Source organism: Halichoerus grypus, chromosome 14, assembly GCF_964656455.1.
Source record: "Halichoerus grypus chromosome 14, mHalGry1.hap1.1, whole genome shotgun sequence".
In the NCBI taxonomy this organism is placed as follows: Eukaryota; Metazoa; Chordata; class Mammalia; order Carnivora; family Phocidae; genus Halichoerus; species Halichoerus grypus.
The window spans coordinates 14,369,705-14,441,793 of NC_135725.1; the positions used below are offsets into that span (position 1 = coordinate 14,369,705).

At 40.9% G+C, this 72,089-nt stretch overlaps 1 protein-coding gene and 1 long non-coding RNA gene across 5 annotated transcripts; one reads left to right on the top strand and one right to left on the bottom strand.

The window, feature by feature from the left end:
- Positions 1 to 475: 475 nt before the first annotated feature.
- LOC144380003 (uncharacterized) lies at positions 476 to 35,773 on the top strand. Of its 2 annotated transcripts, XR_013443649.1 has the most exons (4): positions 476 to 634; positions 13,407 to 13,462; positions 27,961 to 28,147; positions 33,650 to 35,773. It is a non-coding gene; the product is annotated as an uncharacterized LOC144380003 (long non-coding RNA). The 2 variants fall into 2 exon arrangements; XR_013443648.1 differs by lacking the exon at positions 33,650 to 35,773 and having other exon boundaries at positions 27,961 to 28,219.
- A 13,711-nt stretch (positions 35,774 to 49,484) lies between these two features.
- ZFAND5 (zinc finger AN1-type containing 5) lies at positions 49,485 to 60,903 on the bottom strand. Of its 3 annotated transcripts, XM_078061524.1 has the most exons (7): positions 60,358 to 60,903; positions 59,111 to 59,262; positions 55,694 to 55,853; positions 55,154 to 55,265; positions 54,430 to 54,533; positions 51,851 to 51,976; positions 49,485 to 51,136 (listed from the first exon to the last, which is right to left on the bottom strand). In XM_078061524.1, exons 3-7 carry the CDS (start codon positions 55,842 to 55,844, stop codon positions 50,988 to 50,990), a joined length of 642 nt encoding a protein of 213 aa, XP_077917650.1. In that variant the 5' UTR covers positions 55,845 to 55,853; positions 59,111 to 59,262; positions 60,358 to 60,903; the 3' UTR covers positions 49,485 to 50,987. The 3 variants fall into 3 exon arrangements, with proteins under 3 accessions (XP_077917650.1, XP_077917651.1, XP_035969350.1); XM_078061525.1 differs by lacking the exon at positions 59,111 to 59,262 and having other exon boundaries at positions 55,694 to 55,850; XM_036113457.2 differs by lacking the exon at positions 59,111 to 59,262 and having other exon boundaries at positions 60,358 to 60,902.
- Between the last annotated feature and the right edge of the window lie 11,186 nt (positions 60,904 to 72,089).

Genomic DNA, 72,089 nt, shown 5'->3' on the forward strand with positions numbered 1-72,089 from the left:
AGCAGAAGACAGCCACTTAACCAAATGAGCCACCCAGGCACCCCAGAAAATCTGATTTCTTAAAAACATTTAAAAAATATTTCTAAACCATTACTACTCCAGGCCATAAAATGATCTTAGTAAGATGATGTAGAGCGGGGCCAGAGGCAGGCCTATTCCTGAGTAAATGTGTATTGGACAAGTAGGGGAAGGAAGAGGGGACAAGGGAGGAGAGGAGACAGGGATTTCTCTCCACTTCCCAAAGTCAAAAGCTTTGTCCTTATCATTGCTACGTGTTGCCCCCCCTCCCCCGGGGGGGGGGTGGCTCCCAGGGCTGGGATCCATGGGCTTGCCATGTATGCTTGTTGACTGGCCAACTGAACCAACAATGGATTCAATCCTCTAATGAGAAGAAAAAGAATCCTTGGGCCTTTTCAATGACCTAAATTCGTCAAAGTATTTTGGGCTTTTCCTAATTTGCTTTCTGTTTCATTTAAACAAATGAGGTGGAACTGAAGGGGAAGTAAAGATTGAACTGAAGAATTAAGCCACAGACCAGAGCAGAGCCAAAAGGGGTTCTTGCCTGAATATTTGAACAGGATTCATGAAAACCTGTCTCAGTCCTCAGGGAAATCAGCTCCGTCCACTGCCTCAGGTGAGCTGGGAATGTATTTGTTTCAGGTGGCTAGGCTATTCCTGGTCTCTACATGGTGAGCCACAGTCAGAGACCCTGACAGCTCAGAAGGCGATATACAACAGTGGTAAATATAGGCAGAAATCCAAATCTTGTGAGCCAGATAGACTTTCTTTTTTTTCAAGTTGCTGATTTTTAAGAACTGTCTTCAGAGCTCATCTGTTATTTTAATTATGCTCAAAATAATTATCTAAAGGCAGAGCACAAAGGATTTCTAGGGCAGTGACACTGCTCTGTGTGATGCTAGAACGGTGGGTACGTGTCATTGTACATTTGTCCAAACTCGCAGCATGTATAGCACCAAGAGTGAACCTTAACGGAGACCATGAACTTTAGGTGATAATGATGTGTCAGCAGAGGTTCATCAACTGTTACAAAGGCGCCAGTCTGGTGGGGGATGGTGGTATGGGGGGGAGGCTGTGGGTGTGTGGGGACTGAGGCTATCTGGGAAAGCTCTGTACTTTCTGCTCAATTTTGCTATGAACCTAAAAATGCTTTAAAAAAAATGAAGTCTACGAAAAAAATTATCTACTGAAAAATAATGTAATAAAGTCTCTTCCCCATTAAGAAAAATGGCTAACCAGGTTATGAACAAGGCAAGATGGAGCGAGATGTCCTTAAGGTTTTCAAGTACTATTCTAAAACCAATGCTTTACTGTATTACCCCTTACTATAATAAAATGCAAAAATTCCTCAGTACTCTATTCAGATTTTGATAAAGCATTGTGGGGGGGGGGAAGGGAGTGTTTTCTCACTTTACCTTGGCTTATTACAATTATTAGTGTAGTAACTATAATATCTTAATTTTCTTACGTGCTACTTTTCAATTAGTATGAAGACTATAATAAATTAGGGTGAGTTACTCTGTTTCGGTATCCCAGTATTTCCTTGGGGACAGGGAAAGTTCTAATAGCTGAAGAATTTTCACAAATATTTTCCCATTTTTTCCCAAAACACTCATCAAGTTATTAATTTCTAACTCTATCTATAGAAATTTTAATGGGCTTTCAATTACAATGTTTCCATCTAACTTGCAAATGGAAGATACCTCCATCCTAATATCTGCTTTTATTATAAACACTGCTTTGAGTCTGAACAATCCAATGCTGATTAGAGGTCTTCACCATTAAGCATTTGTCTCACTTCTAAAGTTTAACAAATAACACAATACATAATTCTCTGGCACGTCCAGTCCTTTTATGTCATGCAGTTGAAGCTCCCTCTACTCATGTGACAAGCAACCAGACCACGTACTATAATCAACTGAGCAGGCTATGATTAACTTTGCACAGAGCTGTCCCCAAACTCTGTACAAACTCCATGGTGGTTCTTAGAGAAAAACATGTCAAGGCATATTTCTCTAATGAAGAGAAAATTTCCAATTAAGAGCATCTGATATGTCTTATTTTTTAGGTGATGATGAATCAAATTAGCACAGGGCCTGGCCAAACTGTCTCTTGTATTATTTTCACTTGCTTCTGCTACACCAAGCCAATCATTTGCAAGGTGGCTGGTCTTTATAATGTGGTTGGGACCATTATATGAATGAATTAATTGCACAATAACGCATTGAGCTCATTCCCATTATCCTGAAATGGGGCATGTTCCAGCCACATCTGTGAAATAAGTAGATGCAGCGTTATTCCCATGTTTCTTGAGTGTCTGCACATAGTCCTGTCAGAATAATGAAAGAAAGAATTTGCATTTCTTTTTCTTCCATGTTACCGGACAGAAATTTACCTTCCATGTTAGCAGAGCAGAAATTTACATTTGGGATTCTTATGAAACATTCTGGATAGGACAGGATCCTCAATTTCTTGGAAGATAATTTTATTACTTCTTTTTGGTTGAGAGTTAAGAAAGACCTCATTTGATTGTCCTGTGTCATTTCCCGAGCACTAATAATGTGCTTGAAAATAATGTGAAGTCGGAGCTGGTAGCTAATAGCTCTGAACTCGAGGCATCTCCACAAGCCTGATGACTTGCTCTCTTTATGGACAGCAGAGGTTTAAGTTGCAAATAGTAGGAACTGAGCAGCGTCTCAGCTGCCTTCCCATGACAGACATTGTCAACCATCTGGTGCCCCCCATACATACAAAGATCTAAGTGAATTTATTTACAAAGCACTCAGACCACTCCAGTGAAAGGACCAGCATTCTGTTTCACTCCAGAACCAATTAGGAACCATTTTGCACTATTGTCAATAATTTCATTATTACCCCAAGTAAGGTGATGGTGGCTATCTTCTGACTAACATCTTTCCCAGTCTGGGAAATTTTTCTTATCAACTGGGATAATAAGGTGGCTAAGTATGGAGTGGGTATCTGCTCAAGGACAATCTGTCCAGAAAAGTCGCTCCGAATTCCCAAAAGACCCTGGAGAGTTAATATGTCTAGAGCACCACTAGATTAAACTGAATTCCAAAATCTTTTTTTTTTTAAATTTTATTATGTTATGTTAGTCACCATACAATACATCATTGGTTTTTGATGTGGTGATCCATGATCCATTGTTTTCGTATAACACCCAGTGCTCCATGCAGTACGTGCCCTCCTTAATACCCATCACTGGGCTAACCAATCCCCCCTCCCACCTCCCCTCTAAAACCCTGTTTGTTTCTCAGAGTCCATAGTCTCTCATGGTTCATCTCTCCCTCCAATTCCCCCCCCCCATTTTTCCCTTCCTTCTCCTAATGTCCTCCATGCTATTCCTTATGTTCCACAAATAAGTGAAACCATATGATAATTGACTTTCTCTGCTTGACTTATTTCACTTAGCATAATCTCCTCCAGTCCCATCCATGTTGACATAAAAGTTGGGTAGTCATCCTTTCTGATGGCTGAGTAATATTCCATTGTATATATGGACCACATCTTCTTTACCCATTCATCTGTTGAAGGGCATCTCGCCTCTTTCCACAGTTTGGCTATTGTGGATTGCTGCTATGAACATTGGGGTGCATATGGCCCTTCTTTTCACTACATCTGTGTCTTTGGGGTAAATACCCAGTAGTGCAATTGCTGGGTCATAGGGTAGCTCTATTTTTAACTTTTTGAGGAACCTCCACACTGTTTTCCAAAGTGGCTGTACCAACTTGCATTCCCACCAACAGTGTAAGAGGGTTCCCCTTTCTCCACAACCTCTCCAACATTTGTTGTTTCTTTCCCTGTCCATTTTTGCCATTCTAACTGGTGGAAGGTGGTATCTCAGTGTGGTTTTGATTTGGATTTCCCTGATGGCTAATGATGATGAACATTTTTTCATGTGTCTGTTAGCCATTTGTATGTCTTCTTCAGAGAAGTGTCTGTTCATATCTTCTGCCCACTTTTTGACTTGATCATTTGTTTTTTGGGAGTTGAGTTTGAGAAGTTCTTTATAGATCTTGGATACCAGCCCTTTATCTGTAGTGTCATTTGCAAATATCTTCTCCCATTCTGTGGGTTGCCTCTTTGTTTTGTTGACTGTTTCCTCTGCTGTGCAGAAGCTTTTTATCTTGATGACGTCCCAAAAGTTCATTTTTGCTTTTGTTTCACTAGCTTTTGGAGATGTATCTTGAAAGAAGTTGCTGTGGGCGATGTCAAAGAGGTTACTGCCTATGTTGTCTTCTAGGATTTTGATGGATTCCTGTCTCACATTGAGGTCTTTCATCCACTTTGAGTTTATCTTTGTGAATGGTGTTAGAGAATGGTCGAGTTTCATTCTTCTGCCTGTGGCTGTCCAATTTTCCCAGCACCATTTATTGAAAAGACTGTCTTTTATCCATTGCATGTTTTTTCCTGCTTTGTCAAAGATTATTTGACCATAGAGTTGAGGGTCCATATCTGGGTTCTCTATTTTGTTCCATTGGTCTATATGTCTGTTTTTGTGCCAGTACGATGCTGTCTTAGTGATCACAGCTTTGTAATATAGCAAATGTGATGCCCCCAGCTTTGTTTTTCTTTTTCAACATTTCCTTGGCGATTCGGGGTCTTTTCTGATTCCATACAAATCTTAGGATTGTTTGTTCCAGCACTTTGAACAATGTCATTGGAATTTTGATCGGGATGGCATTGAAGGTATAGATTGCTCTGGATAGCATAGACATTTTAACAATGTTTATTCTTCCGATCCATGAGCATGGAATATTTATCCATCTTTTTGTGTCTTCTTCAATTTCTTTCATGAGTGTTCTGTAGTTCCTAGCATATAGATCCTTTACCTCTTTGGTTAGGTTTATTCCGAGGTATCTTATGGTTTTTGGTATTATTGTAAATGGAATCGTTTCTTTAATTTCTCTTTCTACAGTTGTGTTGTTAGTGTATAAGAAAGCAACTGATTTCTGTGCATTGATTTTGTATCCTGCCACATTACTGAATTGCTGGATGAGTTCTAGTAATTTGGGGGTGGAGTCTTTTGGGTTTTCCACATAAAGTATCATGTCGTCTGCGAAAAGAGAGAGTTTGACTTCTTCTTTGCCAATTTGAATACCTTTTATTTCTTTTTGTTGTCTGATTGCTGTTGCTAGGACTTCTAGTACTATGTTGAACAATAGTGGCGAGAGTGGGCATCCTTGACGTGTTCCTGATCTTAAGGGAAAGGCTCTCAGCTTTTCCCCATTGAGGATGATATTTGCTCTGGGTTTTTCATAGATGGATTTTATGAACTTGAGGAATGTTCCCTCTATCCCTATACTCTGAAGAGTTTTAATCATGAAAGGATGCTGTATTTTGTCAAATGCTTTTTCTGCATCAATTGAGAGGACCATATGGTTCTTCTCCCTCCTCTTATTAATGTGTTCTATCACATTGATTGATTTGCGAATGTTGAGCCACCCTTGCATCCCGGGGATAAATCCCACTTGGTCGTGGTGGATGATCCTTTTAATGTATTGTTGGATCCTATTAGCTAGGATTTTGTTGAGGATTTTGGAATCCATATTCATCAGGGATATTGGTCTGAAATTCTCCTTTTTGATGGGGTCTTTGCCTGGTTTGGGGGTTAAGGTCATGCTGGCCTCATAGAATGAGTTTGGAAGTTTTCCTTCTGTTTCTATTTTTTGAAACAGCTTCAGTAGAATAGGTATTATTTCTTCTTTGAATGTTTGGTAGAATTCCTCAGGGAATCCATCAGGCCCTGGACTCTTGTTTTTTGGGAGGATTTTGATCACTGCTTCAATCTCGTTACTGGTTATTGGCCTATGCAGGTTGTCAATTTCTTCCTGTTTCAGTCTTGGCAGCTTATAGGTTTCCAGAAAGGCCTCCATTTCATCCAGATTGCTCAGTTTATTGGCATATAGTTGTTGATAATAATTTCTAATAATTGTTTCTATTTCCTTGGTGTTAGTCTTGATCTCTCCCCTTTCATTCATAATTTTATCAATTTGGGTCCTTTCTCTCTTCTTTTGGGTAAGTCTGGCCAGTGGTTTATCAATCTTATTAATTCTTTCAAAGAACCAACTTCTAGTTTCATTGATCTGATCTACTGTGTTTCTGGTTTCTAATTCATTGATTTCTGCTCTAATATTAATTATTTCTCTTCTAATGCATGGCTTAGGCATCGTTTGTTGCTTTTTCTCTAGTTCTTTAAGGTGTAGAGTTAGTTGGTGAATTCGGGACTTTTCTATTTTTTTGAGTGAGGCTTGGATGGCTATATATTTCCTCCTTAGGACTGCCTTTGCAGTATCCCAAAGGTTTTGGACCGATGTGTTTTCGTTCTCATTGATTTCCATGAATTGTTTAAGTTCTTCTTTGATTTCCTGGTTGACCCAACATTCTTGAGCAGAGTGGTCTTTAGCTCCCAAGTGTTTGAATTTCTGCCAAATTTTTTCTTGTGATTGAGTTCCAGTTTTAGAGCATTGTGGTCTGAGAATATGCAGGGAATAATCTCAATCTTTTGGTATCAGTTGAGACCTGATTTGTGACCCAGGATATGGTCTATTCTGGAGAAAGTTCCATGTGCGCTCGAGAAGAATGAGTATTCTGTTGTTTTAGGGTGGAATGTTCTGTAAATATCTATGAGGTCCATCTGGTCCAATGTACCATTCAAAGCTCTTGTTTCCTTGTTGATTTTCTGCTTAGATGATCTGTCCATTGCTGAGAGTGGAGTATTGAGGTCTCCTACAATTAATGTATTGTTATCAATATGACTCTTTATTTTGGTTAACAGTTGGCTTATGTAGATGGCTGCTCCCATGTTGGGGGCATAGATATTTACAATTGTTAGATCTTCTTGTTGGATAGACCCTTTAAGAATGATATAGTGTCCTTCTGTGTCTCTTATTACAGACTTTAGTTTAAAATCTAATTTGTCTGATCTAAGAATTGCTACCCCAGCTTTCTTTTGAGGTCCGCTGGCATGGAAGATGGATCTCCATCCCTTCACTTTCAGTCTGGATGCATCTTTAGGTTCAAAATGAGTCTCTTGTAGACAGCATATGGATGGGTCCTGTCTTTTTATCCAATCTGCAACCCTGTGCCGTTTTATGGGAGCGTTTAGGTCATTCACGTTGAGAGTGATTATTGAAAGATATGAATTAATTGTCATCATGTTGCCTGTGAAGATGTTGTTTTTATAGATTGTCCCTGTAAATTTCTGTTGTATATCACTCTTGGGGTCTTTCTCCTTTTATAGAACCCCCCTTAATATTTCTTGCAGGGCTGGCTTAGTGGTCACATATTCTTTCAGTTTCTGCTGGTCGTGGAAGCTCTTCATCTCTCCATCCATTCTAAATGAAAGCCTTGCCGGATAAAGTGTTCTTGGCTGCATGTTCTTCTCATTTAGTACCCTGAATATGTCTTGCCAGGCCTTTCTGGCTTGCCAGGTCTCTGTGGATAGGTCTGACGTTATTCTGATGTTCCTCCCTCTGTATGTAAGGAATCTCTTCCCCCTAATTGCCCTTAAGATGGTTTCCTTGGTTCTAAGATTTGCAAGTTTTACTATTACATGCCGGGGTGTTGGCCTGTTTTCCTTGATCTTAGGAGGTGTCCTCTCTGCCTCTAGGACTCGAATGTTTGTTTCATTCCCCAGATTAGGGAAGTTCTCAGCTACGATTTGCTCAAATACATCTTCTAGTCCTCTCTCTTTCTCCACTCCCTCTGGGATTCCAATTATTCTGACATTGGAACGCTTCATGGTGTCACTTATTTCTCTGATTCTATTTTCATGGATTCTGAGTTGTTTTTCCCTGGCCTCCTCTTTTCCCTTTTTATCTATTATATTGTCTTCCAGGTCGCTTATTCACTCTTCTGCCTCAGTTACCCTAGCTGTTAGATTATCTAGATTGGATTGGATCTCACTGATAGCATTTTTAAGTTCTGCCAATTCACCTTTTATTTCTGCCCTTAGAGACTCTATGTTGCCATTAATTGATTTCTCCATCCTAGCCATTGTCTTCACAATTGCTAGCCTGAATTCCATCTCCGCCATCTTGGTTATATCTGCATCCATTTGTAAATCTGCAGCATAAATCATAATCTTTGAGCCTTTTCTATTTTGGGGGCTCCTCCTCCTAGTCATTCTGTTGATGGGTGGTTGAGGGAATGTATAGAGTTCAAATTATTGACCAGAACCCAAGCAAGATGCACCTGTTTTCCTGGGACCTTAGGGTTGCTGGCCTCTTGTTTTCCCAGCCTGTCTTCTGTGGGAGGGGCCTGCCACGCTGTTACTCGGGCAACCCTGTTTGGGCAGAGTTGCCCTGCCCCCCTGTGGCGGGGGATGGGCTCAGTGGGAATTAGTTTTGGGGGCTTTTGTTCTCTGGTGGCTTTCCCTGGCGGCTTTCCGCGTCTCTTCCGTGAGTCACAGCAGAAGAGACCATTTCCAACCCTCTGCCTCAGAGCAGATAGATCGCAGTCTGTTCTTAGTGAGCTCTCCAGGCCACACTGTCTCCGTTTCTGTCCCTGCTGCTATAAACTGCTGCGTCCTGGGTTGTGCGCCCCTCCGCAGCGCTCCCAGTCCTGCCTCCAGGTCGGGGCACGTCTCTGCCCTTTGTGCTTCTAAAACCGCCAGCCGCTCCCAGTTCACCCGCGCGACCCCGCCGCTCCGGGTTTCCGCCCCGGGGGCTGCCCTAAAGTCCTTTCCCGACACTACCGGTCTGCGAGTCTGTGCCCGACCGCAGCGCGCGAGGCTGTCGCTCACTGGCGGTGCAGGCTCCCCATGGCCAGGCACCCTCCCGCTGCCGTTTATCCTCCGATATCTGCCCGTGGAATCACGGCTCCCCATTTTGTACCTCAAAACCAACCGCCTGCGATATTCTGTTTGTAGAGATCCAGATCTTCTTACATCTCAGGCTGGTTTCGTGGGTGCTCAGTGTGGTCTGGTAGATATCCAGCTCAATTCCGGGGACCAGTTGAAATAGGGTCCCCTACTCCTCCGCCATCTTTCCCTTGAATTCCAAAATCTTAAATAATTTCTGGGGGTGTAGATGCTGTGTGCCACTCAGGTCCCTCTTTCAGGACTGGAGAATTTATTTCTCCAGCAGTTTCTGGAAAGGATGTCTGCCTACTATTCTCAGAACTGTTCTATCCAATGGCACAGCCCTTCCTGGGGAAGCCAGCTTCCAATAATTGGTCCGGGCTTTCCCCTCCCAACTAAAAGCAACCCAGAAAGGCCATCCCAGCTTCAGCACTCCTCATGGGGCCACCTCAGGCCTGGGTTTACACCACTACTTTTTTCCCCTCCCCACCCTGCTTTCTTCCCTCTCCTTCCCTTCCCATCCACTGGTTTTCATCCCAAGGGCACTTCCTAATAAATTATTTGCATGCTGATTTTCATCCCAGGGTCTGTTTCCTGGGGAACCCAACATATAATCTCCCGCTTCCCCTTTTCCTTAGCTTTTAAATACTATTGCTTTCTTGTAAATGGAACTGGCCTGTGGAGAATGTCTTGGTGCTACATATATATATATATATATATATATATATATATATATATGGCCTATATATAGGCTTTTTCTGCATGAAATTTCTGAGGGCATAGACTGTGCCTACTTTATAGTCTACACCCACAGAACATCTAGTGCTGTTAGGATATAATAAATGTTAACTGAACAGAAGAAGCCCCATGCTGGGGCGGGATGGTGAGTATTATTACTCACAAGTGCTAAATATTTTATTTGGGGCTAACTAGTAACTTCAGAGGCCTGCAAGTAAGTTCATTTGGGCCTACCATTATGCACAGGCAGCTACATTAAACACTGCAAAGTGCATGCATTTTGTTTTCCTTTGGATATATTTGAGGATGGGGAAACTGACCTCTTGCAAAGCAGTAAAATGGAATTGCTTGTTAACTGTCAAGTTTCTTATTTCAAGACACTCTTGGAAAATGTCTTGTCATTGCTGTTTTTCTTTTCAGCTCTGCATATAGATTTTTGTTGGCCTTTTTATTTCCTTTAACAGATCCAAATTTAGGACTGATTGCGAGAACGCTTACTAGCAAGCAATGTCATTGCTGAACAAGTAGACTTAGAAATAATGTGAGCCGTAGTTAGTTGAGGTCACTCTACCCCCTTAAAACCTACAGGAGATAGCCTCAATCCCCCATCCCATGATTTGTGGGAAGTCTTAAGGCATTCCTCAGTGATTCTATGAATTTCTGGAGGGCTTACATTCTTGTGGAGAGCTTTGACCCCAAGCTCCTGTTCTGCTAAATTTGAGTTTAGGGACGGTCTTTTCCTAACCTATTGCTTTCTTTATTCTGTACTATGTCAATAGAACGTAGAACCCAGTCTTCCCTCCCTGCCCCCTCCTTATACGTGCACACACACAAATACACACACACCATTCGCAGGAGATATTCTTATATGTAGCCAGATTTTACTAAAGTTTTGGGAAGGTGAAAGTTATGTAACACAGAATGCAAAAAATATGATTACAATAGTAATCATCTTTGTCCTCAAAAAACAAGTCTTTCATCCTTATCTGCAACAATTTGACAGCCTCTCTCTATTCCTCCCTATGTGCCCACTTCTTTCTAAGAGAAGAAAAAAAAAAATTCCCCTCATTCTCTTATAGAGAATAATTTAGCCCTTTCAGACACGTACTAAGTCCAGTCATTTTTGACTGCATGTGACAGAAAACCCAATTTAAACTGGTTTACGCAGGAGTTTCTACGAGTCTGATAACTTCAACACCGAGGGCTAGATCTTACTTCAGGAACGGTGGATAAGGGACTCCGCCGAGTCAGCAGATCAGCTTCCCCTCTCTCGGTCTGTGGCTCTGTTCTCGCTGCTACCGGCTCCCTCTCAGACGGCCTTTGCTCACTGTTGTAAAACGATCACGCTCACTTTCCACACGCCTTCCCGAGCGTCCCACCAACTGAAGGAGGGGGCCGCCCTGGTCTCGGCTCGGCAGCCTGACGGCATTGCATTGGCTGCGAGTGGGTCACATGCCTATCCCTCAGCCTATCGCCGGGCAGGGGAATGCAGCCTGCTCATTGGCTCAGGCCTAGTTCCCGTCGTCCAACCCTGGAGCTGCTGGGGGTGGGATCCGTCTGACTCAAACCACGTGAAGAGGGAAACGAGCTGGGAGTGCTGCAGAGCGGGGACGGGTCACAGAGCAACCACCCCAAACCTGCAGTATCAGGTACAAGCTTAACCCACCCTCATATTTACCTTGGGGCCTCCCTCTGAATATTTAAGAACTCCCTGAAGTCTTAAAACAATTGCTTGAATGTGCCTGGCCAATTAAGTCTGGAGACAAAAGCCATCTTCCTGCACATTGACAGTTTAGAGTGGGGAAGGTTTTTTTTTTTTTTTTAAGATTTTATTTATTCATTTGTCAGAGATAGAGATAGCACAAGCAGGGGGAGCGGCAGGAAGAGGCAGAGGGAGAAGCAGGCTCCCTGCCGAGCAGGGAGCTCCATGCGGGGCTCGATCCCGTGACCCTGAGATCATGACCTGAGCTGAAGGCAGATGCAGAACCCACTGAGCCACCCAGGCGTCCCCGGGGAAATTGATTTTTACAGATACTCTGAAATGGCCTGTGGGTGCCCAGAATGTTCCATTATCTTGATAGTAGTGGTTATATGGGTGTATACATACGTAAAAATTCATCAAGCTGTACACTTTAAGATGTGTGTATTTTACTGTATAAGTGTTATTATGTTTCAGTTTTAGTTTTTTAATATCCTGCAAGATGACCAACATATGTTCGTGTGATTCTGAGTGCGATCATCAAGCCTATTATCTTTGATCTGCTTTTCTACTAAGTCTTACTCAGAGTTGAAGATAAAGCCTGGTTGAGGTCCTGAGGGTAGGAAACCCAATATGAGTTTGGGGTCAAGTCCTAATTGGTATTAATATGGGTGTATTTAGGGGCGCCTGGGTGGCTCTGTTGGTTAGGTGTCTGCCCTCGGTTCGAGTCATGATTCCAGGGTCCTGGGATGGAGCCCTGCATCTGGCTCTCTGCTCAGCGGGGAGCCTGCTTCTCCTTCTCCCTCTGTTCTCTCTCTCTCTCTCTCCAGTAAATAAATAAAATCTTTTTTTTTTTTTTTAAGATTTTATTTATTTAGTTGACAGAGAGAGAACACAAGTAGGCAGAGCACAGGCAGAGGGAGAGGGAGAAGCAGGCTCTGCCCTGCTCCTTTACTATGTGACTGTGGGGATGTCACTTAACCATGCCTGAGCTTCAGTTCCACATCTATAAAATAATGGTAGTAAGTGAGATTCCCCTCTTTCAGGGCTGCTCGGAGAAACAGATGACATGCACAAACAGCCTTTGGGATATGGTGAAGTCTCATTATTATTCTGGTCCCCCCTCCTATTTCCTATTAATCTTTCTTTTTTTTTTTTGTGCCTCTTTTGAACTTATCTCCTTAGACACCCTCCTGAATGGATCTTTTTCCTCGTAATTACTTCCAAGTTTAAGTGACTACCAGGAGTTGGTCCAGCAGCCCCTTCCATTTTGCCAATACACCAGAACACCTTGCCTGAGTTTCATCTTAGATTTTTCATATTCTGTAACCATTTATAGCTTCTTCTTGTCTTTCTGGATCTTTTGCAGTTCAATCTTCTAATTCACTGTGTTTACAATATTATTCCTCTTTGAAATCTCATTATCAACTGTGACCAAACTGGAGCAAGGGCAGAGTTTCTTGATTTCTCTTCATCTGTTTCAATTATTGTATACTCCTTGGCTAGATAAGTGAGATGAATAAGAAATAATTATTGATGGTACAGAGAAAGTGAAGTTTTCTTTTTGAAAGGTGGTATTATTCGTATGTAAAGAAAGTTTGTTGTTTTTCTTTTAAGATTTTATTTATTTGAGAGAGAGAGAGAATAGATGGAGGGGCAGAGGGAGAGGGAGAGGGGGACAGAATCTGAAGCAGACTCTATGCTGAGTGCAGAGCCCAATTCAGGCCCTGATCCCATGACCATGAGGGAACTGAAAACAAAGTTGGATGTTCAACAAAATGAGCCACCTAGGCATCCCTTACTGTTTTTCATAAACTACTGGAGAGAGAGAGATTTTTTCATAAACTACTGGATTTAATGAACATTGTTAGAATATTTGAGAGATTAACTAATTACCTTAGATCCATATCTAGAGTATCTACTGCGTAGAAGGCATTGTTTTAGGTTCTTATATTTCTAATCTAATTTAAGCCATATCACCATTCTACAGGTTAGCTATTGTTTTCTCCCTTTTACAAATGTTGAGACTGAGGTTAGCTTGTACAAAGTCGCACAGTAGGACTACATGGAAGACACATATTTGGATGCAGCTGCATCTAAATATAAAACCTGTGCTTTTTCCAAAAGGTGTTCTTCAGTGGTCCACATCTTGTAGAGTCTGGTGAATCTACAACCAGGTAAAGGTAAGAAATAAGCTTTGGTAATAGAATCCTGACTTGCTAGCCACATGGCTTATGTCCAGGATAGATCTCTTTTTATAAGAGTGTAAATCAGGAAAGAAGGAGGGAGGGGGGAAGGAAGGGAGGAAGGGAGGACGGAAGGAAAAAAATAGTCCTTTTTCTCTGCTTCTACTGAAGACTGCTCAAAAATAATAATAATTTAAAAAATACTGGTTTTACATTGCTTTGGTAGAAAGTTCTATTAGTTTTATAGAAGGTATCTCAGAAAATGGGTTATTAAATGTAGGAATGGACCACCAAGCAATTAATAGAATTAATCTTAATAAAAATTATGATGTCTAAGGTGTACCTAAGACCAATGATCGCCAACTTCTAGGACAATAGAGATCTCAACTCAGAAGCCTTTGGGGAAACTATAATTTTATAATGTAATTACTTCCTTTAGTATTAATTTAAATGTATCCAAATTGAAAGCTTTGAGAAGACCATCTAACTATGTCCCCATGGGGACACATCTGTTTCATAAGCTTGCAGATCCAAATGGCTAGAATGATAGAGTTATCAACATTTAAACACACTAACATGAACATGAGGAATATTATAGAGACATTGAGATATACACAGGTACTTGTTTATTAAATTAGAATATTGCTAGGAAACACGTATAATTAAAAGTCAACAAGAGGAGGTTACAACTTTGTTCATTCTTTTGGAAAAACAGACATTATTATTTACTATGAAGTCAAAGATGATCCTTTTCCTAGAGTCAGGGGCTCTGATGGAGCATTACTAGGTCAGGGAGTGACTCAGATTTATAGTCCAAACGAGTTCCTGTTCTGAGCGGCCCTATACATCAGCTTTCGGCCCTGCTGGTGAATCATAGCAGTTGCCACTACATTTCTGGGAGCGTTTTCAGCCCCTCTCAGCTGTAATTCCCCAGATCCATTGCTCAAGATTAACAAAATATAACACACAATTAGAGGTCAGCTTTGAAATATAAAAGCATCATGCCCAAATGTTAAAAACAAGGTCAGCAATAAATCATGTTGGAAAGAAGCCAAATGTCATAAACACAAGACAAGAGATTATAAATCATAATTCACAGCATGGAGCTCCACCACCCTAAGAGAATGAACTAAAAAGTAGCGACAACAGCTAAGACAATGACAACAAATAATACAGGTCAGCAATCTGAAGTTTAGAAAGAAAAGAGCACAAGTGTTCCGAGGGTCCAGAGGGAAAGGCAAAGGGCACAAGCCTAGACAGACTAACTAGGTATCAAAATAATGTTTGCTGGCTTGTTCATTGTTTTTCATCCTGGGAAATGCCAAACATAATTATTAGGCTTTTTGGTTGGAAAACTTAAAATTATTAGACTTTTTGTTTGGTTCTGGGAGGTCACTCTAAAAGTACAATATCAGTTTTTAGAGGACCCTAAGATTAAAATCTCATGTGCTTAATTAATTAAAGACATCCCTAACATTTTAGAGGCAGAATCACTAACTTCTTCAAGTAAGAAGAGTGAATTTACATCACGTCCTTCCAGTATCACTTGGCAATGCTAAAATATCATCCAGACTTTTTTTCAGTATGTAATAGCATATCCCTGACACAAAAAGAAGAATGATATATTCTAAGTTAGAGATAAACAATAGCTACAAATCTTATTGTCAGCTTTCTCGGTCAGTTGCAAAGCTAACAATGGTTTAAAACTACTAATGACCATCCATCATATTTTTCTTGCGATGAAACGTAATTACAATGTGTTAATATTTATGAATCACATGGAGGTTCTCAGATGAAGTGAAGTGAAAAGCAAGTAAATAAATATTACATAAATAAGTAATTATATAAGCAATTAATGCCTCTCAAATTGTGGATTGTAAATTTGAAAACACTAATTGCCTTAAGGACTGAGGCCTGCAGACAACATGGAAAAGGCCACTGTTTAGAATGAAATCAACTCTTCTCTGATCTGATTTTCAGATCAAGTGGAACAGAAGAAAACAAGGCTCCAATCTATTTAATTTTTTTACATACTGCTGGAGACATTCTATACACATAGCATTAGTTGAATATAGTTGATTCAGGGACACAGGCAAGTAAATGGTATGACCTTTTTCTTTTTCATGGTCATATACAGTCAGTGCGTGAAAACAACTTTTCAATAGATTTAAAATATCTGATGGGTCCCATAAAAAAAAAAAAACTTAAAAAATAAAATATCTAATGGCCAGAACAGTAAGAAAGAATAACTCAGTCTTTGAATCTCGCTCCAATGAGATATAAATAGTAAAATATTGCAGATAGCCACATGTGATCATGGAAAACTTGATTTTTGCAGTTTTCTTTTTTTAGGTATAATATTTTAATCTTTCATGACTAGGAAGAAAAATGGACAGAAATGGAGAGTGGGAAATCACATTTCTAGTTACTTAGTCTTTTTAAACCACAGCTTTGGAAACTCAAGACTCCAGATCATGTTGGAAGTTTTAAATATTAAGGCAAGAATCCAGTTTGCCGTGCGATACAAAGCATTTGGGAATCTCAGAAGCTTACTCTTCCCCCATTCAACAATTCTGCAGAGATTCATCCGTAACAATTAGAAACCGGGAAATTCTTCTTTTTTCTCATTTGACTGCTTTAAAATGACTTAAGGTAAAATACCTTGAAATTGCCCTAGAATCAAAGGGGTTTTCTTTATAGCTCTTCACAAAAATAACTGCACAGGTAATATTCAAAGCCAAACAAGCTTTGAACCTGGGCCCAGATCACACACTAAGAAATTTGGCCCTGTTTTATTGGCTTCTTTATACTCTACTATATTTTCTGAATTTCCTACAATGGACATATATCACTTTTATAATCAGGAAAAAAAAAAATCCCATAAAGAAGTTTAGTTCAGATCTAAAACATGCTCAGGGCCAATAGAAATGAGAAAATAGGCTGGAGCCCATGGTGCGAGCGCTTCCAAGCACCACCGTGGGAGTCTGTGCTCAGTTTTAAGAACTGTTCCTTATGTTTGGTAGCAAACATTTGGATGATGTAAATGGACACTCTTACTCCCACCCTCCCACCCCACCCCCCGCCGACTGATGAGCAATGAAGGATGTGTACACTTACATAATTTTCTTCTGCATGGAGGTTAAAAAATAAATTATCCACTAGCATTACAAACAATGTGAAGACTGCTTTAAATAAATCTGAAGCTGAATTTGCTCTGGACAGCGTTAAGCCATCTGAGATTTTTACTAGGGGGAGACTGTCAGGTCCATCAAAGGGCACAAGGATGAACTTCTCAACTGAAAATTATTGTTCTCAGGAGTGTAAAGAGAGGCAACACAGTGTCATAAAAATTTGGAGAGATCAAAGCAGCATCATGCAGGAGGCTCTAGATTTACCACCAACTCTGATATTTACAAGCTCTGTGACCCCGGGCCATTTACTTAACCTCTCTGAGCCTCTGTTTTCATTTATAAACTGGCAGGGATAAAAGTAGTACCTATTTGGAGGGTTATTGGAAGGATTAAACCAGGAAAATTGTTTATAGGACATCTACTAGTGCATGAAAAGTGCTCCAATAAATGTTAACTTTTATGGAAAACTGTATGGTTTACTCCCCTGATAGGACAGTGGTATTTCAATGAAGAACAGAGTCTGAATGTTTTAAAATATATTTTTTACACAGTAGCCTAGGTTGGGCATACCAAGTTCCCTTACCTCCATGGTAAGAGTATTATTTGTGATTAGAATCTTCAAAGAGGCCCTGAAATGATGTCACCTAAGTAGTGACTCATCCCAGATGTGGCGTGTAGAACTTCCTTGTACAAAATTAGAGAGGGTTTATGTTTGTGTTTAAGGTGCCAGAAGGGGTCCTAGAGGGAAAATTATTTGCCACTGGCAGATACGAATCTGCTTATAAGATGTATGATAAGCCATTCCCAAATGGTCACTTGGAGTGACAGCGTTACTAACCAGTTGTCCCTCGTGGAGTTCTCACAACCACCTTATGCAGCAGGTACTGTTTTTTTTTTTTTTTTTTTAAATTTTTTTATTGTTATGTTAATCCCCATACATTACATCATTAGTTTTAGATATAGTGTTCCATGATTCATTGTTTGTGCATAACACCCAGTGCTCCATGCAGAACGTGCCCTCCTCAATACCCATCACCAGGCTAACCCATCCTCCCAACCCCCTCCCCTCTAGAACCCTCAGTTTGTTTTTCAGAGTCCGCAGCAGGTACTGTTTTAATCTCTAGAAAAAACTGAAGCTCAGAGAAGTTAATGACTTTCTCACTGTCACACAGTAAATAAACAATAGACTGGGCATTCCAGTGTTTGACCATAAATGGGAACATCCATTTATCTGAGGAAAAAAAAACATGTTAGCCTCACCCTTTTTAGAAATGGTGGAGGTGGGGAAGAAGAGAGGAGCAAAGGACGAAAATTTCAGCCATTAATCTCTTTTGTCGGAGGGCAGAACCAACCACAATTGCCCCAGAAGCAAAAGCAGACACTGGGGTGAAAGGACAATCTTGCAGGGAATCTAAGGAGAAGTTATGCTTTCAAAAGGTGTGAACCTTGGCTGTTTGTGTTTTTTTGTGTTCCTCCCTTCTCCATTCTAACCTGTTCGTCACTGGGAAATGAAACAGGTTTGGTTTGCAAGCTGTCTCCACGGAGTGGAGCAAGACTTTGTGTAATAAACAAGAGCATCTGCCAGAGCCCCCAGCTAGCCTCTCCAAGGCCAGACTGCCAGCGAAACCTGGCATTGTGACAACAAGGTCCATTCAGCATGACCAGTGGCCACTGAGGAGCGACTCTGGAAAGGACAGCCAGATGGGGCACCCCCGAGCTCAGCAGGGGAAGAGTGCAGCCTCCAGTAGCGAGCTATATAGGCTCTTAGAATCCCTCCGGCCTGGAATGCCAGCCAAGTAAAATTGCGTGCATGTGTGTGTGTATAGAGTTTTCTAGAAGAAAAGGTTTAGAACTTTCAGCAAATTCCTAAGAGCCTGCGACCCTCACGGGAGAAACCACAGTTGGGAGAAGGACATACTCTGATCTTCCAGAAAAGAACACCAAGCTCGCCACTTTTATTTCTGGAGCAACTGAGCCCAGGCTCTTAGCCCACTTTCCTCTTACAAAACCCTAAGGCACTTAAAAGAGACCATGGGAGGGGGGGGGGGAAATAACTCAACCCCCTTTCTAATCTAAACCTAATCCTCCTTAAACCTTGCCTGACCCAGGCTACCAGGAATCCTGCCAGTGCCAAATGATATGATGTTTATTCAGCTCAGGTCTTAGCCTGCTGCTCTGAGTCACAAAATCAAAGAGGAACATGCCAGCCACCGCCTGCTGATGAATGGGTAAACAGAGGGCCAGTCAAGAAAGAGGAGGGCCAGTGTTTGAGGACAATGCCTTTGTGTAGTTCTGGCTCAAATAAGGGCACGGCTCCTAAGGAACAGGCTTGAGACATGCCCAAAATGCTGTGCCAAGTAGTTCAGAAGCCTGGGTACAGCTGTTCCTAATATGCCCTTTGCCCCCTTTTGCCCCCTAAAACCACAGTAGGGTGCCCACGACACGGTGCTCCCTTTCCCGGAAGAGGTTGGCAAAATGACAGTTTGTGAACCCATTAGGTTTTTGTGGGAAGAGTGCTTTCCAAAGTGTTCTCAGAGAAGCCTCCGATCAGTAAGAGTGTTGTAGAGCTCAGAAGGCGTGGCCTGACCCCCATTTTACCAGAGCAGCTGTTTTGATCTGTTTTATATCTGGGGGATCTGAATGAGATTTAGGGGGAGGGAGTTCTGTTGCTAAAAACAGAATGTTCGCAAAACGCTCTTGAAATACCAGCTTTGGCCCCTCCTTACCTGAGAGGGGCTTACATGGAATAAGTCTTCTAGATTGTGAGATTTAGCAAGCTGGCAATATTCTCTGCTTCCCTTCTCTCAACAAATGCCTCCTTATAACTCTTTCTATGTGTGTTTGAATCAGCATCGTCCCCTCAGGAATAACCGTGAGAGGGATAGCTAAGTTTTTCAGGGTCTCTTGTGTGCCAGGTGAGGTGCTGGGCGTTTATTGGACCCCTGGCAGCCCTTTGGGTAGACAGTCGCTCTCCTCAGTTCAGGTGAAAACAGTGAAGCAGAAACACAACAGCTACAACAACAACAACATCCACAAGGACAGTTTGCCTCAGTGTACCCAGCTCATAAGTGATGGACCAGACAGACGGTCGTCCAGATAGGAGCTCAGAGCCCGAGTTCTTACTCAGTGTATAATGTTGCCTCTCTTGTTTGAGCAAGATGTGTGTGTGTCTGTGTGTGTGTAAATCAGATGTATGTTATTTTTACACGTTAAAAATAAATAGAGAAAATCTGAAGGCAAAAATAGGAAGACAAAATCGCCCATCATTCCACCATTCGAAGACCACCAACTGTTCATGTTTGGGCATATTTCCTTCCATTCTATTTTTATGCATCCTTTTTAGCTCTGCACATTTATAACAGCTGTGATTATCTATGCATATTTTATTTCGCTTTTGTCGCTTAATATGACAACACGATGAGGTTTTTGATAACATTGCAAATTCTCTATCATTTTTCCTGGCTAAATAATGGTCTCCTAGGTGGAGCAATTCAGCTTAACAAACACTTACTGAGCTTGTAATATGTCCCAGACCCTATGCTAGTCCCTGGGAATACTGTTTTCTTCGAGGAACTAGCAGTCTACTGTAGGTCAAATAAGGTACATAGATAACTGTATAGTTGTAATAAATCCTCACATTACTGAACATATACCATGTTGCAGGCACCATTCACATGAATGAACTCACTGGATTTTCACATCAACCTTATGCGTAGGGATGATCTCTGCTCTTTTGATAGATGTCGAGACTGAGGCGTATCTTGCTAACAAGATGGCGCTTCCAGATGTGGTAGGTAGAAGGTGCTCGAAGATGTCCACCACCTAATCCCCAGAATTTATGACTATTACTCTATATGGAAATCACCTGTAGGGTAAAATAGTAAAATGTAATGTTACTTTCATTGGAAAAGGGACTTTGCCAATGTGATTAAGTTAAAGATTTTGAGAGGGGAAGATTGTCCTGGATTATCTGGTTGGGCCCGATGTCATCACAAGGGTCTTTATAAGAGAGAGACAGCAATATCAGAGTCAGAGGAGATGTGACAATGAAACCAGAGGTGTGAATGTATGTGTGTGTGTGTATGTATGTGTGTGTGAGTGAGAGGAGAGAGAGAGAGGATTTGTGTGTGAGAGAGAGAGAGGGAGGGAGGGAGACAGAGACTGGAAGATGCTACACCACTGACCCTGTAGATGGAGGAAGGGGCCATGAACCAAGGAAGGCAGGAGGCTTTCAGAAGCTGGAAAGGCAAGGAAGTAGATTCTCCCCTGGAACCTCCAGAAGGAACACAGCAGGGCTTTTGACCTGATTTTAGGACTTTTGACCTCCACAGCTGTATGATAAAAAATTTATGTTGTTTTAAGCCACCAAGTCAATGATAATTTGTTACAGCAGCTGTAGGAAACCCATACACTAGGATTCAAACCCAAGCAGCTTGACTCCAGAGCCATTATTCTTAACTACGGTCATATGTGCTGGACAAGGTAGTTAATATGCCCAGCGCGCTGTAAAGGCCTAGAGAAAGGCACTCAGCAGAGAGTTAGGGAAGGACAGGAGGATGAGAACTTGACTCTTTAAAACTGAGCACGAATTGTGAAGACAGGGAAGGCTGAGAAATTGAATTAACGTAGGAAGATAACCATGATATCATAACTGAAAAAAATTCTAACACTATGTATAATAATTTTTCCATTTCTGTTTAAAAATATATAGGAGCATATATTTATAATCATATATGCAGATGATTCAGTCCCTTGGTTCTCTCTGGGGAGTGCATTTGTGAGTAAATGTAATGGGAGATTTTCACCTTTTACTTACATATCTTCATATTATTTGAAAATGTCACCAGACATGTATTTTGGGTTAAATTTTTTTTTGTAAAATAAAGTATATGTAATATACCATTTTTTTTTAAGTTGGAGAAAATAATATGCCTCGCTGCAATGTAAATCTTTGTGCATAAAGCTTTGTGCTTCTATAGGATGATTTCATTAGTATGGAAAATTTCTGGAGGTAGAATTGCTGAATCAATGGATAGAAACATTTAGAAAACATATATATTAAAAAATAACGGAAATGGTACTCAGTCAGTAAGCCGAAATGAAATGTAGGAGGGGAGAGTGGATATTTAACCTGGTGAGCAGAAGATAAGATAGTTTTCCACTCATATATGCAGGCTGATACGTTGTATACTAATTCCTTAGGGCTGCCTTAGCAAAGTACCACAGACTAGGTGGCTGAAACAACAGAAATTTATTTTCTCATAATTCGAGAGGCTAGATGCCCAAGATCAAGGTGTCAGCAGGGTCGGTTCTTACTGAGGGCTCTCTCCTTGACTTGTTGATGCTCTTCTTCCTGTGTCTTCATATGGTGTTTTTTTCTGTGTATGTCTTTGTCCTAATTTCCTCTTCTTCTAAGGACATCAGACAGCTTGGATTAGGGTCCACCCCAGTGACCACATTTTAACCTAATTACCTCTTTAAAGACCCTGTCTTCAAGAATGATACTACATTCTGAGATATGGGAAATTAAGACTTCAATATATGAATTTTGAGGGGACATAATTCAGCCCATAACACATGGAAAAGAAAGTTCCAGAAGAATGCAATACCAGTGAAGAGAATTTCTGTTCAGTGTGAGGGAAACTTTGTAATATCTTAACATTTTCCATAATGGAACAGAGCTAAAGAATGAACACCATGGTTATGCTGGTTTTAGGCTCACTTTTTCTTCCCAGCCCTGTCCCAGTGCCTGTCCTGGTCAGCTGGGCTGGGCTGAATGCAGACTGAATAGGCTCTTCTCTGACTTTTCTCTTTGGAAACTGAATCTGCTCTAACAACTGCATGACTCTTTCTGTGTACCACTGTGGTTCCACTTTGCCTCTGCAGTCTATCTCCAAAGACAGCATGAGAAGGGGGAGAATAAATCATGAATAGGAAGAGAGTTTGGCTCCCTCCCCCCACCCCAAAAATGTCACTGCAGCTTCTATGTACCCTTTTGTCTGTCCTTGATTCAGATCATAAATTTCTCCTCTTGGAGTGGGAAAAGAGGATGAGGGTGGGATATTGAGCTTTTTCACAAGGTTAGAGTACATCTCCAGTAAAGAGGTTTATAGAATCTAAATCAGAAGTCAGAAACCATTTCAGTAAAAAGCCAGATAGGAAATGTTTTAGCATTGCAGGCCACAGGATTTACTGTTATGAGTACTCAACTCTGTCGTGTAGCACCAAAGCAGCCATAGAAAAACATAAAAAAAAAAAAAAAAAGCATTGTCATGTTCCAATAAAACTTTATTTATAAAATAAACAATGGGCCAGTTTTAATCTATGGGTTGTAGTTTGCCATTATTCAAGAAAATTGAAAATACTTACTAGGCTGAACAAAAGTGTATAGTGAGCCCAGACGGATCAACTATGAATTGTACAAATTTCTTTCTTCATTTATTTAATAAATTTTGTATTTCTGAGTGTAAAGCATAGTCTGGCTTTTGCTCAATACACTTTGTTCATTTTTTATTATAAAGAGGAAAGCTTTGAAAATTAGTTTAATAATAGCATATTTCTGAACCTCAACTTTAATTTTTTAAGAGATTTTATTTATTTATTTGAAAGAGAGAGAGAGTGCGCAAGTGGGGGGGAGGGGTGCAAGGGGAGAAACAGATTCCCCACCGAGCTTGATCCCAGGACCCTGGGATTATGACTTGAGCCGAAGGCAGACCCTTAACTGACTGAGCCACCCAGGTGCCCTGAACTTTAGTTTTTAAAAAATTTTTTGCCACATAATGCTTAGGTTAAACCTGACACAATCACAAAATAACGGGGCAGAGATAAAGGTCAGAATAAGTCCCGATGACTTGGTGTTTCATTCTGTCATTCATTTAACCAGTATTTGCATATGTGCTGGGTGCAAGTCACTAGAGTGAGTGCTTTGGAGAAGTCTTCAAAGTCGCCAATATTTCTCTCCAAATAAAGTGAGAGAAGATCATCCCTGGCCATGAGTGATTAGTCTGGGGGAGAGCACGTGACCAAGTTAGAACAAGCAGATTATCCCTGTGGAATTTGAATCTAAAATGGAATACCATAGCTGGAAGAGCCTAGAACTATTTCACCAAGAAGATAGTTCATTTGTGGGCGCCTGGGTGGCTCAGTCATTAAGCGTCTGCCTTCGGCTCAGGTCATGATCCCAGGGTCCTGGGATCGAGCCCATCGGGCTCCCGCTTGCTGGGAAGGCTGCTTCTCCTTCTCCCACTCCCCCTGCTTGTGTTCCTGCTCTCGCTGTCTCTCTCTCTGTCAAATAAATAAAAAAATCTTAAAAAAAAAACCCAAAAAACAAAATAGTTCATTTGTTCCTGCCACTGAGCTACATGGAGTTGCCCCTTTTTCAAGTCTGTTTGGTTTGTGAAAGAGACTAATAAGAAATAATATTGAGGGGCACCTGGGTGGCTCAGTCGGTTAAGCGTCTGCCTTCAGATCAGGTCATGATCCCGGGGTCTTGGGATCGAGCCTTGCATTGGGGTTTCTGCTCAACCAGGAGCCTGGTTCTCCCTCTCCCTCTGCTGCTCCCCCTGCTTGTGTTCACGTGTATGTGCCCTCTCTCTCTCTCTGTTGAATAAATAAAATCTTAAAAAAAATAATATTGAAAAAGTAGTTTGGGCTCAGCTGTGGTTAGCCTTCAAAACCAGAGGGAGGAGCCTGGATTAGACTCTAGATAAAAAATGTCCAATGATACGATGACTGATTTGAGCGAGAGAATGATCAACCAGGCAAACACAACTTCCACATCCATGAAGTGCTCAATATCAGCCTGAGTTATGATGGATGAATGGAAAACTGAAGATCAAAAATGTTTGGGGGCACCTGGGTGGCTCAGTCGTTAAGCATCTGCCTTCGGCTCGGGTCATGGTCCCAGGGTCCTGGGATCGAACCCCACATCGGGCTACCTGCTCGGCGGGAAGCCTGCTTCTTCCTCTCCCCCCCCCGCCGCTTGTGTTCCCTCTCGCCGTGTCTCTCTCTGTCAAATAAATAAATAAATAAATCTTAAAAAAAAAAAAATGTTTGGCACTGCATGCAGATCTGCCAGTTCCAGTGCGAGAGCAGGAATTCTCAGCTTCAGCACTAGTGACATTTGGGCTGGAGAGTTCTTTGGTGTGGGGGTTGTCCTGTGCATTGTATGACATTTTTAGCAGCATCTTTGGCTTCTACCCACCAGATACTATCCAGTTGAGTTATGACAGATAAAAATGTCATTTATCCAGACATTGCCACATGTCTCCTGGAGGACTGTATTAGTTCCCTATTGCTGCTGTAAACAAATTACAAGAAAATTAGTGGCTTAAAACAGTTCAAATTTATTCTCTTACATTTCTGGAGGTTAGAAGTCCAAAGTGAGCCTTATAGGGCTAAAACCAAGTTGTTGGCAGGGCTAGTTCCTTCTGAGGCCTCTCAGGGGAGAATCTGTTTCCTTGTCTTTTTTTTGGCTTCTAGTGGCCACCTCTGTCCCTTGACTAACAGCCCCTTCCTCCAGCTTCAAAGCACACCACTCTAATCTTGGCTTCTGCCTTTGCATGATGTTCTCCTCCACCCTGGCTCTCCTGTCTCCGTCTTGTAAGGATCTTATAAGGATCCATTGGGCAACCTGGATTACGCAAATTAATCTCCCTATCTCAAGATCCTTAACTTAATCTCATCTGCAAAATCTCTTTTACCACATAAGGTAATGTTTGTAAGTTCTAGAGCTTAGGACATAAATGTATTTGGGGGTCCATTTTTCAGCCTACCAGAGGAGCAAAATCGCCCTAGGTTGAATCGTGTTTAATTGTGGTAAACACACACGGACACACACACACACGACATCCACCCTCTTAACAGATGTCTACGTGAATGGTGCATTATGGTTAACTATAAGCACGTCCCTAGAGTTTTTTCATCTTCCATGACTGAAACTTTACACACCGAACAGCAAGTCCCCATCTCTCCCTCTCATTCCCCTCAACCACCATCTACTTTTGGATTTCTGTGCATTCGACTACGTTAGATGTCATAGAAGTGGAATCATGCAGAATTTGTCCTTCTGAGACTGACTTTTTCACTTAGTGTAATGTTTTGTTTGTTTTTAAAGATTTATTTATTTATTTTAGAGAGCGAGAGAGAGTTTGTGGGTGGGGTGGGGAGGGGCAGAGGGGGAGAGAAACTCAAGCAGACCCCGTGCTGAATGCAGACCCTGACGTGGGGTTCGATCTCATGACCCTGAGATCACCACCTGAGCCAAAACCAAGAGTCGGTCACTCAACTGACTGCACTACCCAGGCACCCCCACTTAGCATAACGTTTTTAAGGTTCATCTCCGCTGTCACATATGGCAGAATTTCCCTCCTTTTTAAGGCTGAATAATACTCGATCGTGTGTATAACTGCCTTCAAAGACCAGCCTTTTTCCCAAATCAAATTATTTCTTACTTAGATTAGGGACCAATTCATATTTACTCCCTGGGAATAAAGGTAGTTAAACAGAACATGAGAATAGGAAAAGTTTTCAAAATGATGTCCCTGTCTACTTTATTCTTATTGTATACAAGAACATATATGTAACTGTAACAGCTGAGGGCTTCTTGGAGCAGGTAAAGAACAAAATATTCAAGATTCGTTTGTGGAATGCAGTTTGGATCTTCCATTTTCTCCTTCTCTTTTTAACTCATTACTGCAGAGTCCTGAGTTCCGCTGAAGCCCCACAGATTCCCTGGGGGAGACACCAGAGAAACTGCATTTTAACAGGCTCCCCTGGTAATTCTTCCCCATGCTAAAGTTTGAGAACATTGCTTCTACCATTTCTAATCTCAGCTCCAATTCATCAGGGAGCAGTTTTCTCCTTCATGGAAAAATCACCATCTTAATGATCGCTACCAGGGCTGCCTTATTAACTAAAGGGGGCACAGAGACTCAACTCCCAATGTTTGGCAATTATTGCATGGTAATTCCTGCCATTTTTGCTTCCCCCAAAGGGCAGTTAAGCAGCAAATGGCTCACTATTACCTTAACCAATCGAAAAGAAAGTAACAAAACTAACAGTCAACTAAATTTGTTTTTGGTTGGGTAGAAGAATTGGCTGCCTATATGATGCATCGTGAAGGGTGAAGAAAGGCTCATCTCTGCAAATAAATCCCTCTGTCCCACCAATCTGCTGGGGGGGGGGGCGGTTTGCAGTTCTGTGGTTTGGAGTCGCCTAAATTCCAAATACGTTACCTAGACGGTGTACTAAGTTATACATTAAACTGCTATGATTCAACCACAGCTTAAAGAGGATTGCAAAATCAGCTATGAGGTAATTTAGCAAATAACCAAAGAAAGCCTTGAGAGAGTTGAGATTTAGAACAGTATATTTAGATGAGCAGAAAAAGATGAAGCAAACTCGAGACCAGAGACTATTACAAAAGGCTGAGAGGGCAGAGCAAACCAGCACATTGTCTTTTCCACGATTTGCCTTTATGCCCCTTAGGCTTCTTCTAAAGCAGGAGTCAGCACACTTCTTCTGTGAAGAGTCGCATAGTGAATGTTTAGGCTCTTTAGCCACCACTCAGCTTGGCCACTGTCATACAAAAGCAGCCACAGACAGTGTGTACGTGACTGAGGGTAGCTGGATTGCAATAAACCTTTAGGGATGGACCTTGAAATTTGAGTTTCATGAACCTTTTACATGTTCCAAATTTTTCGTCATCCTTTAGGTTTTTTCCAACCATTAAAAAAAAATATGAAAACCGTTGTTTGTTCAGGGGCAGACAAAAACAGCAGGATGGACAGGTCTTAGTTTGCAGACCCTTGTCCTAAAGCAAAAACCATTTGCTATTTTAAATACATATCCCACGCTCTTCCAATTCTCTGCATTTGTTCCTGCTGTTTTTTCTGCGTGGAATGTTTATTTTCCCATCCCTATACCTGCATATGGTGCTCACCGCCTGGTTAAGTTACCGTCTCCCTTCTGAAATGGCCTCTCCTCCTCCAGTGTCTCCATCTCTACCTGTCTCGTAGCCTCCGTCATTTCTGATTTGCATTACTTTGTGGCTTAAGCTTTATTTTTATATCCACCATGGCAGATGTGTTTCTTCAAGGCAGGCCCTTCAGCATTTAGGAAACAGTGTAAGATCAGAATAAGAATAAAGCTGAAAGAGAAGTGGAATGACATGCCCAACACCTGTAGCCGGTTGAATGGAGGCCCCTTAAAAGATATGTCCACCTTCTCATACCCTGACCCTGTGAATGGGAACTTACTTGGAAAAAGGGTCTTTGCAGATGTAATTAAGTTAAAGATCTAGAGATGAGATCATCCTGGATTACCCAAGTGGGCCTTAAGTCCAACGACAAGTGTCTTTATAAGAGACAGAGAAGAAGACACGTGGAGGAGTGGCCCATTGAGGACGACACAGAGGTTGGAGTGATGTAGCCACGAAGATGGCGTTTAGTCGCCGGAAGCTGGAAGAGGCAAGCACGGAGTCTACCTTAGAGGCCTCAGAAGAAGTGCAGCCCTGCCAACACCTTGGTTTGGGATTTCTGACTCCAGAACTGTAAGAAAATGTCTTTCTATTGTTTTGGAACACTCGGTGTGTGCTAATTGCTGTGTCAAAGCTAATAAACCCTCCCTGCAAGTTAAATATTAATATAGTAATACCTGATATTTATTTAGCATTTATCTTGTGCAGCTTCACACAGATTATTATATTAAATTTTCACAACAATCTAATGATTTTGGAGCCGTTTTTATCCTTCCCTCAGATGGGGAAACTGACACTCAGAGAAGCTGAGTAAACTGCACAAAGATCCACCTAGCTAGTAAGTGATGGAAGCAGAATTGAAGCTAGGTGATCTGACTGAAGAGTCCCCTCCTTTTAATCAATGCTATCTGCTCGAGTCTTCTAAAGTATTCATCTGGCATTTCACATGCCCTAAAAAAGACGGGGCAAATGTTGGGCAATGACTTCCATCTCTGGGGGCTGAAATTCCTCGAATTGGATTTCTACTATTTCAGCAGCCCTTCTTTCTTTTCTTCATTTTTTGCTGCATTAAATAATTTTTTATTATCTCACTTGTGATAAGAAACACCAGACATTTCCACGAAAATAAAAAATATGTATTCTAACTTTTACATAATTTTTCTTGCTAGATTATTAAAAATTAAAGGCATATTTATCCACCAAATTTCAAGAAAAAAATTGCAATATGTCCAGCAACCTATTCTTTTTTTTAATTAACATATAATATATTATATTATATGGGGTTTCAGGGGTACAGATCTGTGATTCATCAGTCTTACACAATTCACAGTGCTCACCATAGCACATACCCTCCCCAGTGACCATCACCCAGCCACCCCATCCCTCGCACCCCCCTCCACTCCAGCAACCCTCAGTTTGTTTCCTGAGATTAAGAGTCTCTTATGGTTTGTCTCTCTCTCTAGTTTCGTCTTGATTCATTTTTCCCTCCATTCCCCTATGATCCTCTGTCTTGTTTCTCAAATTCCTCATATCAGTGAGATCATATGACAATTGTCTTCTCTGATTGACTTATTTTGCTTAGCATAATACCCTCTAGTTCCATCCACATCGTTGCAAATGGCAAGATTTCATTTTTTGATGGCTGCATAATATTCCATTGTGTGTGTGTGTGTGTGTGTGTGTGTGTGTGTGTGTATATATATATACATATATATATATATATACACCACATCTTCTTTATCCATTCATCTGTTGATGGACATCTGGGCTCTTTCCATAGTTTGGCTCTTGTGGACATCGCTGCTAAAAACATTGGGGTACAGGTGCCCCTTCGGATCACTACCTTTGGGTAGCTCTATTTTCAACTTTCTGAGGAACCTCCATACTGTTTTCCAGAGTGGCTGCACCAGCTTGCATTCCCACCAACAGTGTAGGAGGGTTCCCCTTTCTCCACATCCTTGCCAACATCTGTCGTTTCCTGACTTATTAATTTTAGCCATTCTGACTGGTGTGAGGTGGTATCTCATTGAGGTTTTGATTTGTATTTCCCTGATGCCAAGTGATGTTGAACATTTTTTCATGTGTCTGTTGGCCATTTGGATGTCTTCTTTGGAAAAATGTCTGTTCATGTCTTCTACCCATTTCTTGATTGGATTATTTGTTCTTTGGGTGTTGAGTTTGATAAGTTCTTTATAGATTTTGGGTACTAGCCCTTTATCTGATAGGTCATTTGCAAATATCTTCTCCCATTCTGTCAGTTGTCTTTTAGTTTTGTTGACTATTTCCTTTTCCAGCAACCTATTCTTGATGAGCAAGGATAGAATAGTTTGCTGCTCAGGTCAAGACAATAGAATCAATCTCTCTCTCTCTCTCTCTCTCTGTCTCTCTCTCTCCCCCCCCTTCTTTCTCTGATTATCAGAAAAAAAAGAAGTTTTCTGATTGCTTTTTAAGCCTTCATGAAAGTCCATTTCCCTGAGCAGCCCTAATATTTTTTTTTAAATTTTATTATGTTATGTTAGTCATCATACAATACATCATTAGTTTTTGATGTAGTGATCCACGATCCATTGTTAGCCCTAATATTTTTAAAAGATTTTATTTATTTATTTGAGCGAGAGAGAGCGTGAGCACAGAGGGAGAGGGAGAAGCTGACTCCCCGCTGAGCAGAGAGCCCGACACAGGGCTCCATCCCAGGACTCTAAGATCATGACCTGAGCTGAAGTCAGACGCTTAATTGCTTAACTGACTGAGCCACCCAGGCGCCCCTGAGCAGCCCTAATTTGAATACATATAACAACCTTAGCTTCTAGTTTCCATTAAGGAAAATAAATGAGAAGAAATGCAACTCCAGGCAGCAGTGGGAAGATGTCAGCAATGGAAACATGGCCCGTTGGTGGGTGAGTTCCTGGAGAACAAAGTGCGCAGCTGCCATTGGGACCCTTCCATAGGAAAAGGCTCCATGGACCAAATGCTGGTCATACAAAGCCACCCACAGTTAGGGCCCACACGGAGGCCAGACAACACAGTGGTAGGAGTGAATACACTTGGGTCTAGGTTTGAATGTGCTGGTTTTGCTTCATCCTAGCTGTGTGAACCTGGGCCAGTTAACCTTGATGATAGAACCTACTCCATAGGTAATATTTATGTAAAATGCTGGTACATGTTAGCACTCCGTATGATTAAAGTGTTAGCTTTTAAATTGTTTATATTCAAGGCTTGAAGGACTGAAGGCTATCTTAACTCACTGCTGTTCCTTCTACCTTCTACCCCTCTCTCAGCGATTTCTTTGTTACTAGGAATAACCTTGCCACCTCATTAACTTTTGAGTAGCTATCTGAAGGCCAAAAATAAGTTGGCAAGAAATAAAAATGAGAATTCCCAAAGCTCACACACACCGTCCTTTTACAAGTGATTACAAAATAAAAGATGCTTTCAGAGATCTCACATGACCAAAATTGAGATCTTTACCCAGTGTTCTAACCTGACCAATTCAGATTATTTCATAACTCCATCACGGGAAAACCTAATTAGGGCCATTTTCATCACTTCACTCCTCTCCTCCCCCATGCCTGCTGCCTCGTAGAAACATTCATTATCTCAAGATAATTTCGCTGATTATTGAGACATTATTATTCTGCTTCTTCTCCTGTGACCTCTTCATTGCTGAAATCACTCCTTTGCTTCTAAGATGACATGCTGGTAAGATGTCTCCCTATGCCTGCATTCACCAGGTCCCATAGCCCCAACATTTGAAATTTGAAGACCAGAATGGATAATGTCATTAGTAGGCAGTGATGCGTAGTAACAGTAGACGCAACACTCATTTTGCTAACACTCAGCATTTCCTGACCGCTGTCTTCATATCACTTACTTTCAAAGCATTTTCTGTCTACTTGATATAGGTTATGCATGTGTGAATTACTATCCACATGTATTTCTTGTGGTGATTGTTATGGAATGTAATATTATACCCTCTTTATATGTGGTATTATTTACTGATGGAGTGAGACCCAGGGTCAGGTCCTGAACTGCTAGCCTGGCACAGTGAATTCACTGCAGAACTGTAAATCCAGAGGCTAGGTTTGTATTCCTCAGAAGTCCCAAGTTTGTGCGTTTTTGAGATAATGGTAGAGCCATATGCCTTCGCCCTTCCAATCAATGTTCGATACCACAGTAACTGTGTTTCCTGAGTCTACTGAATTCTACCCCATCCTAAAGAACTTTCCTGGATCTGCCTTGTCACTTTCCCCTTCCTAGAAGCTTCCCCTCCTGCCTTCTCCAATGTTAGCCAGCTGGAACCTGATTCCAACCTCAACCACTCTACTGACCATTGTACCTTCAGGGTCACCGATTTAGTTAATTTAGTTTTGGGCAAATCGGAACATATCATGTGCCACTTCTGAGTTAGTCTGCACTGTCCCCTTTGTTACCAGCACCCAAAGGTTGTTAAATCTGAGTACAGATAGTTTCCACTTTGGTGGGCTCCAAAATTTATGAATTAGTTATTTGGAGGGTTTTGTTTTTATTTTTGTTTTTTGCTTTGTTTTGTTTTGTTTTTACTTTGGGGGCAGAAATGGTAGGAAGTGGTGGTCAGGTCCTTGTGATAGCACTCAAAGGATAACTTTACATAACAAAATGTATCCATGATATTATAAATCCCAAACACCACTTAGAAGTTTCTCTGTGAGAATTCATTTACAAAAACTTGAAAGTTGTGTGGACGAGTAGATGGAGTTTATTTTTCATGTTAAGATGTTGTCCTTCATCACATTTCTGCCTAGAGGTAAACACAATCTTCTGAGTTTCAAGGACAAACTCCTTTTTTAATGGGGAACGATATAATGAAAACTTAGGTGGGAGGTTGGAGTGTTCCCAGTCTTGGGTCACTACCCAGAAAAAAGAAAGCACTCAAGAAAACCTTCTGGGATGTGATTCTCAGTGTGTTGGAGAAAAATCCCATGCTATACGTCTTAGAGCTCCTCTATTTCCCGGCTAATCCTTTTTTGTTATTCTTTGCTACCTCAATTGCCTTTCCTCTTTAACAATGATTGCAATATCCCTCAGGCCCAGGAAAAGAGTCTCTTCCTTTGGTTGGAGAAGAAGAAGCGATTACTTTGTCAGAGCAATGGTGTGTGATGCGAGAGAACCAGGTTTCCACATTGGGCTCCTCTCCTTCCAGCTTCTCCACACCGTCATTCCTTACAAAAGGATTATTCTTGCTCCTCAGGGTCTCCAGGGTCAGATGTTCAGTGTAGGAGAGCAATTCGAGAGAGAGAGAGAGAGAGAGAAAGAGAGATTGTTAACATATGCAGGCATGGCTTGCCCCTATTCAGGATCCTAATGGAATCCAGGTTTTCCGACCCTGCCATGTATATATATGTTCTCCATCATTACCCTTATGCAGAGCCACATGAAGGAGAATGGGCATCACTATTATTCAAAGCCACGAGGAATTATTCTCCTTCATGTGGTCTTGTGCCCTTTTACGACTTTTCCCCAAATCCAAGTGTGAGTGCTTATACCTGAGTGTGTTGTGACTTAGCTCAGACACCTGCCCAGGCAAGGTGTTTTCTTCCTTCTGAGCTAGACATCTCTCTCCTGCCATACCTGGAACCATCTTCACTCTCATTTTTCTTAAATGATCATAAAACACCCAGGGTTTTTTGCCTTATTGATAGTTTGTCTTTTGACTTCTTTGTCATCTACTGATTAAGGTTGGAAGCTATTGGTCTCAATGATATTGTCTGCTTTGCTTTAACACTTAGTACAAACACTTTTCACTCACAGAATCATAACCCCTCCCCCCCCCCCGGCTGAACTTGTTCACAGGATAAAACAAATGCTTCATCTGGATATCAACCTGTGCTTTTTTAGCCGGTGTAAGATCTAAAAGACATGTTTTTAGTCACATGTATAGTCCCTGTTTATCAACTTTAAAAATTAATTTCAGTAATATATTTCCTTTAGTCTTCTGTCCTCTGTAAAAATATCAACAAATAATACTGGAAGACAGCCTTTCTGGAGTTTGCTTATTGAAATATCTTTAATAGCCCTCTTTTCTTATTTCTCACTAAGCCTCAAACGCCATCAAATCAACATTGATTAAAATACACAAGGCACACCCAGAAGCATAAATAAAACGAAATGGAGAGGATCTTAGCATTTTGCAAGGTGGGTTCGCTTAAAAGGAAAGGCATGTTCTCTATCTTGAAAATCAGAAAGGAGATGCTTTTTCTAGTTAAAAGCAAGGAAATATGAAACCACCGACTTTCCAAGAGAAAGCTTTTTCCAGCCCCTCTGAGGGTTAACTTTATGACAAAATGAAAGATTATCCTCTGCCATCTGTCACTGAAACCCAGTCTCCATGCTATATCCAGGCCTCAGAGCAGAGTGGAAGCAATGGGAATCGAGAGACTTCAATGCACCAGGAGCTGTTTCATGACAAGCTTATTTCTCATTTGTCTTCATCAGAAGGATTTCAAGATTGGAATGTTGAATGGACCACTCACTGACAACTGATGGGAAGATTAGTGATCAAAGGTTGGAGCTATTTGGAAAGGGAATGTGCTCTGCCATGGGGATTGATGGGGAAATGAAGAGGGAACTCCAAGCCCTCATATAGATACGATTTAAGCTAAAAGCCCAAGAAGCTGCTGTGGGGGAAGGAAAGCAATGGATTCTGTCTCCTCGTGGAGGCTGCATCACGCGTCCATCCAGGGAAGTGCAGGCGGCCCTCTTCAGAAATGTGGACTAGCCAAGTGGTGCTCTTGAGAAAACCAACTGCGGGAGGCTTCTCACATTTTAGCTCAGCTCTGTCTGAGGAGAGAGAACATTTGTCAGTGAAACAAACCATGTGAGGAAGTCATTGCCTTTGTGAAGAGACTGAGTGTTCAAAACGTGATTCCTCTGGTTCTGTCATCATCGTTTACCAGAAGTGTGTTTCATGGGCATATTTTTCTAGCCTCAATGAATTCAGGCCTTTCCACTGAATTTCAATCGATAAGTGAGGATTGTGGAGATTTTTGGCTTTTCAATTCCTAGACTATGCACGAGGCCGATGAAGCTATTAATTCCACTCACATGCATTTATCACTCCCTCGTCTTCTCAACTTCCTCCCTCAGAGTCTACTGATTCATTCCAGAAACAAAAGCATAGACATTGTCAGATTTTATACTTGAATTTGAACTGGCCCACAGTTAAGCTTGGAGAAAAATGAAAGACTCTTGTTGGTGGATAGTGCTGGAGAAGTCTGAACAGAGATGTCTGTGGCCAGGAAGAATGCCTCATGGGGACACTGTGGAAGACCAGCAAATGTTCAGACAAAATGAGGAGAGCTTCACTGGAGAGAGCCACTGGCTGAGCCTCTAACTTTGAGTTCTAATTCTGTCTTCCTATTTAAGATGAATGATGCTCTGAATAAGAATCCTCCTCTTCTGGAATCTCCAAATATTAAAGCAGATAAGAACCTGAATGCTGTCTAAAGCAGACCTTTCATTTTATGGGTGAGGAACATGGAAGATCCCAGAGTTACAGTGACTTGTCTGCAGTCACAGAGCTGCTTTAGGGCAGACGCGGAAGCAGCCTGAGATTCTCCTGACACCCAGGTCACTTCTGTCCGGTGACAAAGATTCTCTCCTTGACCAAACTTTGCTCAGGCTCCTCCAAACTCTCTTCTCAAGTAGGCCTTGACTTTTGGGCTTCCGTGTTTGTCTCTGCATGTCCAATTTTAGCAAGAAATCCCACTAAGTTGGTTTAGACAGAATCTGTCCACTCTCGATGTCTGATCACCCTTGATACCTGGTCAGTTCCTCTGCAGGTGCCATCTGGTCACCCTGGCCTGCCTGACTTCGGCAACACTCCTGTCAGGTTGGTTTTGCCAGAATCCTTCCTGACCCCTCTTAGGGACGTTTTCTGTTAGTAATTTTTTTTTTTTTTTAAGTAGGCTCCATGTTCGTGGAACCGAACACAGGACTTGAACTCACAACCCTGAGATCAAGACCTGAGTTGAGATCAAAAGTTGGACACTTGAGTGACTGAGCCACCCTGGCACCCATCCTCTTAGTAATTCTCTACCCACTGACCCCTTCCCTGCTTCTGGGCTATAAATTCCCACTTTTCCTTGCATTTGATTTGAGTCCATTATGGTGGTCCTTACACTTACGATGGTTCTGAATAAAGTCTGCCTTTCCATTCTTTAAGAGGTGTTATGAATACTTTCTTCCTTAACACTGGTCTGGGGGGACATTTATTTTCTAATCATCATGAAGGGGGGCAAAATAAGGATTCTCTACTCTTTGTTCATATAATTCCAAGCGATGGAGAAAGAGGACTGAAATCCTTAACTAAAAATGAAGTAAGATTTTAGATTTCTAAAAAAATATATATATCTTGATTACTGACTGACAGGTTTCCTTCTTTTTAAGAAAATCCTCTCTTATTTCTAGAGGATGGACCAACATGGTACATAAACCTTTAGATGTTGCCGCCACTCCAATGATCCACCCCCAGTTACCCTTGAAATTTCCCAATTCTGGTAATATTATTTTTCAGTGCCAGGGACATGCACATTAATTTTTTAAAATTTACACATTTAGTGAAATATTATTAAAACCAAAATTATTAAAACCTCATCAATTTATTTAAATAGAAAAAAGGCAAATCTAAATTACAGAATATTTTGAAAGAAGTTGACTTAATAGCAGTTTATTAGAGTAAAAAAAATACTCAATTTACTAGGGTAAAAAAAAATAAGATGTTGGGGGGCTCAATAAGAATGAGCTGTAATCTGTTGGTGGGAATGCAAACTGATGCAGCTACTCTGGAAAACTGTGGTAGTTCCTCAAAAAGCTAAAAATAGAGCTACCCTAGGACCCAGCAGTTGCACTACTGGGTATTTATCCAAAGGATACAAACATAGTGATTCAAAGAGGCACATGCACCCCAATGTTTATAGCAGCAATGTCCACAATAACCAAACTACGGAAAGAGCCCAGATGTCCATTGACAGATGAATGGATAAAGAAGATGTGGTCTATATATACAATGGAATACTACTCAGCCATCAAAAAGAATGAAATCTTGCCATTTGCAACGACATGGATGGAGCTAGAGGGTATTATGCTAAGCGAAATAAGTCAGTCAGAGAAAGACAAATACCATATGATTCCACTCATATGTGGAATTTAAGGAACAAAATAGATGAACGTAGGGGAAGGGAAGGAAAAATAAAATAAACCGAAAACAGAGAGGGAGGCAAACCATAAGAGACTCTTAACTCTAGGGAACAAACTGAGGGTTGCTCGAGGGGAGGTGGGTGGGGGCATGGGTAATTGGGTGATAGGCTTTAAGGAAGACACTTCGAAGTAATGGGCACTGGGTGCCCTATGCAACAAATGATGAATCACTGAATTCTACCTCTGAAACTAATAATATACTATATGTTAATTAAATTGTAAATTGAAATTAAAAAAAAAAGAATGAGCTGTAATCTGCATAGGAGTTTCTTTGTATTTTTCCAAAGGAATTTGCAGAATTTGTTTGCAGATGGAGCAGTCTTTAAAACCTTTGCCACACACTTAGCAAACAAACCATTCTCACCTCCACCAACTTTGGAGTGACACTTGGAAGGATTTACCAAGCTCTAAGGAAGCATCTTCACTTCAAGAATATGAACATGAAGTTTTATTTTTATCCTCAATTTATTGAAGGATTTGAAAGGTAAAGTGTACATAAAACAATCATTTGCTAAATGCATCAACCCCTGGGGGGCTCCATCAAGAGTTGTGTTGATCTGGATGCCTAAAGCTTTCCTTTCCTTGTCACTTCCAAAATTCTTGTCAAAGTTGTCATCAAACTGAAGGTCTGACTCATTTTTAGCTTATCGGAGCAGGCTGTTCAGATCTGTCAGTTATAATTGTTCTTCCTCCTTCTCTAATCATTTTGGTTAAAATTCCCCGGTCTGCACAGCCCACCAAACCTCCTCCCCCAGTTGTCCCAACTGGATTCGGTATTTGCTAAGACATCCAGTTGTAAACTCTCCTGCTTCATTCTGGGTCTGGCTGGTCCCGGAACAGCTGCTACTCTCAGTCAGGTCAGCGTAGAGCAACTGAAGCCTTTCCCTTTTAAGAATATTATATGAATTGCTGAGGTTTCTCGTAGATGATTTTTTTTCTATATGTTGATAAACTTTTTATGAATAAAATAAGTAATAACCAATCGGTGGATATCGCAGTATGGTTTGCTATCTTTGTTAGCTATTTCTGCAAATCTGGAGGGTATGATCGTTCTCTTTTCCTCTAAAGCCAATATGTTCTACCTGCTTAACAGCAGAGGGCTTGACACATGGGAGGCGCTCACTGTTTTTGTTGTTGTTGCTTATTTTTCTCTTTTATTTAGTTAAAAAATATGCAAAATAATGAGTTTTCATTATGAATAGTATGAAGGCTGAAAAAAAATGTGGATACTGATTTTTGAAGGAGCTCAGTTCCTGATGTAAAGAAAAACATCACGACGTACTAGGCACTGGGAAACATGGTGCAGGGGCAAAGATCAATACATGACAGCCAGTCTTTGTATTCTAGGGGCTTTAAATGCACACAACTTGCACGATCCATAGCTTGCATGAGCGCACTGGCCCGTGAGGCAGTAACACAGAGCATCTTCATCCCTCAATCATGTCACCTTGCAGGATGGCCGGGTAGCCCTTCTCCATCTGGTAATTATGCCACCAGAAAACGTGGTCCCAAAGTCATGCTAGCAGGGAAAGGGGTGGAAGGAGACTTAAGCAGAATGTTTCCAAGGGCCAAACTTAGAAGTGGTTTACATCAGTACCTCCCACAGTTCATTGGTCAGACTCTGGCACCAGGCTGACTGCAAGGAACCTTGGGAATACTTGTCTTCCTGTGTCCCGGGCAGGAGGATCTGGGCAGGGTGGTGGGGTGGTGGGTGAGTCCTCACCATTGTTTCTGCCACAAAGCCAGAGATAATTTTCCTCTGAATTTTTCAAAACACATACCAACATTGAAAATAAATGCCAATATTTCTCACAATCATAAGAAAATAAATGTTTTTACAATCATCATGGTACTTCTCAGAGCCCTATTTGTTTCTTTACTGAATCTGTTATATCAAGGAAATAGCACGCATCGACATAATTTTTATCTGTGGAAAGACTATTAGTAAAGTCTTGGTAACTATTCATGTAAAAACATATCTGGATCATAATCAACATAATTGGTTTTTCTACATCATATTATAACAGTTAAAGCAAAACTCCTGGGGCACGTAATCCAGTCTTCATTATATCCTTTATGTAGTGAGTTGAATTATGTCTTCCAAAAAGATGCATTCAAGTCCTAATCCCTCATGCCTATGAATGTGACCTTATTTAGAAACAGGGTTTTTGCAGATGTAATCAATTAAAATGAGTTCATACTGGATTAGGATGGGCTCTAAATCCAATGACTGTCATCTTTAGAAGAGAAAGGAGAGGGTAATGAGGAGACAGAGACACATAGACACATAGAGGGGGAAAAGCCATGTGAAGTTTGAGGCAGAGACTGGAACGATGCAGCTACAAGCCAAGGAATATCAAGGATTTTTGGCAACTATCAGAAGCTAGAAGAGAAGCATGGAATGGATTCTCCTTCAGACCCTCCAGAAGGAATCAATCCTGCCGACACCTTGATTTCAGATTCCTCAAGAACAGTGAGAGAATACACTTCTATTGTTTTAAGGCACTGAGCTTGTGGTGATTTGTTACAGTAGCCCTAGGAGACTGGTACACTTGACTTACAAAGAATCTGGACTTTAAGAGATGATACCATCTTTAGGCTCCTGCCGTGTGCAAGGCACTACTAGACATGAGTGATACAAAGGTGGGCGCAAGATGCTTGCAAATGAGTGGAGGTGAAAGACATGTAAATAGATATATTTGAATTCAACTGGGGGGGCATTCTTGTCCTTTTGACTCCCCAACTCAAAAAGAGAACAAATATAACATCAAAAATTATGTTTTGTATTATCACTTCTTATTCTTCCTCCAATAGTCAGTTCATTTCAACAAATACTTAGGCTCAACAGTGATCTTTCAAGACATTAAGCTATTACTGATATTATACAACACTACGGTGCAGGAAACATCCCGTTTGTTTTCCCCAAAGTCTCAAGGAAAAGATCACTGATGTATTAGTATTTGTTAAGATCTGTTTGTTTTATAATGTTGCTACAGGCTCTAAAGGGTACAACAGCCCCTAATTCTTGGAAATCACTACAAATTGGGAAAACAAGGGCAAGTAAAAACCAGTTCTTCACAATGCAAATTGGATTTTGATGCAAAGTAAAAGGGTTATTTTGTGCTGGAGCTGGGATGTCCACCTTGGAATGCCACTAACTAGAAACCATTTCACAAGGAACAGCAACTGTCAGCAACTGGGTATATGCTGGAAAATACAGGCAGATAAAGGATATTGATAACTGTCTGACTGTTTTTGGAATTGTCCTTTCGGTGACATCTGCTAAATGTGAGACCAGATCATTGTTACCTCATTCCGGAAGAACCACGGTGAACTCCATGACTGTGTCAACTCGTAGCTTTTTTTTTTTTTTTTTTTTTAAAGATTTTATTTATTTAGTCAACTCGTAGCTTTTTAAGGTTTCATTATTGACCCAACTTTGTTAAGCAAATGATTAACTGTTGATTTCAAATCATAGGATTCTCATAATGGATGAACTCAGTGAATCTCATTCACTCAATTTTTGTAGTACTGGTGGAAAACGCCACATTAAATTTGTCGTGTTCAAATATTTATGCACTGTGATGCATTTCCCTAAGAGAGAAAAGATGAAGAGGAATTTTTTAACAAGTTGGCCCTGGTTTGGCACATAAAGTCAAATCTAGTTCAATCCCATTCACGGGAGTGTGGGGAGTCATCTATGGATAATTTACAACAACAAGTTACACCGAAGTTGAATCATTGGTCACTGTGGAGCTGCTGTGACCAAATTACAAGGTGGACCAGCACATAGCAAACACTGAGGTCAAAAGGCACCAAAAAAGAGAAAACTGTAACTCAGCTAATAGGCTACTACCTGAAGGCGTCCATGTCAGCTGTATATAGCTCATCCCCACCTCACTCAGAAGGTCCCCCAAATCATTACATTTCTCATCTCAAGGAGAACTCTATTGCCTTGTATGCGGTCATTCAGTCTACTCTGCATTTGCCACTACGTGAGCCACTTCCAACCATTTCTCCATAGCAGGGGCCTCATGGATCCTTCTAAACACCAACCAGAGGTCTGTATCTCCCCTAGACCCCCTAATTCCACCCACCTGGAGCTATAGCTGATGATCTTCTTGCAACCAGGTAATCTGGTTTAGATAAATATTAATCCGAGGGTCTTCACTGCTAGAGTTCATCTGCATGGTTATAGCCCTTTCCCTTCCACAGGAGGGAGATGAACCTGTTTATGCAATAATTAGTGAGAGCTCAACATCGATGTCTCTTCCACTTTTTTCTAGCTCAGGTCTTCCTTAACTTGGCCTGTGTGTGTGTGTGTGGGGGGGGGTGCACAGCGAGGTGAGATGGCAAAGAGAGTATTTTTAAACATCAACACCAACTCTATGTTAAATGCTGTAATCAGTTCTTCGGATGTTATTTCATTTAATTGGGACAAGAATCCTGTAAAGTCATCTTGTTAGGCCCACTTGAGAAAACAGAAGGGTTAAATAACTTGCCTCAAACCACATTGCTACTAAAAACTGAAGCAAAAACGTGAGCCCAGATCTATCCATTTTCAAGGTCCTCCATTTTTTCTACTACATTCCTTTTTGAGACACAGTTACTTAAGGATGCCGAACCTTTTCATTTAAGGTCACCTCTGTTTCACTTGGGCCCTGGTGCCCTTTCTCTGTTCCTGGGAAGACCCTGAGGCCCACTTCTCTGAATGACTCTGTCCCATCTGTCTTGGGATCAAAAAGTCGTTCTGATAATTCTGCATTCTGTGGCATAGTTCATGCAGCCCTGGGTTGCATTTGCAGAGATGAAACTAAGACTCGGTGACAACTGCATATTCACATCTATCTTTTCATTACATACCTACTTTTAAATACATGGGTGTCTCCTGTTCTGAAATGCTTTTGAACAAAATTCTGATGTTGTGCCAGAGAACGCTGACAGTGGGTATGCTGGGAGCTGTCTGATTTCCCAGTCCTGGATTCTTGCTCACCTTTTCTAGATGATGAAGAGGGAGAAAGATCCTTTATTCTCACCACTTTTCCTTAACCCTCCTCCAGAGCTGGGTAAGTGTGACTACAGCTTTGAATAGCTTTTCTTCAAGGCCAGTGAATAAAAGGGTATCAATGCACAAGTAAGTAAAATGGGTAGAGCACCCAGGCAGAGAAGTTGCAGAAAAGTGAGCAAGTGCCATGAATGAATTTGAAAGTGAGGTTGGTAATAGGCTCTGAAGCTTAAAGGAACAGTATTTATTGTTTGAGTTTTATTGTCAAGTTCCACTGAATTCCAAAGAACAATGTAAGTGGTTACTTTTTGGAAGGATTTTCCGGGTGAAATGCCTGAGCTATATATTGAGAAACCATTAGATTACAACCAAAATGGGTTTGCTCTTATGTTAGCATTCTGCAAATACTCTCACATGGTATTAGAAGCCATGGATAGAAAACAATAAATACAAGAGTTCTAACAAGAGACCATGTATACCAGCACTTTGAAATGGGGATAATGCATAGATATAGAAAGCTACATTTACAATAATTCAAACACGTGAGGCCCTGGACTGCCCAAGTTCATCCATATACTGTATGGGGCAAGTTTGCGGGAGAGGAGATGTATATTCTGAACAGTGTTTTCCAGCTGGTTAACGAAATCTGTCAAAAAATACAGATTCTCTCAGATAGTCTGATTCAGTAGAAATGAAATGAGACTCAAGTATGTGTGTATTTTTTTTTTTTTTTTTTAACTTTCCAGTTGATTTTGGTGATCTGCAGGTTTGGGAATGATTCTGCTAAAAGATTTAGGCCATGTTGCCACCCTTAGGCATGAATTAGGCAAATCTCATCCATTTTCAGTGTCTGGGTCAAAAGCACTGGTAAGGACCGTAAGCATTGGAAGAGATTCAAAGATGGATTCCAAGATATCCCTCCAGGAACAGCAGCCTGGGCTACAAGTTCAGGGAGAAAGTTTGCATCAGTAATAACATGCTGTTGTACTGAATTGACTCCGAGTAAAATTTCAAGCTCTGTACTATTTTAGCCTTGGAAATAACACCATAGAGATGGTTGTGTTTCTCTCCACCACACAGAACAGTATCCTGACAATTCAGCCAGCGCTATGAGAGGACATTTGGACTTAGGGGGTTAAGACAATCACTATGTAAGACAACACACTTGAAACTCACATTTCTTGGCTTGCAAGGATGTTTATCATGCAAAGCATGATGTCTCAAGACACTGGCCTGGCTTTGAGAGGAGTAGGAGAGGGATTATCAGGGAAAAGCAAACTAAAATGGCAAGGCACGATCATTTTTACAAGGACCCACCAATTCATTTCCTCTCTCAGTCGATGGAAACACTGTTAATGACTCTAACAGTAGGAGAAAAGATACTACTTTTCTTTGAAATATTGTCTCAGAGAGGCAGCAGCTGAACCAGGCGGATTTAGTATCCCCGGCTTGTGTAACAGCTAGCTCCCTCTTAAAATACTCAAGTATCTTCCCAGGAAGGCCATTTAGATCTGGAGTCTTCTTTGAGTCACAGATCTATTTGAAAATTCTACCAAGAAACACAGACACCAAATTTTGCATGCAATTTCAGGGACTTATGGATCCTAGCTTAAGAGTTGTCGGCCTTGCAGAAGGAACCAGCAGTGGGATTTTGTTTTCACGCCACCAAATTAATTTTAATTGATTGCAAAATGACGGATGGTTACACTGCACAGATCAGAATCTGGCCACTTAAACATCTGTGAGCATGGTCTCTGGCAGGGGTTATTAGCTGCACTGGTAATGTTAAAACATTTACTCCATTGCTTTCCCACCTTGAAATGGAAATTTTACTCTCTTCCTGCAACAGTGGCAAATTTTGTAAGGTGTATTATTCTTGGGAGAAGAGGCTTCAAGTAACGATCTATACCTGGTGATGTCCAGCACTAATTCTGACCATACATCCTCCCAAAAATCAAAAGAAATTTACTTTCTTAATTCTAGAATCCACATGGCCACTTAAGCAATTCAGAAGATCACTGTACTAGTTCATGATCTCCTTGAAAACCAGAACCATGTCTGCCTCACTTTTCCGGCTCACACTCAGCATGCCCAGGCCATGGGGGAAGCTCAGTGTCAAATAGAAGAATCTGTTCGCTCCTCTCAGTTCTCAGTGGAGGATAACATAACCTCAAAGATGCAAACCATGAGAACCCTCTTGTATCAGCTTTAATAGGCCTGTTTAATCTGGTTTCTGTTACATATTATACATCTAGCTCATTTTAAAAAGCAGCCATTGATCCTTAGCTCTACAAATGCATGCCACCGAACAAGTAACTTCAGTATAAAGTCTGAAATACTATAATTCAGTGCTATGTTCAATTCAGTTTGGCTTTCTGTGTGAGGGCTGTACATCACTGGGAAGATTTGAACATTGGTTAGCTGGGACAACTGACTAGGGTCCTCAAAGTTGCCTTTCTTAGTTCACACAACTCTTGGTCCCAATTAATCAAGTAAAAACTGCTACCTTTAATCTATTTTAAAAGCCTCACTTTCTTTCAATCAAAGACCCGAATAAACATGCCTAGCACTTGAATACTGAAGGGCAATGCCTGAATATAAACACATATTTTGATGCCTATCGATTGCACTTTTTCTAACAAGTCATTATTTATGATATCTCTGACGTCTCATTTTTGTCACCTGCTATAATCTAGCCCCTGAAAAAACTGGGTTATGCTGCTCCAGATATTCAAACCAATCTAATTTTCATGCAGAATAGCTGAAAACAAAACTTGTTTAAGCATATGTAATTTTAGCAGATGTTTAAATATAACACAGATGGTAAAGGCTAATGGGTGGGGTAGCAGATTATTTGTATTTAAGTATTATAATATTTATAGTAGAATCGCTTTTACAACAGCAATTATTAGTGCAAGACATTTGAGGCCAAATATTTTTAGTATGTGGGTGATACTGCTAAGCACATGGGGTATATCTAGAGGAGGGGTACCTTAAGAAACAGCACCCAAGTACGGAAGTACTTTTCTCCTAAGAGTGGATGTAGAACCAGAACACCAGGGTTAGTTAAGTTTTCTTCAAAGAAATGCTTTTTTTTTTTAAGTATTATCAGTCCTTGCGTTTCTATAAAAGAGCAGATGTAGTGCCACACAATAGAAAATCTAAATCATATTTATTTGCATGGTATTCTAAATTGCATGTTTTAACACATTTTTAGTGACAGGGAGGGGAGAGGGCAGACACATATTACGTAGCAAGGATCAACTACCATTTTTTAATTAGCCATGGATTATACATAGGATCAATCTGAGAAATTTACTCAAACACTAGTGTTTCAGTTGAGCTCATCTAGGTTAGTTTATATATTTTTTTCTAGCTGACTCTTCAGTTCTAAAGGGTAGGTACTTAAGTAAATGCTATTTAGTGAACAGATCTTCTACTCAACTAAAATTTAAGAATGTGTTAGATTTCCTGTTATCTAGGAATAAATCTAACCAAAGAGGCAAAGAATCTGTACTCAGAAAACTATAGCATACTCATGAAAGAAATTGAGGAAGACACAAAGAGATGGAAAAACGTTCCATGCTCACAGATTGGAAGAACAAATATTGTGAAAATGTCTATGCTACCTAGAGCAATCTACACATTTAATGCAATCCCTATCAAAATATCATCAACTTTTTTCAAAGAAATGGAACAAATAATCCTAAAATTTGTATGGAATCAGAAAAAGACCCCGAATAGCCAGAGCAATGTTGGAAAAGAAAAGCAAAGCTGGTGGCATCACAATTCCGGACTTGAAGCTCTATTACAAAGCTGTCATCATCAAGACAGTCTGGTACTGGCACAAAAACAGACACATACATCGATGGAACAGAATAGAAAGCCCAGAAATGGACCCTCAACACTATGGTCAACTCATCTTCGACAAAGCAGGAAAGAATGTCCAATGGAAAACAGACAGTCTCTTCAACAAATGGTGTTGGGAAAATTGGACAGCCACACACAGAAGAATGAAACTGGACCATTTCCTTGCACCACACAAAGAAATAGATTTCCTGTTAACTTCTGACTAAACTGATCGATTACCCTAATTCCTGAACAGCTGTGGTTACATTATCAATCATTTTAGATATATACAATCTGAGGTTCTGTGGTGATCATTTCAATCAAAACCACCAGGAAAAAATATATTCAAGACAGATTAACCAACCAGAAAGCAACCTATAACTTACATCATCTTGCTGTTAATTTAAGTATAACGTGAGGTATGACTTTATAACATCAGTACCTATGCTAATAAAGAAAATAGTACTGGGCGCCTGGGTGGTTCAGTCATTAAGCGTCTGCCTTCGGCTCAGGTCATGATCCCAGGGTCCTGGGATCGAGTCCCACATTGGGCTCCCTGCTCGGCGGGAAGCCTGCTTCTCCTTCTCCCACTCCCCGTTTGTGTTCCTGCTCTTGCTATCTCTGTCTCTGTAAAATAAATAAAATCTAAAAAAAAAAAAAAAAGTAGTACTTTGTTGCAGACAAAATGGAGTCCTACATTTATGTCACAAAATGGTCTAACTTTCACTTCTAGAATAAGAACAGAAATGTGCTCTGGGGGGAAACACACAAACAGTACTCTTTGGTTTTATATGAATTAAAAAACAGGGTTTGTGTATGGAAATAGCCATAGGTATCAAATGGCATTTTTGTATTCTGTTGTTCATGTTTGTCTGTTTTAAAGAAGATTGTACAAACATAAGAAACTTTTGTCAAATTTCAAGTCACTTTCCATACCTGCTGCTTCCGCCTCGGAAACCCTTCTATGTATGCAGTTTGAGGCTACACGATCTTACTGTTAACAACCAGCAACCACACCCATCCATCATTCTCTCCAAAATTATAAGCTAATATTATAATGGACAAAAATCACTATAAGAACTTCGCATTCAAACAATTAAGCAAACAGGAGTTAAATTAAGTCTCTGTACACAATGTTTACATGATGTGGAAAAGATAAAACAGCCTTTCCAAGTTTTGACAGTTACCTAAAACGTACATGTGTCTTTGGAGTGGAGGGCATAGGCCAGGATGGGCAAAGCTTTGCGATATTGATAAATTAGTTTTGAACTCTGTGAATGTATTACTGACTCCAAAAAAATACAATTATAACACAGTATTTTTTACAATGCTTAACATGTTGCCATTACATTACTTTGTAGACCTTTACCCATTTTTAGTTACTTGCTAAGAATTTGAATTCAACTGTCTTTCCAAGTTCTGGAAATCATTACTCTAGAACATTAAAATTAATAATAGCTCAAGAAAATGAGAAGACAAGTCACAGACTGGGAGAAAATGTTTGCAAAAGACACGTCTGATAAAGTACTATTGTCCAAAATAGAGAACTCTTTAAAACAGTAAAACCCGATTAAAAATTGGCCAAAGACCTCAAAGATATACAGATGGCAAGTAAGCACACAGAAAGATGCTCCACATCATATGTCATCAGAGAAATACAAATTGAGATACTACTGCACACCTGTTAGAATGGCCAAAATTCAGAACACCGACCAACACCACATGTTGGTGAAGACGTGGAGCATCAGGATCGTTCATACATTGCTGGTAGGAATGCAAAATGGTACAGCCACTTTGACGTTTGGTGGGTTCTTACAAAATTAAACATATTCTTACCACACGACCCAGCAATCGCACCTGGTATTTACCCATAAGAGTTGAAAATTTATGCTCACACAAAACCTGCACAACGATTTAAAGATTTATTCATAATTGCCAAAACTTAGAAGCAACCAAGATATCCTTCAGTAGGTGAATGGATAAACTGTGGCACTTCCAGGCAATAGATTATTTATTCAGCACTAAAAAGAAATGAGCTATCAAACCATGAAAGGCATGGAGGGAACTTATGCATGTATTCCTAAGAAGTGAAAGAAGCCAATCTGAAAGGTTACATACTACATGATTCCAACTACATAGGACATTCTGGAAACGGCAAAATTACAGAGTAAAGATCAGTAGTTGCCGGGGGTTAGGGTGAGGCTTGAGGAATAGGCAGATTTTTAGGGCAGTGAAAATACTCCATATACTATAGTGATGGATACAGACCACCATACATTTGTCCAAGCCCATAAAGTGTACACCGAGGGTGAACTGTAAACTATGGACCAAGTGGTAATCATGTGTCAATGTAGGTTCAACAGTTTTAACAAATACACCGCTCTGGGGGCAGATGCTAACAGAGGAGGCTGTGCACAGGCTGGGGGCAGGGGAGACGGCATATGGGGAACCTCTGTACTTTCAGTTTTGCTGTGAATCTAAAAGCTGCTCTAAAAAGATAGCCTTTAAAGTTTAATAGGGCATTGTTACTATGTGCCAGGCACTGTTATCGTCCTTACTCACAGATCCTGATTCCAGGGTCCATTATCTTCTTAACCATTATACTACTCAAAAAAGTTCTTTCCTTCACAAATTCATGCTGTGGAAGTCCACCACAGATCAAACCGGAAGCTCTAGTTTTACAGATAAGGCCCACTGAATAGATTGGATAAAAAGGACTAGCCCAAGGTCATAGTTCTTATCATGGTCTGTCCCAGCAAAACATTTTTGGAGTGGGAGTGTGCAGACGTTGAGTCCATGTAAAGAAAAACATATATATTCTTCAAATGTTTAAGATCTCAGTGTACATCCCAAAGTGCACTTGGTCCCCAGAGAACATTCAGGTCTGAATCAAGTCTAGCTAACATTGAGTCTTCCTAGCTGCCTTATACTTTCTCCCTAATCAGCTGATGCTCCTGACAAATTAAATCCTCAAGTCCAAATCTGTTCTAAATACTGCTTAAAAAATTATGGAAACATTACCATCTCATGCTGCACAAAGTTACAGACCAATGAAGGGCCCATCATCTTGCTAAGTCTTCTTTATCCCCCAGATACCACCTTGATTCAACTGTAAGATTTAAAATTCATCAAGCAAATGTTGACAGGGCAAAGCACTGAGGGGAAATAAGTGTTAGTTTCAACTTTAAAAAAAACTATTGGCCTCAATACTGTAATTTTCACCTCAATTATGGTTCTTCAGTACCTTCGTATTTCTGGAGATTATCTCATGGATTTCCCCCACTTGAAGCAAAAGTACCAGCACCCAAAGAACTGTGACAGATGATAGTGAACCAGGGTATTTCCATTTCAAACTCCATCACTGAAAAGTCATGGTTCTGCTTTTGGCTTCAGCTACCCCATGGGCCCATCTCTACATTAAAACCAAACCCAAAACAGAAATAAAACTATGCCTGTTTTTGTACACAAATTGTCATGTCTAAAGTGTCACCTATAAAGCAAAAGAATGGAAAAGGGAGATAGGCCATGGTTATTAAAATTCCATTCCTTTCTCCTCCCAAGTTCTAAGATGGTTGTGATCCTAAAAAGTGCCTATTCATTTCTTCAAAAATAAACTGCCCACTGTGTACCATACTTGATGTTTCACAAAATTCAACATACGGTTCTCACTTGAACACATCATGTTCAGGGAAGGCAATTCAAAAAAATCACAATATAGCCATGCAAAGTCTACATACGCAACTACAAAGTTGAAACATTTTCTAACTATTCCCCTTTATGACTTCTAACTATGGCTTAAAAACCCAATGGACAAGTGGAAGCTTCCCTCTGTACATGGCTTTTATTATTTACATAATACAATATAGCATCAATGCTGAATAGCATGATTATGTGCAATACATAAATATGAACTATCTGTACACATCTGCAGATCTAACTCAGAACTAAGGTACATAAAATTGAAAGCAAAACCGAATGCTGTAATTAAAGTAAAAACTAGGACCGAACACTGCAGTAAATCAGAAGTAGTGCCTCGTGTACATACTTAACTATTTACAGATGAAAACAGGCATTACCACAATACTAATCTAACTATACTCATTTATATATAAAAAACACAAGTTTCATACATCACAAAAACCTTCCATTATAACACAGAAGTGATATTACCAGACAAGCATCAGTGAAGTATACTGCCTCTTCTAGTTGTTATTGTACAATGCTGTAGATAATGCAGCCCATGCAATACACCCAAGAACACTAGAGTCCTACACCCAAGTACAATTAATATGATAAAGCAGCCCTCTGCACGTGGTGCTGGATACCACTAAGAAGTCTACTGCAGCCGTGTTGGTTAGGGTTCTCCATGCAGAAGGGTACAGTTACATTAAGAACTGAAGTCTTTAAAAAAGCTTTAAACATTCTTTCTTGAACCAAAACATTCAACAAAAGATGCACATGAAAAATGAACTTTTCAGATACCTTTGCAACTTAAAATTCAGATGCATGTTATTCAACAGAGCTGCTGTATGTAAAAACCGAATGTAGTTTTAATTTCTTCTTGTAAACAAATTAAGCCTAGTGCAGTTCTGTGCTACACAACGTTTTTAGCAGTGAGAGTAATGCAGACATCTTCTGGTGCTGGCCAGCACAATACGCTTCAAAGATCGCTCAAAGACCCTGTGGGCCTGATGGCTTTACTCATGATAACCAGTTGCGATGTTTACCTTTCACAGAATGTCTTATTTGACAGCTTTTAGAAGACAAGTTAACCAGGCTTACATATGGCACCAAATACTGGTTTCATGGAAAGGTCTGATCCTCTTTATAGCTTTCCTCCTACTTCCAAAGAACATGTTGTGGAAATTAACAGGGTGAAGTTTAACTATGGTAGAAGTAGACTGCCAGTCCTTTTCTGGTGTACCATTTTTTAAAAAAATACAGGCACATAACACTAGCCAAAGATTATACCTTGATTACATTCCCAAAAGGCAGATATGCTGCAAACATGCAGAGATTTCATGTATTATGTTTGGCACGTGGGAACTAAATTCTGTCCCTATCGTCTGTGTATCTTCAATTTGCTGTGTAGATTTTCATCCAATTTTATTCAGGGGAGGGCATATACATTTTGTAGGGCTGTATCTATCCATTTCTGCCTGTAACAAACACCCAAACATCCTAAAATTTCAATTATAAGACAGACAAGTGTAAAGTAAAACTCTGGAGAACATCAAAGGAAAATGGCCATGCATCTGCTCTTTAATGTTTTCCTACGATATATTAAAATAAAAACAAAGTTTCAGTCTCTTCACAAGTAGTAATTTATATTCTCTGGATTTTTTCAGCCACAACAACTGGATTCTCTTTTCTGATTTTTGCTGCAGCTTCTGCTTTGTAATCATATGGACAGTTGTGCTTGTCAGAGTAACGGTGAAGTCCACAAAACAAATTTCCACATCGGCAGTCAAACCCTGTACACATAAGAGGAAGTAGAGTCACTTGGGAATTTGTAGTAATTAAAAGGAAAGGGAAAAAAAGCCTGTCACTATAGAAAAGGAACCAGATTTTCACAGTTCTCTGCAACATGAAAGAGTCTGCCACTTTAAATTGTGAAAGAGCTTTCAGTCTCTTTTGACATAGTGAGAAATTCAAGTAACTATCCTTCCATAAACTCCTGTAGATATCAGAGTAGAAATTACACAGGCTCTGGAGCCAGACTGACCTGGATGCAAACCTTCCTCCAACGACATATAAACTGGGTAATATTTCCTTAAGTGAAAACTAGGGAAAAGAACCACAGGGTTCTGAGATTTAAAGGGAACAGTTAAAAAGTATTTTAACATTTTCTGCCTGGCTCAGAGATGGTGCTTACTGTTTAGTTCAGCTACCTTCCCCCCAGGAGAACAAAGCAAAGAATCAACAGGGATGAATTTTTATCAATCCAATAAAGCAAAGTAATTCAGAAGGCCTGAAGCTAATAAAGGGTTTTAGAGGATTAGAGACACAAATGGAAATCAAACCCAACTTCTCCCCATTATCCTGCCCTCTTTCTAGTCCACTCTGGAAACTTTCTGTTCCTGAAAGTCAGGCGTTTTCTATGGGTGTTAAGACCAACCAGTCTCTTAGGGAGCTCCCTATTAAATCCCAGCGATAAAATATGGACGGTCTTGTGTGTTCTGTCATACCTGTAAGGCCAACTTTCTTTCTGCACATAAAACATCTGTTCTTCTTTGGTTTGGGCAACTCAGGAGCTTTTTCTTCACCTTGAGAAGTACTGGGCTGAGAAACTGATGGACTGGGCTGAGTGACAACTGAAAAACAAGGGTGAAAATGAGGTATCTGTCAAGAGTTCACGGGCTGATAATTATTTAAAAAAAAAAACATTTAAGAGAGACAGTAAGATTTTTAGTGAAAACATTTATGAAGCCTTTTTTAAAAACACGTGCTCTATGTAGAATCTTCTACTTTAATACCAGAACTTCTTCCAAATCTGAGAATTTCTTGCCAATCAACATATACTCGCTCCTTTAAATGCTGTAAAATGATTACTCCACTCAAATTCCTTTAAACTCACTCTTAACAGCTAGTACTAGGGAACAAAATCCCAAGTTCTAAAGACCTGGGAGATGTTGGTCACATGCCCAGTTCTTCCATACTGCACTTGCCTAAATGCAAATTTCCTAATTAGGGCAGTTCACATTCATTATTACTGAGTAAATAGAAGTTGCCAACTTCTAAGGTACTTGGCTATAAAAAAGTCATTTTGGTTTTATACTGATACAAAAGAAAGACTGTATAGATAAATCCAGCAAATTGCGACAAGTGAAACCTAAATCATTAAGCCCTAATTAACTTCAGATCCCAACATTTTACAATTATCATTTTGCCATTTTAATGAATGCTTTATATGGTCATACGTAGAAGATCTGAAGAGTTCTTAAAAAACTTTTCGAAGTATCAGCAAACACGGTCTTTAGGACTGCTTAAGTACTTGTGAAATTTTGACTATTAAGGAGTCCACAGGCAAAACGAGAATTTTTAACGCACAGCTTTTATTTACTTTGCAATACTTATCTAAACCAGGTGTGGAACTTAGACAATGAGAAATATGATCTACTTTAAAAAAGTCCCTGTTTCTCCACCTAAAAGGGCTTTAAATTTTAATTCATAGAAGACATCAATAAAACTTGTCAATATGAAGATAAAATTACAGTTCACCACATTAAAGCCCACATTACCACTATTTAAAACAAAACACCAAATTTAATTCTACGTTTATAAAATTCAACTATACCAGAAGCCCTGACTTTTAGTATTAATCCAAACCCAAAGAATAGCAAATTAATGTATGCAATGGGCCAGCACTAATGCTATAAGCATAAATCCAAACTCTATAGCAAACTGACAGGTTTCAGGACAGCTCACTCTAAAAATGCTCCCCAAATGTATAACTCATTTGCATTAGTAACATATTCGGTGAGACAAACAGCTTAGTATTAGACTAACGGAATAATATTCTACCTACTACTTATCCTAATAATCTATTATGACAACCTTATTACAGTTTTTCCTGATGGTATGTTGGTAAAGAATCTATGGGAATAGTTGGAGGGGGGGAGGTGACAGCCACTTCTCTGGCTACATCAGAAAACTGAAGAATGACTCCTGGGACATACAGGGAAGAAGGGGAAAATGACTCAGTAAAGGCAAAGAGAACAAACTAGAGTGCCTACTAAGAGAGCATAATAGCAGAGACTAGCTACAAATATAAACCACGAGTACTGTTCCAAGGTCAGAGTAATTTTGTGTAAAAAAAAAAAACAAACCCAAAAAAAACCCCCAAACAGAAGAAAAGCCTCACAAACACACTAATTTGGTCAGCTTTTTCAGAAGGATTGAACTCATTTCAAAATATTAAATATGTATTGACCTGAACTTAAGAATTTTTACCTTAACTTTACAGATTAACACTGCTGTAATTCACATAAGCTTTGGTATGTGATGTTAGCAAAAGCCAGCCCCCAAAGCAGATTACATATCCACAAATACAATTTCCCCATAATAAAGTTTTATAATGTGTCCAGTCAACACTGTGTCCCAGGAAATGATGAACTATGTGCCCTGAGGAGTACGGGGCTACGTGCTCCGCGTCCAGCACAGGTGACTCAGAACAAGCCAGTCTCTGGCGACAGGTTGGGCTACAGAAGCAGAGACTCAAAGCGACTCAATGAAAAAAAGGCCTTTCCAGAGTGAGTTTTAAAATCCCACAAACAGGACAGGGATCCTATACTTCTTCAATTTGGAAGTTTTTTTAGTGTTCAACATGTTCTTTGTCCTCAGTATTTTCTACAATATCAAGACTGATACTGCCTTTGATATAAAATTTTCTTCATGGCTTTGAGATTTAATCTATATAATTTCCCATTTATAAATAATACTTTCCCTAGTGATTTAAAGATCTTTAAAATATACTGGTAAACTACTTTTTAAGTTCATTAAATTCTTAACATTTCCAGTCCCCAGATTATTAATTTTGCGGATTTGTGGGGTGGGGCTAAGGAGGGGGCATGGGCAGAGAAGAAAGAAGAGTAAAGAGTGACTATTTTACGCTTAAGGGACTTTAAAGACAGTAGTTCTTGCTTGGCCCGTATTTTATGGCTTTCTCTCCAATTTAATCTTTCAATGAGAAGGAAATAATCCCCCCGCCAACACTTTCTCATACTACCAAATCCAGAACAGAACTAGTATGAAACAAAAAGCATACCTGGCTCTGACACCTCTGTTTTCGGGGTAGTTATTTTGTCCTCTCTCGAAATGCTCATTTCTGTCATTTGCTGAGTTACAGGCAAGGCGGCCACAGGCACATTTCTATTTGAGTTCAAGCAAACATTTTTAAAGATGTTAAGGGTACTTCTTTGCAAGGTAAGTTGTCAGTTCAACTTTAAATTATGTATCATTTCCAACACGATCAATGGAGCTAAATACTCTAAAAATTTAAAAGAGTACTGGATGCCCAGCACACATCGTTGAGGATAAAGAAAGCCATGTGATAAATGGCTCATCAATTCCAGGCCACATACTTGGAGAGGTTCCGGTGTTCTATTATAGCCAACTGGGAACTTCTAGCTGTGCCTGTAATTTAAGGGCAAAGGGGCAGCTTTGCCAAAATGCCATGTGTAGCACTCGAACAGAGTCTGCAGAGCCGTACTCTCCACAATCCCTAAACCTCAATTACAGGAAAATAAAAGCACAGCATTCTCAACACAGCATCATGGAGTGTGTTATAATAAACATCTTTATTCAATGACCTATAAGATCATGTATTAAAAGGATCCTGGAATCCCAGATTGTGCAACACAAACAAAGCCAAGGGCATCTGATATATTAACATCCTTATTATATATGAACACTCAGAACAGTACGGATAGCACAGATATCTTTATTTCCTCCTCGTATTATTATAAAAAGCCTGAAATGGTCGATCTTACCTTGATTTTTCAGACGTGCTGCCAGCAGCACCTTCACAGCTGTTTAAACTAGTGTCTGCTCTCTGCACAGATGCAGAATCTGAGGTAGGACTGTTGGAACCACTAGCTGTTCCTATTTAAAAAAAGGATTTGTAAGAAAGAGCAAGACTACAAACACTCAGTATCAAGACTATTAATAAGTAACAAATACTTGCATTTAATTAGGTTAGTGATTTAAGCATTTTCACTGTGCTGCAGAATCCTACAATTAAGTGAGTATCCAAACAAAAGCATATATGAAAAAGTCACATCCAGTGAACATAAGTATGAAACAAAACCTCAAAAATGAAAATGAAAAAGCTAGAAGATGCTTGTAGATACACAGTCATTCATTCCTGAGGTAGTCGTTTCAAGTACTTGGGCTGATGCTTTAATTTCAAGCTTTTCTCAGGTCTTCTCTCCTTGGGCTCTCAGCATTGATTCTCAGTCTTAGGCCCCAATTCTTGGTTCTATATTTTCTGTCCACCAGTTCTTCAAATGGGTTTTTCCTTGGAAACTTACCCATTGGGCTCATTCTGCCACTATTCTGCTGCCTCTGAAGATGTTCTTTGTAGCAAACGGAACACATTCCATTTGTCCTAGGATTCCCATAAAAGCCACATCCTGTACTACACAGCATGGGCCCTGGGGTCTGGTTAGTCTCCTGAGCCATATTTTTCTGCTATAAACAAAACAAAAACAAAACTTTATTAATTAGCATGTTACCTAAGTAAAATCACTGAATTAGTATGATAGCCACCAGCATACCTTTGTTACTTCTAAACACCAAGTGTGTTTCTAACGAAGGCCCAAATTATGTTAATCATTAACAAGAGCAGGCCAAGAAATAGGACTGTTTTGTTGCTTTTATAAAACAATAGGCATTAAAGAAACCGTCTTTTAACATGATAAATAATGAACCGTAAGGACTTCACAGTCTTTAGGACAAAAAAAATTCTATCATTAAACATTAAAATGTATTACTTCACCTATCACCATGATCTTTGTTTCAATTTCTGAAGAGGTCACTCTGCCAGATATCAGAACTACATTTAAATCAATCTGGGCAACTGGCATTCTTAGTCACTTTCTGCTTTCCTATACTACAGGCAGACCATATCAAATGGTGTTTTTAGCTAAAAATATATAAAATGGAACTTGCAAATGAAAAAAATCTACAATGATCACAATTAAGTATCAACTCTTGATAGCTACTGGTGGTTCTTTAAACTGGTCATATATTGGATGTTGCTCTTAAAGCATTCTTAAAATACCCTGTAACATACTTGGGCCTCACCAGTAATTCAGCAATTCTGCCATGGGGCAGAACAACTGTACTTTAAAAAAACGTTGCACCACCTTTACAGAACACTGAAAAGAGAGCTGGTAGATCATCCAGCCTTTCCTGTTACCTTAGCACCAACAAGCAAAGCTCTTTAAGAATTTAGGGGTCAGCTGCTTATGAAATTCCTTTTAAGTTATGCATTTGAGGTGTGAAATCTGGGTCTGAATACTTTAAAAAGTCAGTGCCCAGAAACCTGCAAATGGACAAATTATCAGCTATAGATTTCTCCAACCAAAGGCTCCATCTATTAAAACTTTTCGCAAGTGCTTGTCTTCCTCACATCAGGAAATGAAACCTTTGAAAGCTCTACTTCAATATGGCAAAGTAAAGCAATGTGAACACACAATCTTTGGTAATTAATATTCAATGCTAGGTTACCAGAAAAAACTTCATACAGCAAGCATACCTTGCTTTTCCAGAAGCCTTTTAAAATTAGCACAAACATAGTTAACGCTATGCTAAACTTAGTAAATTTTCCTAAGTGAAAATACACATAATGCAAAATTTAAACTGTGGAAAGTTTCCATACCACTTTAAAATATGTAGGTACAAAAGGCGTATTTGAGAGCATTTTATCAAAGGGAGATTGTGTACTAGAACTTGTGGTCACTGTCATTTAAATATGCTTAATGCTTACAATGGAGATTACTTATGATTTGTTAAGCTATAAACATTTCAAGTAAGTGCAGGAAAGTACTTCAAGCTAGAGCTTGTCATCTCCTAGAATTTCATATGGCTTTTCCCAACTACCACACAGAATACATTCTTTAGTAAGTTACTAAAAACAATGTTTTAACAAGTATTTAACACTTTTTACCAAGATTAATAAAAAGGGGTTAGAAGACTAATCAATACTGACCTGGCCAGAATCCTGCCAATATTTCCCCAACAGTTAAATGATAGTAATCTTTCCTTTTGTTAGCAAAAAGAAATATTTCAAGCCAGTCAAGCTTATATGGAGGGTGATGGAGAACCACAACTTACTTCAAACAACAGTACTAATTTAGCAGACACGGTCTCTTTAAATAGTAAGTGGAATTTAGCTGACTCATTTTGGAGCAGGGTAGTGTAAATATTTCAACATCACTTATGAAGTTTATTAATAAACATTTTCAGCTGGGTTTCAAAAAATTTTTAATATGTGCAAAAATGCTTCAAATAATGAATTATGTATTTATTTGCATGCCCCCCATGCAATGTGTGGGAATCTACCCTATGCAAAAAGGTCATTCCTTGAAGCCAGCTTAAGAATTGTGCTAGCTCACAGTTTCTATACTAACTTCCAGTGTCATCTGACAGTGGCTTTGTAATAGCAAACTGGCCTAAATTTAAGAGTCAACCCACGTTAACATTAGTGCATCCAATTCTTAAAATCTTTTCCTTTATATAAAAAAAGGGGGGGAATCTCATCAATGATTTTACCCACTTCGACTTGCCAAGTATCCCACCTTTCCTTCTTCAGAAAACACAACTACTTTCCACTCACTATAAATAGCCTGCAACTGAAACACAAGAGACACCAGGACATTAGTCTTCCACATAGCTTCCCATCTTGTAGATTTTTCCCCCCTAGAAAGCCAGCTTTTAAACGCCATCACATGTGCAAAGCTTGCCTTAATATTTCTCAGAAGCTTAGATCACATGGGCGGGCGCTTCAGCCTGTCACAAGGCTGCAATGTGACAGGCTGAGCTGGATGGAGGCTCTCACATAAAGCCTAGTCAACAGGGGCCTCTGAAATCAGCTTCTATTTATATCTTAGAGCCTGCCAACTCCTACACAACCCCAAGAACTAAGGATGCTGCGTTCATATATCTAATATAATAAGGAAACAAAACAAAAAGATGCCATTAAGGCTACTGCAATTTTTTTTTTTTAATGTAGAGGGCTAGCAAACAATCTCAAATTCAACTAAGATGCATCATTAATCACTCATGAAGCCAAAACGGTCAGGTTGTTTATAAAAACCAAGCACAGCAGAGAGAGCACCGAGGCAGAAAGAATCCTCATGTTTAAATCCTTCTGCTCAGCAGCAATTTGAGGGAGGGGGTAGTTTGCCAGTAGATGCTGTTTCCCTCCTGCTTGGCACCATTTTAGAAAAATACATCATCATTACTATTTAGTACCTTTAAAGTTTTGTTAGAAACTTGTGCATTCCTGGGTCAGCTCTATCAGATACAGAGGAAATGTTTATTTTTACATTTTGTATAGCTGAAATGTGTATTTTTACAGTTTGTGGCTTCTTCTCATAATTTTTAAGATTTTATTTATTTGACAGAGAGAGAGCACAAGTAGGCAGAGCGGCAGGCAGAGGGAGAGGGAGAAGCAGGCTCCCCGCTGAGCAGGGAGCGGGATGTGGGGCTCCATCCCAGGACCCTAGGATTATTACCCGAGCAGAAGGCAGACACTTAACCGACTGAGCCCCCCAGGTGCCCCTAACTCATAGTTTAAAGAAAACTAAAACCTGGACATGTAACAGAAAAACTCTCTAGCCTCAAATACGAATTAAAAAGACAAAACAAAAAAAAGGCTTTTACACTTATGTTATTTAGTTTTCAGGTGCGCACGTTAGAAGATGTTAAGAATGCCTACTCACCTGGACTTGAGATCTGAGTTCTAGTCACTAATTTACTTCTAACTAAGCCAGTGACCTTGGGCAAGTCCTTACTCTCCAGATCTCCCTTCTCTGTTTGCCAAAAGGAGACTACTCTGATTTTTGAAGGCTCCTTTCCAGGCTTAATACCGGGCCTGAGATAGAAAATAGGGGAGAACTACAATAAATTCTTTTTTGGGGAAACATTAAAAAAAAAAACCAAACACTTAAGATAAAAATTGCAATATTTTCACCCATTAAGTTCTGAAAGAAAGCCTACTTTTAAAAAGATAAGGAATAAAATAAAATTAGTTTTAATTTTTTTTTTTTAAGTCTGTAAATTACCTGAATGCCAGGTTTAAAACCAGGGGCTCTGTGACCTATATACACTACTTTACCCTAACGTCCTTAGACCAGATTCTTAGGAGGCGTTCAATAGAGGTAACACGGGCCTTTCCTCAAAACAGCTCCACGGAGTGCGTGGAAAGCAAGCAAGAATTTCATGTTCACCAGCCTACATGCATGAAACAAAGGGGAAGGTGCTCCATTTCCTTCATGAAAGGGATCTTGAGCGAAAAACGCAGCGACGCTGGCAAAACTAAAACGCGACGACAGAAGAGCCCCCCCTCCCCACGTTCCAGCGGATTTCCGAACAAGTCCGGGTCCCACTGGTCCCCCCCATGCCTCCCCACCATGCCCCTCTCTAAGCCGAGGCCTTGCTCGGGAGAGCCCAGCAGGGCCTTCTCCAAAAACCACTGAGTCATGCAGAACAGCAGCTCCGCAGGCCAGGCCGGCCCCGCGCCGACCCCCGACCCTGACCGGCTCCTCCGAGGAGGCGGCGGCGAACTGGGGAGGGAGGGGGGTGCGGCGAGCAGGGGGCCGGGGGTGCGGCCGCCGCCACGGCCCCTTTGTCTCTCCGGGTCCGGCTGCCCACGCCGGGCGCCGCGCAGAAGGCGGCCGGGACCGACGCGAGGAAGGCCCGGAGCCCCCACGCCGGGCATTGTTCTCCGGACCGTGCGGGTGCAGGCGAGCCGGGGGCGCGGGGTGCCGGACCTCGGGCCACGACGACAGGATGACGCCTCCGTCTTTGTGCTTCCTGAGCTGGCGAGGGGGCTCCCCTCCCCCGGAGGCCGCCAGCCGCGGCCCGCTCGGGCTCCGCCAGAGGCCCGAGGCGGCCCGGTGCCCCCCCCCCCCATCCCCCGGCCGGGCACCAGCCGCCGGGCGCCCTCCCCCAGCTCCGCACCACTCACCCTGCGGGGGCAGGAGTGCAGGAGCCGGGCTCGCGCGCGACGCCGGCGCAGTGGGGCCGGGCCCAGGCCTCCGGGAGGGACGAGCCGGGCGCCCTAGAGCGGCCGCCGCGGGCCGTGAGCGGGTCGGAGGCGGAGGTGGCGCTGCCGCCGCCGCGGGGTCCTCCTTTGTTCCTGCAGTAGCACCGAGCGTGGCCGGGACACGCCGGAGCTCGGGAAGTGGGAGGAGGGAAGCGGGGGGGGGCAGAGGAGGAGACGGAGGGAGGACCGGAGGCCGCGGCGGCTAACGCTGCCCGCGGCACTCGCCCGTCGTCACCTCACGCCTCCACCGGCGGCGGCCTGGGCCGACTCCGAGGGCGACCAGGACGCGCGCAGGGAGGCCTGGGCGCCGCGAGGGCCCGCCGGTGGTGCTCTCCGTCGCCTCAGCTATGGCCGCGGAAGTTGCGTGGCTCCGGGGAGCAAGCGAGCCCCGAGCCCAGGTGCACACTGGTCCGCGCTCCGTCCGACTGACGCTCTCTCTCCGCCCGGCACTCGGGCAGTGAGGGAAAGAGGGAGGGGGGCGGGGTCTGTGCGTCAGCGAAAACCCCGACGGCGGCGACGGGGAGCGCGGTGACGTCGCGAGCCCGGCGCCCCGCCTCCGGGCCCAGTTCCCGGGTCCGGGAGGCGGGGTCGGGCCCGGCCCCGCTGCCGTCGCACGGAGCCGAGTCACTGGCCCGGTTGTCGGTCCCAGGGTGGAGCTGGAAGGAGCGAGTCCTGTGGAGAATGCGTTTCTATTTTTAACCCGATTGTCCGCCCTCAGCCTTCCTCCTTCCGATTTTCTCGCTCAAGCCCGCTTCTCGCCATCTGAGTTCTCACGCTTTGTCTCGAGCCCTTGGCAGACATTTCCCTTTCCTCCTTACTCCCCTAACCGCCGCCCTCTACCACCCCCCCCCCCCCGGAGTTAGTAAGAGGGATTCGCCTCGAGAAAAGGAAAATAACTCTTCTCGCCTGCTTAAGAAGCCTCCCGTGCCCCGTGCCCCTGAACCCCCTTTCGGTTCTAAGGTCCAGCCAGAGCATCGCCCGGACGCCGCCGAGAAGCAGCGGGGCAGGCGGCGCTCGCTCGCTCGCTCGCTCGCCCAAGGTCACGGGTGGTTGTGCAGAGTCAGGAAACGCCCGGGCCGACTGGCTGCCAGTCCCGGCCCCGGCGTCGCTGTTCGGAACAAACTGTTTTGGCCAGCCTGTAAAATCCCTGGAAATCGACTATTCCAGCAAAGCGTCCTGAACTAGGAGAGCACCAAATGTTCTGCTCAAAACATGGAGCTGAGGGACAAACAAGCTAGACCTGAGGCAAAGACCAGAAAGAGGAGGAGTTGCAGGAGGAAGTTCTACAGAAGGGAGGTATTAGGCAATTGAGAATGAGGCACAGGGCCTGACCAGTTAGCAACCGGCGGCGAGTGAACTCACAACCCTGAGAACCTTTCCAAAGCACCACCAGCCAAAAAATACCCTGCTTACAGCTGACCTCTCCAGGTGACTTCAGTTCAGAAGAACAAAATACTAAGAAAGTGCTTCTGAAATGTTGTAGTCAACAGTGGCCTACCGAATAAACAGAAATGATGTTTAGGGCTTACATGAGCCACCGTTGGAATGGAGTGAGAGGTCCCTTCAGTGTTTCCCAAACTTCCTGATCAGAGAAATCACCTGGGGTGATGATTGAAAAGATTCCTAGGCCCCTCCCCTGGAGATGCTGTTGGTTGGTCTGGGGTGGAGCTCGGGAATCTGTATTTTTAAGCAGTTCTCCAGGTGATTCTTCTTTGTGGTTTTGTGTAGTTCGGGAGAATGCTATCCTGGCGCCCTGTGCCAAAATTTCCAAATCAAACACTTTTGTGCCACAGTAAGCAGAATACCTGAAACATAACTGAACATTCCCTTTACGATTTAGGGCTATTGCTGTGGTCAATAGACATGGAGTAGTTTCAGTCACGGTTCCCCCGACCGCTGGACTTTAGTTCCTTGAATGAGTAAATGAATTAGTAAAAACACAGCAGCTACCATTTACAGACTGTTTTCAGTGCTGAGTTTTCTCCATTTAGGGTCTCATTTAATCTTCACAGCAAGTCACTGAGATAGGTTCTATTATATCCATTTTTACAGATAATGATTAAAAGGAATAAGTGAACTTCTTGAGGAGCTGAGGGACAGGGAAGCCAAAGAGAGGTGATTTTTACTGAGAACAAAAATAACTTTGGGATTCCTCCCCCCTACCTCCCGAATTTTAGTTATTAAAAAATGAAAAAAAATAATTCCTGAAGAAGCATATTTAGGAAAAACAATAAACCACGAACCAAAGAGTAATAAGGCAAGCTGGTTAATAATGTATTGCATAATATATGTTACGTAGCCCCTTCTGCTAATTCATCCTCTCCACCAATCGTTTGTAATTTTCTCTATGAGACTATTTCAACCAAGAATGTGGGTGGTATTGAACCTAATTTTAGCAAGATTCCCTTCCAGCAACCACCCTAGTTGCTCTCGAAGAATGCCCTACAGACCAGCAGCATCAGCGACACTGTGGCAGCTGTGAGAAATACAAATTCTCAGGCCCCTACACCAGACCTATGGAATCACAAACTCTGTGGGTTTGTCTAGTGATCTGTGTTTTAAGTCCTCCGTGTGATTCTGATGCACACTCAAGTTTGAGAACCACTTACCCTTACTGTACTATCAGGTGACCTTTCAGATGCTCATACCGTGTGAAGGGAAAGGGTTGAAAAAACCTGTTTTTTCTCATAATATTGGTGTAACAGATTAGGGGATATGCTTCTAAGGAAATTGTTGTTCTTCTAAATTTTCAGGTGGACTTCTAAAGACAAACTATAAAACTCAAAATATTTAAAGGAATGCTCTTAATATAAGTACGCAAAAGGGCTGTCACTCTGTGGTCATCAGAGAAGGCTGAAACCAGCCTCTGGAAACAAGCTATCGGGGAAAATATCAATTTAACCCAAGCTTTCGGGGAAAACAAGCTATCAAAATGTGGTGTCATCAACTAATTGTTCAAAAATACCTTTTGTAGAATTTCATTACATAGGACATACCAAGTGACTGATACTGATCCATTCCTAAGGACTCTTTGAAAATTATTTATTTACTTATTTATTTCCGTAAAAGTGTTTTGCACACTTACTACATTTTAGGCACCCACTGACTGGGTGCTGAAATATACACTGGTAGGAAAAATTGATCTTACCCTTGTTTTCATGGGCCTTACTGTCATGTTGGGGAGAATGATATTAACAATATTATCATATAAATACATAATTATGAACTGGTAAATATTTGGAAAGAAAGATATAGAATACGATGGGAGCATATAACCAATGACAATGGATACTGAAAACTCACCCGGTCTGAATTTCGTCACAGCTCACCCCCATCGCCAGTGGAGCCAGGCTTATTTCCTTAAAGTAGTTAACCATAGCAAACTGGTATGTCCTATGAGAAAGTTGGAACACTTTGTATTCTGCTTAAGAATTCAGATAAAGTCATTGCAGTTTTGCTTAGATTTTTCTTTGTAATCTAGGCATGGACCAAAAGAGGGGATTGATGATGATTGGAGAAGAGCAAATGTAATTAAATTTCTTAAAAAGTAGAAAATGACATCCCTTAAAAACAGCAATAAAAGTTATTAGTCCTAAAATATAAAAGACTTGGATATTTTAGCTTGACATATGACTTCCCATTATGGAGACAGGAATTGCTTCTATGGCATTATTGTAATACCCTGTCATGGGTAACTTCATTTTCTCTCCGTGCTGGAGTAGAGCTTGGTGAAGCACAAAGTCTTTGCTAGGGTTTTAAAAATTGGTGCGTATCATTTGATGTTCACATAGTGACCTTGCTCCCTTTCTTTCCTCAGGCTCTTCCAAAAATCAAAGATTAAAGTAAAGAGACTCAATTTTATTTTTATTATTTTCAAAATGATTGGCTGAAAGGATTACAATATTGTATTTAGAGCAAATCAACTAATTAAAAAATTTGGAGTATGACACAGATTATTTAATTATGATTTTTTCCTCTTTAATCATTGATAATTAAATCATAATTAAAATATCAGTGAATCCAATAATAGATGGGTTTTCAACCCAGCTCAACAAATGGTTGGCTAATTTTTTCCCTTAAGGAATGGATAAAGCAAGTAGCAATTTAATTATTGTAAAGAACTTTTGGTAATTTTAAAACCATACTCATTTTTAATGAAAACAACTTGATCAAAGAATCTTCAAATAAATAGTCATGGATATCTTACCTGATGAGAAAAGACTTTCAAACACAATCCAGATACTGTCAGCATAGCTGTAAACAATTTTTAAGACTATTTAAATAAACAAAAGCCTTTATTTGTATAAATCAAGAACTGAAGGTGAAGTAAATTGATGAATTAATACATATATGTATTTTGCTGTAGATATCACCTTTTAAGATACACACAAGGTACTTTGGTCTCAAGATTTCAAGAAATCTTTGTGAGTGAACAAACTAGGGATGGATGTTAACTATGAATCTCAGTAATCAGCTCTGGGATTGACTTTGAAACAACACTGTGAAGCAGATCATAACTTGAGCTCATGGGTGGTAGATGGGCCGGAAAGTCAGGAACCAGGTGGGTAATTTGGCGAGAGCCCAGCAACTGGGACGTATAAAGCTCTGGCAATGGGCAGTTGGCACTAAGGTCCTAGATATCACGCAACAGAAGAATATCACAGAAAGCAGGTGGATACCATTGGGGAGGTCAGGATTCAGGCAGAAGACGGACCAGAGAAGTGGGTAGGGTGGGCCCTTGTCCTGGAGGAATGCAAGTTCTAGGCAGAGAGCCAAGGCAAGTATCTTATGTTTGTGTTATGTTTTTCCATTTACAATGTATGTTCGAGTGCATTAATTCGATAAATTCTCACAACAGTCCATTGATCTAGGTATTCCCATCTTTCCTTTTGCAAAGGAGTTCACTGAGGCTCAGGGCAAAGTCATGTGTCCTGTCCAATGTCATGTACCTAGTAACAGTCAGAGCTGGGAAATTTAATCCTAGCCTCTGTCTTCTGGTTCAGTGTTCTGTGGCCTCTCTAGGAGCATTTCCCCTTTTAATTTATGTCATAATTATATTTCCCCTTATAATGTGAACCACCCTTTTACATCTTGTACATCACTCATCTCAGAATTATGACCTTAATAGAAACTCTGATTAGATAGTGTCTTCCTACCTAACAGGCAACTCCTTCCAAATCCGTTTGGTTCCGTCTTCTCTGACCAACTTCTAAATGTGGCATTCCTTAAGTCTACTTCTTGAGCACTCTTTGTTTCTCTATTGAACATAGTCTCAGAGTGGTTTCACTCACTTCCACAGATTTAAATGATATCTGTACTCATTCCTTGGCTTACAAATGCTTGATTTATGAATTTTTTATTTACAAAGATATTTATATCTGTTTTAAAATTTTATATATAAACACTTCTCAATTTAACCCAGGACATTTCTTTTTCCAAACTAAAGGTATGCTATGTCATTGGAAGAGAAATTCATAATTAGCCACTACTATTGTTGAATCGTGAATCAATGGGAGGACCTAGGCATAGGGATGGGTGTATATTTATTCCTTGTGGATCTTGTCTCCAAAGTGTCCAAGATAAAGTTAAAGCCTTGGAATCCCAGAGCAGGTGCTTTGGTTATTGGTATATGTCTGATTTAAGTCCTTTCTGTATTGTAATTTACAACATAGTGACCAGCTTTAAATGTGAAACGTACAAATATGTAGAGAAAAATTTTTTGTTTTATGGTAAAATTAAAAGTGATGAAACAGGGGCGCCTGGGTGGCTCAGTCATTAAGCATCTGCCTTCGGCTCAGGTCATGATCCCAGGGTCCTGGGATCGAGCCCCGTATCGGGCTCCCTGCTCAATGGGAAGCCTGCTTCTCCCTCTCCCACTCCCCCTGCTTGTGTTCCCTCTCTCGCTGTGTCTCTCTCTGTCAAATAAATAAATAAAATCTTAAAAAATAAATAAATAAAAAATAAATAAAGTGATGAAACAAATTGAAGCAGGATAGAGAAATAAAAAAACATTACTTTTGTCCATTAACTGATTGAATAATATAAAATTGGAAAAGAATCTGAAATTGTTAATTCTTAATAGCACACTATCACTGAAATGTGTCTAAGGCTACACCCAAATTGTCTGAGGATTTCCTGAACCTTTTGATGCTGGATAAAATGCTGCTTTGAGCTTCCTAATTATATAGCAGAAGGTGATGTCTTTGAAGACCTCAAGAAGGCAATTGAAGAGGGAGCCCAGGGGACAAAAGAATAGGAATAGAGTTCAATGGACATCGCAGAAGATTTCAGAGATTTGAGAAGAGTTTAGTCTTAGAGTAAATTCTAGACTGCAACTGTGGACCACGAGTTGGTTAGCAGTGACCAAAGGAACTTCAGAAGAAATTCAGCACCCATCATTATTGTTGTCTTTGAAGGAGGTTGAGCTCTTGGGGAAACAATTCCCCTAAAATCCAATGCTCTCTTGTACATTTCATTGGATGTAGAAGGATGCTCTAGATCAGTCTCCTTCAGCTTTCTGAAGATCGAAGAATAGATTGCTTTGTCAGCAGCTGCCTGCAGAGAACTGAAGATCACCTGCTGCAATGGTTCTGATGGGAAGAGGTGCTGATACTCGAGGGGCACTTGTGGCTTCTCCTCTCGTCCAGTTCCTTCCTTTCAAAAAGACGTCTCTGGGGGCCCCTGGGTGGCACAGTCGGGTAGGCGTCCAACTCTTGTTTTGGCTCAGGTCATGATCTCAGGGTCCTGGATCAGGCTCTTTGCTCAGCATGGAGTCTGCTTGAGATTCTCTCTCCCTCTCCCTCTGCCCTTCCCTGCCAGATAAATAAATCAATCTTAAAAAAATAAAAAGACTTCTCTTCCCTCATTCTTTTCTAGCTAAGAGGTTAAAAAGCATGCTTCATTTTTAGCAGCCTTCAGAAGGAGAAGATGAAATGAATTCCTACAGTAGGGGTTAGATTCAACCAGATGACTTCTACAGCCCCTGGCAATGATAAGACCCCATGATTTCTCTGAGTGCATATTTGAATGAATAGATTTCTGTTCATTTAATGTTTTAAAAAGTTCCATTCTTTTATAATCACTTGACCTTACAATTAAAGTAGAATTTTTAAAGTGAGTAAAAAGCCAGAAATTCAAAATAAATTAATTAAAAAAAATGAAAACCAATACAGCAATGTAACTGCATAAGGATTAAAGGAACTATATAAGTTGCAGGCAAATCATATTTAATATTTATTTTGTACTTAATTTGTGTTTTTCTATAACTTATATTTAATCCTTGTGATAATCCTTTGAGGTAGTGATGATTATGTTCTTGGACAGAGACAGAGTGGGGAACAAGGAAGTAAGTAATATATCTAAAATCACATGTTATATTGAAGAGTGAAATCAAGTCTGCTCAGTCTGATTCTAAAACTTGAGTTCTTTCCAGTGCAGCAAGTGCCTTTCCTAAACTAGTCATAGTTACTTGGAATGAAACCTAGAGGGTCTTCTTGAGCTCTCCACCCAGCATATTCTAGACAGCATTTTCAGCATTCAGGTTCTGTGCTCATACCAATAATAGAAAAGTCTCTATATCTGTGCTCACAAGGTAGCCCATTCCAACCTCCCTAGAATCGTGATACAGGATTTAATCCAGATTATTACCATTATCTAGTTTGCAAAGACCTCAAAAAAAATGTAACTTCAGTGTTCTATTTAAACATATTCCCTGATTATTAAGATGACATGGTTAAAGACCAAGTGGTTAAAAACAGCTAACAACTTTTATTTTTAAAGAACTTATTGACAAATCATGTTCAACAGTGTGACTATTTCTTTTTTTTTTTTTTTTTAAAGATTTTATTTATTTATTTGAGAGAGAGAGAGCATGAGAGGGGGGAGGGTCAGAGGGAGAAGCAGACTCCCTGCCGAGCAGGGAGTCCGATGCGGGACTCGATCCTGTGACTCCAGGATCATGACCTGAGCTGAAGGCAGTCGCTTAACCAACTGAGCCACCCAGGCGCCCAGTGTGACTATTTCTTTCATTTGTACTCGGGTGCAGCCCTGTTGACTCTTTATTACAGTCAACTCTCATTATCAGTTAGTGAATTATATGCCATACACCTCATCTACAGTAACCTGGATATTGTGCTGCGTACAGCAAATTTGTTTTGGAAGGATGTTGGGGATGAGGGAGAAGGAGGAGGGACAAAACAATAACAAAAGAATTTTGGGGTGGAGTTCTTTCCTACAGCTGTTTTATTATGCTATTTAAAAAATTTGTAAGTATTAATCATATATGGATATATTCTTTTTGTATAAAGTTTAAGCAACATATGATTTTAATCTAAAAGTGAGTCTCCTATTTAAGCCTCCCAAACCATTCTCCGCTTTCCAGAGATAATCCTTAGGTACGTATGCGTCTACCCCTAAAAACCTGTTTTTATGCATTCATGTACTTATATATCTGTGATTTGTTTACATATGCGGAATTATGCGACATGTATATATATATATAGCTCGGCAACAGTATGCCTTGGGGATCTTTTCATGTCAGTGCATAAGAATCTACCTTATTCATTTTAACAAATTCATTTAACAAATTGCTGTGTGTAACACAAGTATGTTAATCATTATCCTACTGGTGGATATTCAGGTTGTTTGCATTTCTTAACTATGATAAACAATGCCGACAAGAGCAGTAACTTATTCTGAAAATGCAGTGTATTAATACTAATTATTTGCATTTTGAAAACTTTTTTTTAAAGATTTTATTTATTTATTTGACAGAGAGAGACACAGCAAGAGAGGGAACACAAGCAGCGGGGAGTGGGAGAGGGAGAAGCAGGCTTCCCGCGGAGCAGGGAGCCCGATGTGGGGCTCCATCCCAGGACCCTGGGATCATGACCTGAGCTGAAGGCAGACACTTAACGACTGAGCCACCCAGGTGCCCCCTTGAAAACGTTTTTTATATGAACTATATATATATATATGACTATGCTCAAATGTCAGTCCTTGTGGGTAGAATTAATTTTTAAGAAAGTAGATAAATCTTATTGATTAACTGATGACCATGTGTCCTTTCTTTCTCTTTTTCTCCTTCCCTCCCTCCCTCCCTCCCTTCCTCTTTCTTTCTTTCTAACTTTGGGAAAGATATATGTAAGGTGTTCAAGATTCACTAAGAGAGCAACTATGATTTGAAGTTCTGCATCATTTTCCCTCATCCATTAGCTAACGATCATAATGATAATAGGTAGCATTTGTTAGGCACTGATTAAGTACCAGGTTTTGTTGTAGGCACCTTACACACATTAATATTAACCTAATTGGTTCTCATAGAAGAATTAAGAAGTAGGCACAATTATTATGCCCGTTTTGCCAATGTTGGACGTTATCAGAGGTTATCCTGGTACCAGACAAATGAGAGGATGTCCACATGGTCACCTCCGAGGCCCAGACAGGGATGCCTTACCCCTGGGGGTAAAAGGCAATGGTGCAGCTTCCCTGGAGGCCCAGTGACCACAGCTCCCAATCAAGAGCTGCTCCATACTCCCTGGGGATCCAAGTTAGCGTGATCCAATCTTCTGTTTTGCCTGAGACTTTCCCAGTTTTAGCACGAAAAGTTCTATGTCCCAGTCAACCCCTCAGTCCTGGGCAAACCTAGATGGTTTAGTCACCCTAGTCTGAGTAGTGTTTGTTTTGAGGAAAAGCTGGGGAGAATATATCTGGAGCAGGCGGGCAACAGCCGAGGCTCATGGTCATCAAGGAGTTTTACAGGACCGTCACTGTGAACTACTGGCAGTGAACATCTTTTTATAAACCCAGCTGTATAAATGGTAAAGTCAAAGCTGCTGACTTTCTCTCTCCATAGGGTCCCTCCTGTGTCATACGAAAGGATGAAAAAAGGGAAGAGGCCTACCACCTGGGTTGCATTCTAAGATATCAGAGCATAAAGGATGCTGAAGAGGGACCAAACTACACAAACTCCCCAACAGCAAAAAAAGACCCCAGCAGAACTCCCTCTTCTTTTTGGCTTTTAATATCAGGCGATATAAATGCAATATTCTGTCTCTACCCATAATAAGCCTACAAAATATCTTTTGTATTTTTTTAAGATTTTATTTATTTATTTGACAGAGAGAGACACAGCGAGAGAGGGAACACAAGCAGGGGGAGTGGGAGAGGGAGAAGCAGGCTTCCCGCGGAGCAGGGAGCCCGATGCGGGGCTCGATCCCAGGACCTCGGGATCATGACCTGAGCCGAAGGCAGACACTTAATGACTGAGCCACCCCGGCGCCCCGTAGGCCTACAAAATATCTTATTCTTCCTTGTTTCAACTGCAGTCAACAGTCTTAGCTACTGCATTATCTATGTTGCAAAGATTTAGGGCTTTTGTATGTTTGTGTGTGTGACCTGGAATCAACCTCATTATAACAAAGCTGAAATGTCCCTTTAAGAAAAAATTTTCAGAGCAAAGATTGCATTTTTTTCCCCCTTGAACAGTCTGACAATCTTGATATATTTAGAGTTGCAAACAGAATGACTTTTTTTTGTTGTTAACTCAGTCACAAATTGCAAAGGGGATCAGAAAACCAGGAATCAGTCATGTTTCTTGGCAGATGGTGGGTGCCAGGGGAGGGAACGATGGAACTCTGGCCATCCTTACAAAAAGAAACACAAGACGTGGGCCTGTTTGGTAAGATTTTATAAAGCCTGCCATAAAAATTACCTCATTTGAAAATTGCTTCACCTAAGATATTATGCTAAAAATGGCCTGCTCCCAGAAATACAAATAAAAGAGGCGGCCAATTTTCACCTCTCAACACCAGTTTAGCTCTGGAATTGTGCTTAACACAGCACCAAGTAGCTGAGTGAGTGACATCGTTGACCAAAACTGTGCTTGACACAAGCTCAGGGGTAAGTAGGAGGCCTTCAATTTTGCAACAATTTGTTTCTTTTCTGATTTAATACAAAAAGCGGTTTTTATGCATCAAGGAATCTAATCTATTAACAACATTTCTCCTTCGCCAGTCACCACTTTCCTTAGAACATGCCAAACTATGTAATCTGAGTAACGAGAACATCAGAAACAGACTTTGGGGGATATAGTGAGAGATGTGGCCCTGAAAACACTGGGGACACTTTGTCCCCGAGGCGGGGATCACTAGGGAGGGAAACGATGCTCTGCATAAAAGGCAGGATGTTCTGAACTCTTAGCAAACAAAAACATCACAAAATTTGCCACCTCAGACTTTCTGATGGAAGAACAAAGAAATCAGATAGACCCTTTAATGTGTTCTCTTTACTAAAACAGTGGACATTCTGATCCTCTCCCACATATATTTATTGAACCTCTATCTCATCCCCAACTGGCAGCCGGCCCCCGCGGGGCAACTTGAAGGGTGAGCTGGCCTCGACCCCAGAGGAGCTGGCATCTCCTGACCTCGTCCTCTCCTGCTCTCACTCTCATTACCTTTCCAGCTACTCTGGCTTCCTTGCTCTTCCTCAAACACGCTGAGCACTCCCTTGCCTCAGTGCCTTTCCACCTACTGTTTCTTCCGTCTGAACAGCTCTTGTCCCAGACATCTCACTTTATTTACTCCCTGATTAAAAGTCACCCTCACGAGGGAGGCCTTCTGTGACCCAGCAGCTAAGAGAGCATGCACGCACAC

Coding starts and splice junctions, on each gene's coding strand:
- ZFAND5 (XM_078061525.1), bottom strand. CDS start 55,844: ATGGCTCAGGAGACTAACCAGACCCCAGGGCCCATGCTGTGTAGTACA. Junction 54,534..55,153: donor AGCACGTCTGAAAAATCAAG/GTAAGATCGACC, acceptor GAACTCAAATAG/AAATGTGCCTGTGGCCGCCT. Junction 51,977..54,429: donor AACAGAGGTGTCAGAGCCAG/GTATGCTTTTTG, acceptor CTTGTTTTTCAG/TTGTCACTCAGCCCAGTCCA.